The sequence below is a fragment of the Miniopterus natalensis genome, chromosome 9 (assembly GCF_054644295.1).
Source record: "Miniopterus natalensis isolate mMinNat1 chromosome 9, mMinNat1.hap1, whole genome shotgun sequence".
Taxonomy (NCBI): domain Eukaryota; kingdom Metazoa; phylum Chordata; class Mammalia; order Chiroptera; family Miniopteridae; genus Miniopterus; species Miniopterus natalensis.
The window spans coordinates 82,359,151-82,429,476 of NC_142089.1; the positions used below are offsets into that span (position 1 = coordinate 82,359,151).

General features: G+C 52.0%; 2 protein-coding genes across 3 annotated transcripts in view; one reads left to right on the top strand and one right to left on the bottom strand.

Moving 5' to 3' along the window:
- Window positions 1-17,763: 17,763 nt before the first annotated feature.
- On the bottom strand, window positions 17,764-21,152 carry LOC107540743 (tubulin beta-2B chain). The gene is made up of 4 exons (XM_016217571.2): window positions 20,977-21,152; window positions 20,053-20,161; window positions 19,649-19,759; window positions 17,764-19,333 (listed from the first exon to the last, which is right to left on the bottom strand). The coding sequence occupies exons 1-4, from the start codon at window positions 21,031-21,033 to the stop codon at window positions 18,273-18,275; spliced, it is 1,338 nt and encodes a 445-aa protein (XP_016073057.1). The 5' UTR covers window positions 21,034-21,152; the 3' UTR covers window positions 17,764-18,272.
- Window positions 21,153-58,812: 37,660 nt separating this feature from the next.
- Window positions 58,813-70,326, top strand: part of PSMG4 (proteasome assembly chaperone 4) — a 17,366-nt gene continuing 5,852 nt past the window's right edge. Inside the window, exons 1-3 of one of the 2 annotated variants that reach the window (XM_087820710.1) lie at window positions 58,813-58,986; window positions 64,188-64,263; window positions 67,184-67,373. In XM_087820710.1, coding sequence (XP_087676836.1) covers window positions 58,813-58,986; window positions 64,188-64,263; window positions 67,184-67,305 — 372 coding nt within the window. In that variant the 3' untranslated portion in view covers window positions 67,306-67,373. Of the gene's footprint in view, window positions 58,987-64,187; window positions 64,264-67,183; window positions 67,374-70,326 lie in introns of those variants that run through there. The other variant, XM_087820711.1, reaches the window with a different exon arrangement.

Here is a 70,326-nt window from a genome sequence, read left to right on the forward strand (position 1 = left end):
ACTTTGTGCATTAGCTCTTAAGAGGGTCCTGCATTTCCAGTCATCTCTCCCTGGCAGACAGAAACCTGGCTGCTTTTCACAGCCACGTGTTATGTGGGCACCTCTCTCAGTTCTGGTGCTCTGGGCTGGGGAGCCCAGCTTGGGGTTTAGACCCCAGAATTCTCAGGGAGAACCCCCCAAAGATGAGATATCCTTCTGGACCTTCAGCTGCTGGCTGTTGTAGCCCAACCAGCCCTCTTGTGCCTCTGCAGTTCTCTATGTGACCTCCATTTTAGGTCCTTGGTTAGGAGGGTGCTCTCCAGCTCATCTTCAGTTGCAGTTGATTATTCAGGATAGTTTTCCTATATTTTAGTTGTAATTCCAGTTTGGTCCTTGGAGAGTGTCAGTGTAGCTTCCATTCAATCTTCCATTCAATCTTGGAAACTCCTGTTTTTTGTTTTTTTAATGCTCACCTGGGGATATTTTTTCCATTGCTTTTCAGAGAGAGTTTAAGGGACAGGGAGAGAGAGAGAGAGAGAGAGAGAGAGAGAGAGAAATTGATGTGAAAGAGACACATCAATTAGTTGCCTCTCTTAAGTGCCCTGACCAGGGCTGGGGATTGAGCCTGCAACTTAGGTATTTGCCCTCAGCTGGAATCCAACTCAGGACCCTTCAGTCCAGGGGCCAATGCTCTAACCACTGAGCAAACCTGGCTAGGGCTCAGACAATAATTTTTAAAAAGTTGTTATGAATATATTTTAAAGGAAAACATTAACACAATGAGTAAATAAATGGTAGGTATAAAGTAATAGATTTTATGGTATAAGCATTATATCTTATTTTTAAAATAAATGGAAATTTTAGAGCTGAAAATACAATATCTGAAGTGAAATTTCTACTGGATGGGCTTAGTAGATGATAGGACAATGAAAAAAAACAACATTGTGAATTTGAAGAAATGGCAATAGAAACTATTAAATTGAGGCTCAGAAAGAAGAGCCTTAAAATATGAATAAAGCATCAGTTCCTTGTGAGACAATATCAAGCATATATATAATCAGAATTCCAGGAGAGGAGTGGGGGGAATGGGGGAAGGAAATTTTTGAAAATATAATGGTCAAAGGTGTTTCCAGTTTTGTGAAAAAATATCAATTCATAGATCCAAAAAGCTCAGTAAAACCCAGCAGGATAAACACAAAGCAAGCTACAGGAGGGCACAACATAATCAAATTGGTGAAAACCAATGACAAAGAAAATCTTCAAAGACACCAGAGAAAAAGACACGTTTCATACAAGGGAAAGAGATAAATTTTGCTGACTTTCAACCATAGTGCAAACCAGGAGACAGGGGAATGATATCTATAAAGGCTGAAACAAGTCAACGTAGAATTCTATATCCAGTAAGAATGTTCTTCAGAGATAAAAGTGCAATAAAGATATTTCCAGCCCAGCCGGGCGTGGCTCAGTGGTTGAGCATCGACCTAGGATCCAGGAGATCGCTGTTCAATTCCCAGTCAGGGCACATGCCCGGGTTGTGGGCTGGATGCCCAGTTGGGGGCGTGCAGGAGGCAGCCGATCAATGACTCTCTCATCATTGATGTTTCTATCTATCTCTCTCCTTCTCCCTTCCTCTCTCTGGAATCAATAAAGATGTGTTTGTTTTTTTTAAAAAAAAGATATTTCCAGATAAACAAAACTCAATATATTGACAACAGACCTACATGCTATGAAATGTTAAAGGGAATTCTTTAGGCTACAGGGAAATGAAACCAGAGTGATACTTAGGTACAGTCATGTGCTATGTCATGATGGGGTCATTCTGAGAAGTACAATAGTGGACGATTGTGTCCTTGTGCTAACATCGAGTGCACTCACACAAGCATAGGTATTGCAGCTACTACACCCCTAGGCTATAGCCTACTGCTCCTAGACTACAAGCCTGTACAGCATGTTACCATACAAAATAGCATGAGATTAATTCAAGAACCAGAGAAAATGATGCAATCAGGAGACACAATAAATGTGAGATGTGTGAGGCTGTTTCCAGGGCACACAGCAGTTTTATAGCAAACTTTTTTAATAAGTAGAAAGTACACTCTAAAATAATGATAAATATTATAGTATAGTAAATACATAAACAGTAACAGCCGTTTATTGTCCTTATCAAGTATTACATACTGTACGTCACTGTGTGTCCCGTACTTTTATACAACAGGCAGGGCAGGGGTGAGTTTACACAGCATCGCCACACACACATCAGCAATGGGTTGTGCTATGACATCACAATGGCTATGATGTCACTAGGTTCCCTTATAATCTTATGGGACCACCACTGTATATGTGCCTGTTGTTAACAAAATGTTATGTGGTACGTGACTGTATACAAAGCAGGATGAGGAACGCTGGAAATGATAACTCTGAGGGTAAATTTTAAAGGGAATACAAGGAGAGACGTAAAGAACAGGCCCTTGTGTGCACACATTCCCCAAATAAGGTCCAGATCAAATGTGAAGCGCCCAGGAGCCACCTCATCAACGGCAGAGTTGCCAAGTGGAGTGCCGGCGTTACTAACCTAACTTCTGGCGCTGAGGCTGGCAAGCTGGGCCTCGGCCACTACGAAAGGCTCAGGCATGGTGCCGAGTGTGGAGCCTGGCCATCCCAGCTAACTCTGGCCGCACGCTACACTGTCTTCTCCACAGCCTCCCGACAGACACCAGCTCCTCTGGACTCGGGCCCTTATTCCGATCAGGTTCGGGGCCTACGAACACCGTATAACACTGCCCCATGATTCAGACATCAGCCCAAAGGGTTTTTCTTTTTCTGTTTTGGCTTGGAGATGCAAGGAGGAAAGGGGAGGACCAGCCAGTTTTCCCACACGGCCACCGGGACTGGCATTGTATCCAGCTTCTTCCTTCTTTAGGCCACTTTTTCTCCGCATCGCGTGTCTGCTATGTGTGCTGTGAGCTGCAGACTATCGAGTTTCGCCGTTTCCCTTAACTTGGCCACCCAGGGAGTCTTAAGAAAATGTGTTGTGTGAGTGAAGCATAAACTAAAATGTGTTAGCCAAGTGCTGCCACCCAAACAGTCCATATACAACCCAGAAAGTTGTAACTAGTTACAGGCTACCCCAGGGGTATTTCAGATTCGGTTCCAGACCAGCACAGTAAAGCGAATACAGCAATAAGGGGGTCACATGAGTTTTTGGTTTCCCAGTGCATATAAAAGTTATGTTCATACTATATTGCAGTCTTTTAAGTGTGCAATAGCCTAAAAACAATGTACATGTCTTTAAAAATTATGCTAACCATCACCTGAGCCTTCAGTAAGTCCTAATGTTTTTGCTGGTGGAGGGTCTCACCTCGATGTTGATGACACACAGCATCTGTGAAGTGCAGTAAGGCAAATAAAGTGAGGTACCCCTGTCATCACTCTGATCCTGGTGAGGAGCCCTTGGCTGTCTTTCCCATCACCACCAGATTGTCTATTGCAAGCTGTCATCCTAGTGCCATATCAGTACCATGCTCAAAGTCAGAACTCTCTTCTAATTGACCGTTGCTCTCCCCCGGAGGCATGACTGCCAATATGTCTGCAGTGAGGGCCCAGGGCTGGGGGAACAGGGGAAGCTAAGGATCAGAGATGATGGGTAGATGAAATAAATGTCGAGTATACTTGGAAATGCTTGAGGGAGACGTCATTTCAGTGCAATTTTATGCATTCTACACATCAGATATATGTGCATGTATATATGTGTATGTGTGTGTGTGTGTGTGTGTGTGTGTGTATTTCAGGCAGTTGAATTACAAAAGCAATGCAATACCAAAATATCAAAAGTGGAATTAGCAGCCCCCTTTCCCGCTTCCTCACTATTACCACAACCTACATATCCCTTCCTAGCCATGACCTTGGAAAGATGGTTTCACGGAACTTTACAAGTTTGCTCTGCCAAGCTGATGGTCTGAGACCCTCATTATGTTACGTTGTTGCTGATTCTCTTTTACATGACAAGAAAATGTCTTTGGGGCTCCCCTTCCCTGCTGGGACCACAGCTGGAAGTGCTGGCCTGTGCATTGCAGGTGCCGCCAGTGTCCCTTCACAGGAACTTGTATGGAAGCAGGACGAACACATGCACTTTAGAGACAGAAAGCCAGGAATCTCTTAAACCTCACAGTTTTGTTAGATAGGTCTCAAGGTCTGGGCCATTCTTCTTAAATGCTATTCTTGCTGAATATTAAAATGTATCGTAGTGTTTTGCAGACGAGCTGCAAATAGGATGAGCTGACAGGAACCAAGAGATCAGTGTAGCCACCAGAGTGTGTGCAAGCAACGGCTACGCCACCGCCCTGGGAGGCAGGGCTTTGAGTATGAACCCTCCTCCTTGCTACAGCCTTGTTCTATTCTCATTTTTAAAAAAGATTTTTAAATTGGCTTTTACAGAGAGAGAAAGGGAGAAGTAGAGAGAGAGAGAAACCTTGATGTGAGAGCAGAGCTTCGATCTGCTGCCGCCTGCACCCCCCCTACCAGGGACTGAGCCCAAAGCCCGGGCATGTGCAGGGGGGATGCCCGGCCAGCTGAGCCACACCGGCCAGGGCACAGTCTCATTCTTGAATAGAGCACCCCAAGCTGTGAGCCCCTTGAGTTCAGTAACAATTTTATATCTAGGACTTTATCTTAAGGAACTAATTATACCGGAGATAAAGGTGGAAAAGACATTGTTGTGGCATTGCTTACAATGTCCAGTGACGGAGTTAAGTGAATTTTGGAGCATTCATACAGCAGGTGATGCAGCCTGAAGGATACAGACCTACAAGGACACCAAATAATATATAGATCTAAAATGACACCAAGATAGCATTACAGATGGTATTCATAGTCTGACTATATTTTTCTAAAAATATTTATAAGTGTTTATGTGCACAGAAATAAATCTGGGAAGATACACAGTAGGTGTGAACTGGTTACCTGTATTTGGTGGGACTAAGTGAAATGATCTTTGTACTTCTATGTATATTTCTTTCTACAATAAGTTTTTAAAAAGTCTGTTTTGTGGTGTTGGTGTGTGTGTGGTTTTGTGATTTTAAGAGAAGAGCAAGAAAATCAAATGTTTTCCAAAACCCTCTTCTCATAAAAGGAACAAAATGGACTTATCGAAATTCAATAACATAAAAGTGAGATGGTTACAAAAGCTGCCAAATTAGGAAGGATTCGCCATTCCAAACATTAGGTAAAGCAAGATATAGCTGGTTGTAGAAGGTGCAAAGGGTTTGGTTTCCCTTTTCATCTCATTATATCCAAAGCCGAGAGATTTCCAGGATGGGAGCAGATCTAAGATTCCCGGCAGCTCCTCTCCTCATTGTAACATGGCTGTGGCGACGAGCCTGGCAGGGTTTTTATTGATTCTGTTGGGACAGCTGGGCTGTGAAATGTCACATACCATGGACGACCCACATTCACCCTGCAACATTTCTCCTTCCCCAGCTGCCGGGAGGCCAAGCAGGTGCCTTGGAAGCAGGTTACAGCCATGGGCTCTCAGGGGAACCTGCAGAGGAGGCCCTGCCAGGAGGTGTAGTTAGTACTCAGCCCAACTGCAGTTAGTACTCAGCAGGAATGTGGTGCTGGGGAAACACTGCGACATTTCTCTACACTTGAAACACCAAGTTTATCAGAGAGAGAACCAGAATTCAATGTAAAACTGTCAGAATGAAGGGGTGCAGGAAACCCACTGGGTGTTCAGGAGACTCCCTGCAGGGGTGGGTGAGTGATGCGTGACAGGTGGCAGTGGGGGGAGGAGTGTTTGCAGGAAGAAGGGGGAGGAGCAGGAGCCAAGGTCACAGGCTGGTCAGCGATGATTGTGGGGGCAGGTTTCTCGAAGCAGGAGGGCTGGAGGTCAGGTGAGTTGGTGTTAGAATGTGTCTTAGGGCACTTGTGCTTCATGCTGTGGGGAAACAGGAGAATTGTAAGAAGAGAGATAACGGTTGGTTTTCATTTCTTACTTCAGCTGCAGTACAAGGCATGGGCTGGGATTTTTTTCATACACAGTGTGCTCAGTAAATATCTGTTGAATGAATGGTCAGTGAAAAAAGGAAAGAAAAATGTACTTTTCAGTAGGCTTAGTGGGCTTGCAGCAAAGGGCAAGGGTGGGGAACGTGACACATGTTGCAGGCCCACTGCAACTGTGTGTCATTTTGTTTTCAGTGTGCTAGTGTTGTAAGGAAAGATGAACCTTGGATCTCTAGAGCTAAGACTGCTGACAACTAGAAGCAGCAGCACCACCTGGGAGCTTGTGAGGAATGGAGAATTTCCAGTCGCCCTCTCCTGCCTCCCCTCCTGGACTCAGAATCTGCATTTCACAAGATCCCCAGGTGAGGAGCAGGTCTAGATGCAGACTCTGGCTGTGTGATGAGTCATCAGAAGAACCTGGGAGAAGTGAGAGGAGCTAGGAGACCTGAGGAATCCACCTTTCCCCACCTCTCTGCTCGAGGCTAAAAGTGGAGTCACACTAACAGAAACCTATAGTTTTCTCTGCAAACTCCAGCAATTTCATATCATTCAAACTCATACATTGGGAACGCCAAGAGGGAGACTTCTGTGTTCATGCACCCTCCCCACTTCACTCAGTTACCTGTGGTGTCACCCTCTCCCTGCTCTCCTGCCTGGGTCCCAGCCGTGCCTCCTGCGGAGAGATGGTCAGGATGCTTGCCTCGAAGGGCCCTCCCTCTCAGAGGCGACACCCAATATTAACATCAAACACTGCCATTTACCAGGTATGGTTCTAGGTGCTACATTTGTTTTTAATCTTGTGGAACAGACATAATTATCATTCCCATTTTATAGATGCAGAAACTAAGGCCCAGAGAGGGTGAGTAACTTGCCTGAGTCACACAGCTTATAGATGGAATTATGCCTGTGTATCATTGGGACCCTGCAGGAGAGCTGCTTGGTGCTCTGAGTATTGGACAGAACCTTAGCAAAAGAGCTTGTTCCACTTATTGCTGGACGTATGAGCTAAAAGCTGGGGATACCACTGAGAAGGAACAAGAGACTTGGTGAATGGTTTTAAATGAGTTAAGGAAACCAGGACATGAAGACTCTCACTATGACCATGCCACTGTGGGGCAGGTGAGTTTCCAAGGTGCTCTTACTGGGTGCCCAGAACCTCCAGCTTAATCAGGCCTAAACCCTAGCCTGTGTCCCTGGGACAAATAGAGGGGCCTCACTGAAGGATGCAACTGTCATATTCACAGTCAGCTGTGTGTGAGGAAGGCTGGACAAGAGCAGGAGAAGTGGGACAGAGGTGAGGAAGGGACACCGGGCCAGGGCCATAGGGACCTCCCGGACGAGGCAGCTGATGGATTTATTTGTCCCAGGGGCTTGAAGCCCCAAAGGTAAATGCTGACTATCCAAAGGGGAAAGGTCTTCACCAGTGGCCCCGGGATAACTGAGGGACCAAAACAGGACCCCCCACTCTCGGGGCAGCCTGGTGCCAGAGGTCCAACCTTGGGCCGTGCCCCCGGGTGAGAGAAGAAGGAAGCTGGTGCCCAGGGAGACGGAGGGTCCGTCCCAGGTCCTCTGTGGTCTGAGTGGCTGAGTCTGTCTGCGTGGTGCCCACTCAGAGCTGCTGTGAGAAAGAGGAAGCGAGAGGGAGCTGTGAGCGGTGCCCACAGAGCCGGCCGTGAGACACTTGGCAGCCACTGCGGGCCGGCGCTGCGGGAGACAGCGCGGGGCAGGTGCGGGCTGGGCGGGCGGGCGACTGCGCGCGCTGCGCACCGGTAACGAAACGTGGGCAGGGGAGGTCGTCAGACGCCCAGAGGCAAAATGTCATCCTCTGCTGTCTCCCGGCGAACCTGCGGCGGGCGCCCGGGCCGCAGATGCGCGGAGGCGGAGCGGAGCCTGCCCAGGGCCCGGCGCGGACAGGGCGGGGCGGGGCGGGCCGCGCGCGGGAGACGGGCCCACGACCCCAAAGGGAGACCCGGAGGAATTCAGGGCCCGCCTCCTCCCTGCGCCCTGCCGAGCGCGCCCGCAGCGGGAGGGCGGCCTCCGCGCCGGCGGGCGGCGCTGCAGCGGAGGAGCGGGAAGGGTGTCCTGCCACCCAGGTCGAGGAGAGGCTCTGCGGCAAGGGAGGGTGGGCAGCGGGTCCTCGAGGCTGAACGAGGGGAGAAAGGGGGGGACGGGAAGGGGGGAGAAGGGGATGACTAAGTTGGTTCTCGTGCGGGTGTTTTTTCTTGTCTATAAAGCATTTACCCTCCCCCAACTCACTCCTTTTACAGAGGACAGTTGTCGTGTGAGGTTGTGTCCGGTTTGTGTTTAGACTGTGCAGTGTCCTTTTTGTATGGTTAACACACTCCCCGTGTGTCTTCAGATGGCGAGTCCGGGGGTATCTTCAGTGGCCGCTCACTTGCCCTTGCCCGGCGCAGGGTGGGGGCTGTAGATCCGCAGGGACATTCAAGCAGGGTCTTGCCGGGGCCCAGCACAAATTTCTTATTTGCAGGGATGGTAGTTTTTCATCTTCAGTTGTCTCTGGTGCAGTTTGTATGAAATAATTATTGTGCTGTTAACGGAAGACCACTCTGTAATTGAAAGAAATAAAAAGTTGCAGCTATTTTGTTGATACTCTGAATGCCTCTAAGTAAATACAATTTTTAATTTTTTTCAAAAAGGACTCTTGTAGCTTGAAAGCAAAGGACTTTCTATTTTAAGACACTTGTATTTTCTTCAAGAACATTTCTACTCTCCTCCTACCAAACTGTTTTACAAAAGGGATCTCCTCCCCTGGAGGAAGAATTGGGTGTGTGTGTGTCATGTGGATGTCCCTTAGAGGCCAGAGGCAGTGGCCTCCTGTATGACTTTCCTCAGGACCTGGGTGCAAGATAAGGAAGCTGGGGTGACAAGGCACCCAGAGGGGCAGGGGCTGGCTCCTGGAGGGCTCCAATGCCTTCTCTCCCCTTTGCTTCTGCCTCCTTTCCTCAGCAGCTTCAGGCTGTCTCACCTGAACGGGTTTCCCCTGCTGGATGGCCACTGTTGGGGTCATACAGGGAAGGCCTTTAGCTCACACCTGCTGGCCTAGCAGTGAGTGACTCCTGAGCTGCGGGTTCTGTAGCCAGACAAAACGACATGGACTGAGGAAACACCGCAGGTTCCAAATGATAACCTCAGCTTCTATGTGTTTTTAAAAACATCTGACTGAACTTCGCATAACTGAATACAGGGTTCAATGCATGCACACAAAGCAAAAACAAAATAAACCGAAATACCCCCTCCCTCCCAATTCTTATGAATAGAAGCGAGATATACACCTTGGTGATGTACAGTGAAGATCTATCCACAAGGATGGCTCTGGGTAAAAGCTGGTGGTGGCGCCTGCCCTCTTCCTGAGCCAACACACACTTCGCCCCACTGGCCTTTTATGAGGATGTCCCAACAGAGGGCGTGCTCCTCAGCAAGCCGGCCAGGAGCCGGCAGCGAGCCTCCTCAGGCGATGGGGACAAGGGCACAGGCCAAGAATGCACAGGTGCTGAAAGCAGGGCTCCTCTTTCAGCAGAAGGTCCGTGTGTCTCCCGTGAAGAGAAAGAGATAGAGTCTGCACCAAGCAACAGCCACACTGCCTTCCTCCCAGAGGCCAGATTGCGAGGGAAAGAGGAAACCAAGGACAAAGAGGAGGCCAGGCTGAGGGTGGCGAGCACGCAGCATCGTGAAGGAGACGCACTAGTCACCCGGCTGCGTTTTCTTTGATTACACATTTTGGCTGTTTCTAACGCTATTGCTTAAATCAGTTCACCCTCCTAACGCACCGATTCTCGTTGTGTGGCTCGCATGAGACCTTCGAGCTTGGGAGGGCAGGTGTAAACGTTGCTTCTCTATGAAAATTGCCCTGATTTAAAACCATTGAGAATTAGTTGATGTCATCTCCGCCACCGTAGCATCGCCACAGCCTGTTGCTCTTAGCTGTGCACGCGTGTGCCTCCCAGCGGCTTGGGGACTCCTTGGAGGCTGGAGGCCTATTCATGTTTGCATTTTGCGTGCAGTGCTGTGGGCGTCCTCGGTTCTATAGACACAGACGTGAACAAAGCCGCCTCCATCTTCCCGCCCCCTCGTGCTGTGCCCTGTGACCAGCCTCGCTGTCCTCACCCAGCACATCGGAGCCCTTTAGCTGATGATTATCTGTGTCCCATAAAATGTAGCCACAAATACTTTTGCCTGTGATGGCCAGGGTGACAACCCAGATTACTATTAGGCTGGCGACAGTACCCACCGGCAGGAGGGGTGGCCCCTGGCACCACTGCATTCTCGGTCCCTTGGTCTAAAGGTTGACGGACCTTTCGTACCTGAGTTATAGTCTAATACAGTACAGTAATGGGAATCTTTGGCAGAGAGTAAATTGTGCAAAAGTGCTGGGATGCCTGTGTGCTCCGGCCTAGCCCTCCCGTAAGTAAAATACCCAGTAATAAATTCTGTCTGCCCTTTGGAGCTGGCGCTCCATCGTTCAGTGTGAAGACTCCTTCTCATCTCGGGTCGTTACACCTTTGCCCCATCACCCGACATCGGCACCCAATAAATATTTGTTGAAGTAAATGGACAATGAAATAGAAACAGGACAATTGGAGCTATGACTTTGGAAACAAAAAATGACAAGTTTTTAAAGCAAAAGCAATAACAATGTGTAGTGGATTTTCAAAATATGTGAAAATAAAGCCTGGCTGCAGAGCATGGGAGACAGAAGGTTGGGGGGCACCTTGTGGAGGTCTCACCTGAGCACACAGCAGACGGCGGTAAACTAAAGATTTCTATTACAAACTCTAGAGCAGCCACTGAAAACATAAACACAAATAAGCCAGTAGTGGAGATGAAAACAGAATAAAAATACCTGTAATAACCAATGAGCAGTAGCCAAGCCGAAGTGAAAGTGTGAGAAGCAGAGCTGAGGCTGCCTGGCGCCTGGACCGTGCCTTTGCTAGAAAACCCGTGGGAGAACGTGCCGCAAGGCGCATCAGAGCAAAGAAGGTCTTCTGAGCAAGAGGGAACCTTAACTCTAGGAGCTGAAAAGCATTTTAGGAGAGAAGTGAGATAAGACGTTCTGGGGAGGGAGGGTCGCATGTGCAACGGTGAAGGTGGGAGAAGAGCATTCATGCAGAAAGCAGTGAGAGAACACTGGGTCCTCAGGTGCTTGAATTTGGACTTGGCCGTAGGCATGAAGGACGCTCTTGCCACCTCTGAATCAGGCCCTCCCCTCAGGGGCTCTGGACATCCCTGTTTACGTGATATAATCATGTTTTCTGGTGTTATATTGCACATACGATTTTGAGTCAGAAAGCCCTGGGGTTTATATCCAGGTCCTCCACTTAGACCTGAATGATTGGAGGGGGGGTGCAAATTATTTAATTTAACCCTGAGTTCTTCTAGGAGCCATCAGTCCTATAAAGGACACCACTGCCAGTCAGGGGCCTTCCTTAGAGGAGGACACGTGATCCAGGCTCATCAACAAGGTCCCTTTTCCCCTGACCACACAGCTGAGTCAGGCATGGGATGTGACACAGGCCTGGCCTGTCTGGGTTCCTCTTTTCTCTTGGCTTCTAGCAACAGGGTGGTATGAACCTAAATTTGCTAGGATGTGCAGAGATCCTACTAAGGAATGAAGCCAGAATATAAGACTGCAGGGTAAGGAAGGAGGGGGCTCGATAACACATTCAGAGTCTCCGGAGGGGCTACGGTCGAACCTGAAAGAGCGGCCCTGGGACTTTTTAATTCTGTGAGCCAATAATTCCTCAACTGTACCCCTTTTGTAAGCAAATTTTTAATTCATTTTGGACACAATCAAAAGCACCCAAATGATACAGTATTCCTGTGAGGATGAAATGAAATAACGTGTAATAAACAGTACGTGCTCCATCAATACTGGCTGTGGTCACTGTCACCCTATCACTACACACACCCTAATGCCATCGAATCCCCTGTACAAGACAATGTTAAGAACTCTGTTTTATGGAGGGACTTGGAGAGGTGAAGGAACGTGTTAAAGGTCCCCAGGTTGGTAAGTGACAGGATTTAGACATCTCCACTCTTCACCCAGTCTCTGCAGGAACATTGTCAGCACATAGTAAGCAGTTGGTCATGCTGACTCTCTTCTGCTCTCCCGCAAATGAGGCCCTAAAACCCTGCCTGTTTCGCCCGGATGTCTATGAGAAGGCAGATGCTGGGAAGTTGCTTCTCCAGATCCTGGCTCCTCTATGTACAGTTTGCTCTTCAGAGCATTGTCTTGGAGTGACCTGACCTACGTCATGCTTGGATCTTCCCGACCTGCCTCTGAAGGCCTGTCCTCTCAGCCGACCTCTGAGGTTCTCAGCCACCTCTCGAGGTGGGCACCCCACAGATTTGCTGGAACTGGCTGCTTGTCTAGCTCTTTGACTGGCATTAGTCTCAGACGTCTACCAGTTTCTTCCTGGGCAGGTGTGTCCCACAGCTTCTTCTGTGTAACTCAGGTGGTCCCGCAGCTGCTCGGGCCCGGCGTGCACCCTGGTGCCCTCTCCTCCCACCCAGTTCACCAAAGTAGTCTTGGTTCTTTCTCCTTGGTGGCCAGGTTTGCCAGTCACGTGAGCATGTTCATGAAAAGCAATCCCGTGCAGAGCGGGAATGATCGTGAGCAGCACAGCCTGAACCGGGGTTTCACAGCAGGCCACCGAGGGAATCCCCAGGTCACCCATTGACTAAATGTTGGAAAAGCCTAAAAGTAAGAAGACTAAATATTTTGATTCAGAAATTTGGATCAAGAGACCTTCTTTCAAATGACATAAACATCTAACACCCCTGAAATTAACATAATATTGTATGTTGACTATAATTGAAAAGAATTTTAGAAAGAAATAAATGAAAAAGGAAGAACTCTTCATTAAGTCTCCAGCCTCCGTGTTAAAAATGAGGACTCCCAGCTCCGATGCTCGCAGACCCGTCCGCAGGGAGCGCTGGGAGGGGCCTTGCAGGTCCATCAGTGCCACTCCTGAGCCCCTCTCTGTTGGAGAAGAGCCTCCCTTCCTCACAGAACCTCTAAACTCGGGCAGTAATGGTCCCCTCCAAAGACTACCTTGCTCAGCCTTCCCTGCCAAAGAAGGCGGCCAAGCAGAACTGATTGGGGAACATAGATCTTTAAAGTGGCCGGTGCGGCTGCAAGGTGGCTTCCCAGCCCCTTCCCCGTTCTTGCCTAGAACCCAGATATCAGGGCCACAGCCGAAGTGGCCGTCCTGCAGCCCGAGGAGAACTTGAGGCTGAGAGCCATTGGAAATGACCCGTGGAACAGAAAGACCGTGTTGCGATCGGCACAGCCCGAACTGTGTATCTCTAGGCTTTTTCAAGTGAGAGGGAAAGAAAATTCAAAGTCATTGCTGCTGGCGGTGCAGCGTCAGCCCTGACAGATACGGTGACCGGGGAACATGGCTGAGTAACCGGTGAGCCGTGGTTTCCTCCCTCGTAAGCCGGTGGGGTTCTGTGCGATCACTCCCACGCTTCTAAAACTCTACCACTGTAAGGCTCTGTGTGAGTGCACAGGTGCAAAGTCCCCAAGGCTTCCTGAAGCCTGTTCTACCTTGGCCTTCTGGGCAAACCTGAAAGCATGTACGTCCTTAGGCAGAAGTCAAAATAATTATGAACAGAGGCTTACCACATGACCCAGCAATCCTCCTCTGAGCATGTATCCAGGAGAAAGAAAAGCATCCATGCACAGAAAAACCCACAGCTGAGTGTTCACAGTGCATTATTCTTAACAGCTTAAAAGTGGAAAAAACTGAATGCACATTCAGTCCCGAATGAACAAAATGTGGTATATGCATAGCCCACGGACACAGACAATAGCGTGGGGAGGGCCAGGGAGGGGCGGGGCTGGGTATAGGTGGGCAAAGGGGGGAAATGAGGGACATCTGTAATAGTGTCAACACTAAAGGATTTAAATAAGAAATGTGGTATATGCAATGTGGTTATGGAACACTAGTTATCCATAAAAAGGAATGAAGTACTAAGACATGCTATGCATGAACCTTGAAGACATTATGCTGAGTATAAAAGGGCAGACGCAAAAGACCACGTGTTATATGATCCATTCACATGAAATGTTCAGAATAGGCAAGTCTATAGAGGCAGGAAGAGCAGCGGTTGCCAGGGTGGAGGGAGGGGAGAAGGAGCTGCCCATGGGTGTGGTTTCTTTTTGGGTGACGAGCGTGTTCTGGAATTGCATCGTGGTGAGAGTGGCACAGCTGTGAATATACTCACACCACTGACCTGTGTGCTTTCCAGTGGGAGTTGTATGGCATGTGAATTATATCTCATTTTTTAAAAAGAAGCAATTTGAAGCATTTTGAGTGAAATGGACGGCACCAGGACCAGCTTCCCCGGGCCATGCGTTGGCAAGTGTGCCCTAAGAAAAACAGGAGGAGTGGGGGGCTGGGGGAAGCCTCTAAGAAAGGTCAGTCTGTTTTCCAGTGAATGGCTCAGCTCTGAGGCATGACCTCACAGCTGAATATCTTACACCTTGGAAGGAAATCAGCATCGTAATAGTTGTCAAGTAACTTGGTCTAGTATACAAATCATATCTTAACTAAAATGGGGGTGTAAAAGGTTGGACTCCAAAGAATTTTCAATAACTTCCTAGTCATTTTCACAATAACGACCCCCAACACAATATCCCTCTTATGCCCATGACTGGAGCATCGGTGAGTGGTGTTTCAGAGCCTGTCAGGACCTCAACAGAGACCAGGGCTTGGCATTTCATCTGCACTCGGCCCATACAGGGAGTGTGAGCTGTGGACCAAGGACAACTTTGGATTTTTCCTTAAAACCAGGAAACTTCTTTTTCTCAACTTTATAATCTTCATGTGGCCTTGTATAATATAGGACCTGAGATGATAAGCTGCCGAGAAAAGAACAATGGGTCCAAGTCTGACTTGTACAGAGAGACTTCTCTGTCCTTAGAGGAGAACCTCTGACCCTCAGTCTCCTTATTACAAAACAAGGCAATCAAATCAGATGATTTTGTAGAGTTACTTTTAGTTTAAATTTCTATTAATCTCACACCCTGCGAGTGATGAAGTGGGAAATCTCAGTGTTAGATTTTCTCTGGGGCAGATGGTAGAGGTCCAGGCAGATCTGGAGCACACTGGAGCACATCAGGGCACCCATTCCTTCCCAGACTTTTGGGATGACCTCAAGGTGACTCCAACTCCCTCCCTCACTCCAGCTTCTGGTGTCCTGCACCACACATCACGTCCCAGTGGGCCTTGTAATTTGGGTACCAAGCCTGCTCAGAAGTGAATATCCTCCTGATGGCACACCACAGAGAAATAGAATAGTTCCTCTGTGGAGTGTTGGAAAAACACATCACCAACACCACCACCAAATCCCATCACACAGTGGCGACGTAGCAAAGGGAGCTGACAGAAAAAGCATCTCTCAACCAGGTGTCGTCTGTGCACTTTCCTGCCCTTGAACTGTTTTCCTAGGTGTGTAGTTCCTGTGCATATTGATACTATACAAGTGTGCTTTTCAAGCTTTGCCCCAGAGCAACGGCTTGCCTGGTCAGTCTGGCGCCCTCGCCCACCATGCTTGGGCTGTGCGGTGGAGCGCGTGCTGACGGGCTAGCGCGCCGGCCTGCTGGGGGCCTGCTGTCCCGTCTCGCAGGGTGGGAAAGAGAAACGCAATACTGGCAGTGTGCCAGGCTCCTGGCAGCAATCCCTCCCTTCTCCAAAGTGACTGGTCATGTGTCTGACAGGTTGTGCGGATGCCCGGCCAAGGGTAGATCCTGGGGCCCTGGCAGCTGACCCAGGTCTTCGGGGCATTTAAACCAATGCTACCCTTCAACTAGGCTATTGGGAGCTTTGCACTAGCTCAGCAGAAAGGGCACCTGCCAGTTTCCAGTTAAATATGGGAAACCAAGCAGAAGCCATGGGCTCCTGATCTATGTGACCCTCGGCCTGGGTTTTGTGATATATACTAGCAAAGTGAACTGCTCATTTTCACTTAGGGGGCCATTTGCAAGAATTAACTTTTTGTGCTCTTTAGAACGGCATTGCTCCCTTTCTTTGGGACTGTTTTCAAATATGTACCAGTCTCTTTAATATGGAAATTCCTAATCACCCCATACCTTTCCTTTTCTCTTTTTAAACATGTAAGATGGAGTAGAACCAAATAGAATGAAGTAAGCACAGGGTAAGATTTAAAGTAGTATCTTTTTCTAATTTTTAATTTGTCTAAAAATTAGAAAAATCATAAACCTAGTTTTCTTGATTTTTTCTTCCTATTGGGGCCTATAAAGAAGTTTTGTACATTTGTGTATAACTTACACTCCACGTCTTTACCTGAATGAGACACTGACTGTCCCAGATCGAGGCAGTGCACTGGCACCACCTGACAACATAGAACGGATCCCATGGTAGCACACGCCCTTACCTGAAAGTCACCTGCTTCAGCAGTGGCTGAGTTCGAGTCTAGAGGCAGGCTTGCATTCAAAACCCAAATCCCAGCTCTGCGTGGTAAGAATGCAATGACCTGTAAAAATGTTGGCTTGCCTATTTAAAGTAAAATTCTCTGGTAATGCAGAATTCTCTTCCACGTAAATTCAACTGTCATTAACTTAAATACAAATATTTTGTTAGGTAGTATCAGCATAATTGCTGGAAGGAAAAGTTGCTTGAGAATTTTAGTGTATTAACTATTTACAAACTTATGGCTAGTCCTAAGTCCAGGTGACTTCACCAACTTAAAAAGGCATAGCATCGTATACCTTTGACAGAAAATTACACTTAGAGAAATTTACAGGGTAGCTATTCTCATATACAAAATCTTTTGTTGTTGTTATTGTTGTTGTTGTTAACCCTCACCTGAGGATATTTTTCCATTGCTTTTTTAGAGTGGAAATGAGGGAGGGGGAGGGAGAGAGAAACATACAACATGAGAGAGACGCGATTGGTTGCCTCTTGCACAAGCTCCGACTGGGACCCGGGATCAAGCCTGCAAGAGGCATCTGCTCTTGATGGGAATTGAACACACGACCCTTCAGTTCATGGGCCAACACTCTTAACTGCTGAGCCAAACCGGAAAGGGCTCATATACACAATCTTATACTCACAAAACTATTTGCTGTGGCACTATAAGAAAAAAGTATAAATAACGCACATGGCCATTGGTAGAAAATGGTTAAATAAAATCTAGTACAGCTACATAATGGATACCATGTATCCATTTAAAAGGGAGAGGCTCTCTGAATTTTAAAGATACACTGTTTAGTAAAAAGAAAGAGAGGCAGCAGAACAGCGTTGTTAGTATCATTAGTATCATAATCAGTGCAATGAAAGGAAACAGAGAATGTACTTGAGTTTGAAGTATACGGAATATTTCTGTAGCAACGCCAGAGGGCTGCCCTCCAGGGCAGACACTACACCACCGGACACAGAAGGGAGATTTACTTTCCACTCTCCATCCTTTATGATTTTGTGCTGTGTGGATATAGTAAATATTTTTTAAAAACTGTAAAGGAAATAGAGGTATATAGTAGGATTTCTACATTAAAATGCATTTAGTGTACTTCCAGGTAGGCACCCTTTTAACTAATTGGTTACTTAAAGGCATTTTAACATTTGGATTGTTCTCCCATCTTAAACTGGTCTTGACGTGGTTGGTTCAGTTTGACCACTGAAAAAACCGAACTTTTACCTACCCCTTCCCTTTTCTAAAGGAAGGATCTAACGCCATGTGTTCTGAAAGCTGCGTTTAAGTTGATAACAAAGAACTCAATAAAGAGGAGACAGAAAAGAGGACCATTAGGACACAAATGTTTATGTGATTTTAACCATTACAACAGTAGTTCAGAAGTATCTCAAATGTTACATTGAAGTCGGCAGTGTTACAAGAAAAAAAAAGACAGGCAACAGTGAGGAGCCCCAGAGCAGCACGCCCAGGGCAGGCCATGCTTCCTCCCTGCGGGGCGGGCGCTCCCCGGAACCCTCCCTCCCGCTCCCTCTCCTCTCCCGGTGACCCCGCTCCGAGGCCCGCGCCCGAGCTCAGGCGACCCCGCTCCGGAGGGGGCGCCCGCGCGCAGGTGACCCCGTCCAGAAGGCGGCGCCCGCGCGCAGGTGACCCCGCTCCGGAAGGGGGCGCCCGCGCGCAGGTGACCCCGCTCCGGAGGGGGCGCCCGCGCGCAGGTGACCCCGTCCAGAAGGCGGCGCCCGCGCGCAGGTGACCCCGCTCCGGAGGGGGCGCCCGCGCGCAGGTGACCCCGTCCAGAAGGCGGCGCCCGCGCCCAGGCCGCCCCTCCGAGCGCGCGCTCAGGCCTCGTCCTCGCCCTCCTCCTCCTCGAACTCGCCCTGCTCGTCGGCAGTGGCGTCCTGGTACTGCTGGTACTCGGACACCAGGTCGTTCATGTTGCTCTCGGCCTCGGTGAACTCCATCTCGTCCATGCCCTCGCCCGTGTACCAGTGCAGGAAGGCCTTGCGCCGGAACATGGCGGTGAACTGCTCCGAGATGCGCTTGAACAGCTCCTGGATGGCCGTGCTGTTGCCGATGAAGGTGGCCGACATCTTGAGCCCGCGCGGCGGGATGTCGCACACGGCCGTCTTCACGTTGTTGGGGATCCACTCCACGAAGTAGCTGCTGTTCTTGTTCTGCACGTTGAGCATCTGCTCGTCCACCTCCTTCATGGACATGCGGCCGCGGAAGATGGCGGCCACCGTCAGGTAGCGGCCGTGGCGCGGGTCGCACGCGGCCATCATGTTCTTGGAGTCGAACATCTGCTGCGTGAGCTCGGGCACGGTGAGCGCGCGGTACTGCTGGCTGCCGCGGCTGGTGAGCGGCGCGAAGCCGGGCATGAAGAAGTGCAGGCGCGGGAAGGGCACCATGTTCACCGCCAGCTTGCGCAGGTCGGCGTTGAGCTGGCCCGGGAAGCGCAGGCAGGTGGTGACGCCGCTCATGGTGGCCGAGACCAGGTGGTTGAGGTCGCCGTAGGTGGGCGTGGTCAGCTTGAGCGTGCGGAAGCAGATGTCGTAGAGCGCCTCGTTGTCGATGCAGTAGGTCTCGTCCGTGTTCTCCACCAGCTGGTGCACCGAGAGCGTGGCGTTGTAGGGCTCCACCACCGTGTCGGACACCTTGGGCGAGGGCATCACGCTGAAGGTGTTCATGATGCGGTCAGGGTACTCCTCGCGGATCTTGCTGATGAGCAGCGTGCCCATGCCCGAGCCGGTGCCGCCGCCCAGCGAGTGCGTCAGCTGGAAGCCCTGCAGGCAGTCGCAGCTCTCCGACTCCTTGCGCACCACGTCCAGGACCGAGTCCACCAGCTCGGCGCCCTCCGTGTAGTGGCCCTTGGCCCAGTTGTTCCCGGCCCCGCTCTGGCCTGCCGGGGGGAGACACTTCCTGTCACTGACGGCTGGGCTAAGTTCCTTTTAACCATAAACCCCTTAATCAGTGTTCCGATAAGATTAATTTGGGTTATCGCCCAAATGTGCAGACATTAAAGTATTTGGTCATGGATATAATTATAAATAAGGAAGGCTATTAGAGGTGAGGGGAAACTCGCTTTAGCTTATATTAAGATTTAATCAGCACTCAACTGGATGTCCTTCATACTTCCCCAGGCAGTCACACCCCTCAAGCTGAGCTGTCCCTGTAAAGTGAGGCTCCCACGCTATCAGCTGTACCAGTTACTCACCAAACACGAAGTTGTCGGGCCTGAAGATCTGGCCAAAGGGTCCAGACCTGACGGAGTCCATCGTGCCCGGCTCCAGGTCCACCAGGATGGCCCGAGGTACGTACTTGTTCCCTGCGAGGGACAGAACTGGACTTAGACCTGCCCGAAGAGAACTCTGAAGAGAAGGGCGTGGCGCCAGCTTCCTGCTGCGGCACTGCTGTGGACCCCCAAACAGAGGCAGGCGCAAGACCCACCGAGTTCTCACAGGGTTCATTTGGCTGTGAACTGGGGATCTCACAGAAACACCCCAGAGAAAGTGTGAATCCAAGCCCTTCAGTCCACCCTCCCTTAGGGCCAGGCTCCCAGGGTCAGCCCCCCAGGTGAGAGGGGTAAAAAACTAGAGGCGCGGAGGCTGAGGCAATCACCAGTGGCTTCGTTGTAGTACACGTTGATCCTCTCCAGCTGCAAGTCGCTGTCTCCATGGTAACTGCCGGTGGGGTCGATCCCATGCTCATCGCTGATGACCTCCCAGAACTGAGAGACAGTAAAAGGTTGCGCTTAGCCACGCCCACCCCTGCGTGGCCGAGACTCACAGTGAATAGACGCCCCCCGCGGGACTCGGTTCCCGCCACCCAACCTTCCAGGGGCTTTAGCGCTGGGTGGGGCCCGCACAGCCGCGGGACTGTATTTTGCAGGGGCAAAACGTTGAAATCTGGCGTTTCCCCCGCGTACAGCTGCTCCTGGCAGAAGTGAGAGTCTTTGGGGGTGGGAGGGACCAGCCGCCGCACCGCCAGCACCCGCCGCGGCGCAGCTCGGAGCTCAGGGTCACAGCAGCGGGCGCCCTCCCGAGGCGGGCGCGCAGGGAGCCCAGTCGGCGCGGACGGGGTGGGCGGGGAACAGGGGCCGGAGGGACCTGAAGGAGGGTGGTTTTCGATTCAGAGCACGTCCTGAGATCTCAAGACAATCGCTCTCCTCCCCTCCCCCCACAGCTCGACTCGGGCTCAAGCGAGTAAAATCAATTCTCCGCGCGTGCCGGCGCCTCCCGCAAACACGGGTGCACAGCCTCGCAGACACTCTGGCGCCTTTTCCAGGCCCGTGTTCCTGGCTAAGTGGAGAGTAGGGAGAAAGCGGAGTGACCGGGATTCCAAATGAGTTCCAGCAAAAATGAAAGAAAGCTCTCTCCCCCTCCCTCACGACAGTCCACGCCCCACTCGGCTGCGCAAAGCCCCCCGGAAGGCCTGTGTTTGGAGAGCTCCGGGCCTGCTCAGGATGCCGTTGGCGCCCAGGAACCCCGAAGAGCTTTAGGCCCGGGCCCCCGCCCCTCCCGGCCCACTCCCCAGCGCGCCCACCTTGGCGCCGATCTGGTTGCCGCATTGGCCCGCCTGGATGTGCACGATCTCACGCATGGCGCTAGCTAGCTTCTTCTGGCTCCGGTCGGCGTCTGGTCAGTCTGTCCGTTCTCCCTTACACACCCACTACGGGGCCACAGGGAAAGAGCTTCGGAGCCGACGGGCTGAGAGCGCCGGCCCAGCGGGCTCGGCCTTTTATGCCAGAAGGGTGGGGCGGCCCGCGCAGGCCGCGCCCCCAGCCCGAGCCCCCCAGTCGCGTTCGCGCTAGCAGTCTCCAGGCCCCGCTGACGTAATGCTTCAAGCCCCAGGGACTGTCCAGGGGGCTGGACCATGGGCCCGTAGCCAATCAGCACAGGTTTGCAGGCCGGGCGAGGAATAGGGGCTCTGCGGAGCAGGGTGGGGGCCTGCGCATTGTGTAGGGGTGGGGGTGGGGTGGGGTGGAAATACAGGGTACTGAGAACTGGGTGTGGGTGAAGGAGCCGAGGACACTGAATGTGGCAGGCAGGGAATGGGGGAAGAGCTGGCACTGGATAGGGGACGCAAGGGGATCGGAGCAGGTGGAGAGGCCGTCAGGTGCGCCGGAAAAGAGGGCGATTTGCTGCGGGTGCTGGCAGGTGGTAGGGTTGAGGTGGCGAAGGTTGTGCTGCCGGCGCCGACTGGGGCGCCTCCTCCGCCAAGGGCCAGATATCCGTAAGCCCCCGACCCCCGTGAGACCACTGCCCCTTTCCCCAACCCTAGAGGCCAGCGACTGTTCAACGGCCGACCCCTGGCCGCACAGAGCCTTGGGAGAGGACAGGCGGGCGCAGAGGAAGTCGTGTGTAATCAGGGTGCTGGGGTGTGAAGAGCCGCGATCCTGGACACCGGAGGCTCGAGAGCCCCAGGATGCCCTCCGCTCCGCCCAGCATCAGCCCGTTCTCTTTGTCTCTGATAAGGGCCTCTAGCGCCCTCTCCGTGGCTGCAGCACCCAGGGCTGGGGCGACCCTCTGCTTTCTCCAGGCCCGCTCGACCCTCTCCAAGAGTCCACAGATCCTCCGCTAGCACCAAGGACCCTCCACCGCGCGGGTTGGCTTTTGTTCCTTGGAGTGGATGGGGTGGGTGGGCTAGGAGCGCAGTCTGGACTGTCCAGCGGTCAGAACGAGGGTGGGGTCCAGGGGCGGGGCTAAGGCAGAACAAAGGGCTCATAAGTGCGTGGGATGCCTCCCACAATTATTTAAAAGTCACACCCCAGGTGCTCCCCGGATTTGGGTTCGGTTCATTTATTGTCCATTGTGGGCCTGGGTTCCAAGGGTGGTCATCTTCCATCAGGCTCTGGATCCCACAGCGGCCACGCGGTCCCCAATCTTCCGGCTGCTGATGGGGAGGCGGATACGCCTAAAAACTGCGGCACTGCGAGGGAGAGGCCCCCCGAGACCCGGCGAGCGCACAAAGTGTGTGCGCAGACTCGGAGTACCCACCCTCCTTCAAATCTACAGTTTCTAGGTAGTCAAAGAAGGAGCCGATCACTTTGTTACTTTTCGTGTGAGAGAGACAGAGACAGAGAGGGAGACAGAGAGAGACACACAGAGAGAGACACACAGGGAGACAGAGACACAGAGACAGAGGAGAGACAGAGACAGAGAGGGAGACAGAGAGACACACAGAGAGAGACACACAGGGAGACAGAGACACAGAGAGACAGAGAGCAGAGACAGAGACAGAGACACAGAGGAGAGACACACAGAGAGAGACACAGAGAGACAGACAGAGACAGACGGAGAGAGGAGAGAGAGGGAGAGAGAGAGAGAGAGAGATGCTGAACCTGAGGGCGCAAAGGGCGCCTGGAGCGCTGCACGGGCTCACCGCCCACCCGAGCCCCGCGGCTCCGCCCGCGGCGAGGCGCCCCCGCCCCCGCTCCCGCCGGAACTCCCGCGAGAGCAGCGGGAGGCCGGGTCGCGGCGGGGAGGACACCCTCCCGGACCCTGGGGCGCGCCGTCAGTCAGCGCCTCGCTTTCCCGCGGGGGGCTTTCAGCTCCCTTCCGGGGCGCAAAGAGAAAGAGCCGGAGCCCGGCCGGCCCTGCCGGGCGCAGAGCGACGCCCCGGCGCCGAGGCCGCCGACGCTGCCGCCGAGCGTGGGCGAGGCTGCGCTCGGCCCGAAGGCCCCCCGCTCGCCCCGCCCGCCCGGGTTCCAAGGATCTGGGGCTTCACCCCGAGTTTCTGCTCCAGCTCCTGCGGGCGCGGAAACGTCAAGGGCAAACGATCCCCAAAGGTCACACAGCAAGTTAAAGACGGGGCGCGGCCGCAGCGGCCCCCCGCGCCCCGGCCTCGGGGACCGTGACCCACCCGCCGGTGTCCGCGCCCGCCTGGAGCTGCGCGCGGGGGCCGAGCCGCGCCTCCGCTGCCGGCTCGGGCGGGCTGCGGGCGCCGGGGAGGGGCGAGGGCGGGGAGCCCGCCGAGGTCAGCGCCCCTCGCTCTGCTGCGGGGCCGGGCGCAGGCGCACCCGGGTCGCGCGTGTCGGCCGGCGGCTGTGTGGTGAAGGGCGTTCGGGACGCGGCGAGCCTGGCACTTACCCTCCGAAAACCCGACGCCCGGGGGGCTGGGCGCTCTGCTTCAAGGTCCGCTCCTCTTGCCTACGTTTTGCTCGTGCCCCCCCCCCCCCCCCGGCCTTAAAAACATGGGTGACACTATTACAGACGTCCCCCATCCGCCCCGGCCTTTGCGCCCCTCCACCCAGCCCTCGGACCCCCCACACCCACCTCAAGACCCGCCTTCGCCCTAGCCGGCCTGCCCCTCCCCGACTGGGAGTTGGGGTGCCGCGCTTTTGTTCCCCACAGGCACTGACGGTGTGTGGGAAGGTCACCTGCCGGTGACGGCCAGTCTTGAGGCCTTTCCGATGATCTGCTCACCCTTCCCTGGTCCATGGAGTTCCCGAGAAGGGGCTTTCAAAGCAAAAAAGCTTAGTTCTCAGCTGGGCCCTCCTGCGTTTCTTTTTGTCTGTTTCTTACACACAATTTCTCTCCACCGAGGTCGCTGCATCCCAGACGTGAAGGTGTCAGGGCTGGAAGTCCATCATCGCTTACCTGCCGTTAGTTTTAATGATGTGCCAACATTGCTAAATTTTCCCTTCCTGAGACAATTGTAGAAATAACTTAGTGTAAAATAAACTCCAGCATTTGTTTTACGCATAACTGAACTAAGATACCCCCTAAGCTATTAAAATTATATTTGCTCTCACAACTTTCAGAGTGCATTCGACGGCAGATTCTCAAGTGATTTTTGCATTTCTCCATTACACACAAAGTCGTTGTTTTAATTACTTGAAGTTTGACAGAAAGGAGGCAATGCATGGCTGATCTGGTAATAAAATTTTAAAGCATTGTTTTCTTAAAGCAAGATATACCCTTTTTTACACACTTACTGAAATGACAAGACAGCCAGCTTTCGGGGTTCCCACTCCCGCCAGCTTTCGCCACTTAATACCCGGGTCACAGCCGGGCCGCGCGCCCTGCCGCCGGGATGCACGCAGTTTCCTAGGCAACCGACACTTGGCCAATCAGTGAAGAGGAACTGAAAGAAAGAGACTGCGGATCCGTCATTATTTCCGACATACCTTCTCAGTGCTCTCCAGCTACAAAGATTGGAAAGCTACCAATCCTAACATTTAAGTAAAGGAGTCAAATGCTCGGAGGATTGGGGCTGGGAAGCGCTCGGCCCTGCAGTGTCTGCGGGAGCGGGTGGGGCGGTTCCGGGACCACAGAGACCTGCGCTTTCTCAGATTTGTCGTTCCCCTGCTTGCATCCCACTGTCCGCCCCCTTCACCCTGGGTGAGAGCCCGCTGCTCCGGGCAGAGCCTCCCATGCCCGCTGCTCCCGGCGGAGCCTCCCCATGCCCGCTGCTCCCGGCAGAGCCACCCCATGCCCGCTGCTCCCGGCGGAGCCTCCCCATGCCCGCTGCTCCGGGCAGAGCCTCCCCATGCCCGCTGCTCCGGGCAGAGCCTCCCCATGCCCGCTGCTCCCGGCGGAGCCTCCCCATGCCCGCTGCTCCCGGCAGAGCCACCCCATGCCCGCTGCTCCCGGCGGAGCCTCCCCATGCCCGCTGCTCCCGGCAGAGCCTCCCCATGCCCGCTGCTCCGGGCGGAGCCTCCCCATGCCCGCTGCTCCCGGCGGAGCCTCCCCATGCCCGCTGCTCCGGGCAGAGCCACCCCATGCCCGCTGCTCCCGGCAGAGCCTCCCCATGCCCGCTGCTCCGGGCAGAGCCTCCCCATGCCCTTTAGTGGAAGGACTGCCTGGGTGGGAACCTCGGAGCCCTGCCCTGCCATCGCTGGGCGCGGTGCGGACCAGCCGGCCCAGGTGACGAGAGACTAGAACGCAGAGAAGGTTCTGAGAAAGCAGCTCAGTGTGGGCACATTTACTTTTGTTCCTGAGTGAGGCAGTCTGTTTTCCTGCGGCCGGCGTTCCGCTTGGGTTTAAATGGCCTGAGTCCAGGCCGGGATTGCAGAGCTTTCACAGAAGAGATTGCCTTCTTTGTGCCGAGGGAGCCCGCCCGGCTTTCTCCAGCACCGCTTCCCTCTGTAGGCGGCCTCCCCTCCCCCACGCTGCCGGTGATTTGTGAGCTTCTTAGGTGGGGGGAGGGCAGGCCAGAGAATGCTTGCTCTGAAAATCCTCGGGAAATGGTGTTTTATGATACAGGGCCAGACTGTGTAGAAAACAAACAGAAGAGTAGACAGTACCCATTAATGAAACATTATAAATACTACAATTGACAGGGCTCCCTTGCAAAGTGAGGTCCCTGAAATCAACAAGCGTATAAATAAATCCCTTCTGACATGAATGAGTACACACAGGAGGATATGCTGGAGGAGCCATTTTCAGCCTCAGGGGCAGACTGCTGCAGAACCGTGTGCTGGCAGGAATGGGGTCCACAGGATGGAGTGCTGGCAGGAATGGGGTCCACAGGATGGAGTGCTGGCAGGAATGGGGTCCACAGGATGGAGTGCTGGCAGGAATGGGGTCCACAGGATGGAGTGCTGGCAGGAATGGGGTCCACAGGATGGAGTGCTGGCAGGAATGGGGTCCACAGGATGGAGTGCTGGCAGGAATGGGGTCCACAGGATGGAGTGCTGGCAGGAATGGGGTCCACAGGATGGTGTGCTGGCAGGAATGGGGTCCACAGGATGGTGTGCTGGCAGGAATGGGGTCCACAGGATGGTGTGCTGGCAGGAATGGGGTCCACAGGATGGTGTGCTGGCAGGAATGGGGTCCACAGGATGGTGTGCTGGCAGGAATGGGGTCCACAGGATGGTGTGCTGGCAGGAATGGGGTCCACAGGATGGTGTGCTGGCAGGAATGGGGTCCACAGGATGGTGTGCTGGCAGGAATGCCACTCCACAGAGAGGCTGTTTCACCAGGGGCTGCTGCTCACAAAGGCTCCACAGCTTGCCATTTCTCTTCCAAATCTGCCCTAGACCTTTGTTTGCCATTTAAATAAAATCAAAACATGCATATTTAGATAGATATACACAGATTCATATAGTAACACCTTTGCCTCTTCCTTTTAGATGCCTAGTGGGCATTGATTAATTATGTTTTCAAAGCAGAAACAGGCCAGCTCTGAGTAGGAACTCTTGACATGCCCAGCCTGCTTTTGAATGGCCACCACATATTCATAACATTTTTCAAGAAAATAATGCATTAAGAAAGCTTCTGAGAGAACTCACTACCTCTTTCCAAATAACCCCTAGAAAGGAAATTTATCAAAAGATTTAATTTCTCATTTATACTCCAAAAAATTGAAAGAGTTTCAAAGAGATACTTGTACACTGTGTTCATACAGCTTTATTCACAGCAGCCAAAATGTGAAACAATCCTAAGTGTACATCAACCCATGAGTGAATGAACAAAACGTGGTATATACTGGCAAAGAAAAAAATTCAACGGAGTACATTTGAAGATCTAATTGGCTTTATTAAGCAATTCATGAATCGGGCAGCATCGCATCCAGCAACTAGAACGGTGCACTGATGGGTGGTACAGAGTGGAAGGTTTCTACCCGAAGAAAGGTGAGGCAAGGGAGCTATTAACAAAAGAAAAGAAAGGGTTATATTTAGACTAGGACACCATCTTTTTGGGGAAAAAGGAATGGCAAGGGTTTTAATCATGCAGTCTGCCTTTTCTCTCTGTGGGGAATGGAGAGGACCCACAAAACAAACTGCTTCATTGGTGTTGACCAGAAAATTCCAGACCAGTTGATTAAGATTATGTTTCTGGGGGAGGTTGAAGCAGCAATTATAACCACAGAACCAGCTCAAAATGGTCTATCCTGTTTAACCAGATACTGAGTTGCTTTGGGGAGACTAGACCAAAACTGCGAGTCTTGCAGCCAAAGCATAAGCAAAGGAGAAAACTTTGACCCCCAGCTGCACCCACAACCAAAGTTTCTCCCCGCCTCCCCCTAAACCAAAGGGCCTGGATATAACTGGATCTTGAAAGCTGGAACCCTTTCAGAAGCAAAGGGTCATTTGTCCGGGAAGAGCTGGTGTTGACACCCCTTACCATCAATGGCCAGCTCCAAGGCCCTCCAATTAAAACCTGCCCCACCAGCACTTCCGCATACCTGTTCCCCTCATGCCCTTTAAAAGCCCACCCTGAACCCTGGATTGGGGAGTTTGGGTTTTGAGCATTAGCTTCCTCCGTCTCCAGTTCTCCGGGTGGTGCCATTTATAATAAAATAGCCAACTTTCTCCACTGAGATTCTCAGTGTTTCATGTTTGGTTCTGCTGGCTCCAGGTGAACAAACTTTCTCTTCTGTGACACAGTTAGATCAGGTATTAAATCTAGGTTTAGTATCATGTGCTTTAGTGCAAGTGACACCATTTTGGGCCTGTGGTTTTCTCTTTAACACTACACACAATGGAATATTATTCAGTCTTAAAAGAATTTAATTTCTGACACCTGCTATAACATGAATGAATGAACCTTGAAGATATTATGCTAAGTGAAATAAGCCAGTTATGAAAAGACAAATACTGTATGATTTCATGAGGTAACTGTAGTAGTCAGATTCATAGAGACAAAATGAATGGTGGTTGCCAGGGGCTGGGGGAGGAGTAATGGGAAGTCAGTGTATAGTTCCAGTTCTGCAGAAACGAGATCTGGAGATGGGTGGATGGTTGCACAGTGTGAATGTACTTAATGCCACTAAACTGTACACTTAAGAAAAAACGTTGTGTGCATTTTACCAGAATTAAAAATAAAAATTTTTTAAAAGTTTAGTTTCTCAGTATCTCCTAAATATCGAGTGGTATTTTTTTTTTTTTTTTTTTTGGTCTTGGAGCTAAAACAGTGCTCCAATTTTCTCAACAATATATGACCAGGATGAAAGGGCTCATCTGTCCTGCGCACAGTGGGGGCATCAGGGCCACTTCATTGCAAGGCTCCCAGCAAGGAGAACAGGAAGCTATTGCTTAAAACCCCATAACACCCCAAAATCCCCAGTGGCTTACAATTAGGGAATTTTAAAGGCAAAAAAAAAAAAAAAATCATGAATAAGGGGTTCAGGGTCATGGGCTGGGCTGATTGGTCAGTTCTTGTGCAAGCTTCCGCAAGCTTCCTCATCTGATTTATTTAGCTCTTGGCAGCACCCTGTCTGGAGCTTTTGTGGCTGTGGCCAGGTCGTCTTGAGGCGGGTTAGTAAGAAGCTAGGAAAATTCTTTGGCAAGTGGAACGGGAAATCGAGACGGCTAAACAGATGACCAAGCAACTTACAGCCAGATAATAAAATGCAAGATCTTATCTTCCCTAACCAAGGACATTTAGGAGCAAATGGTTTACACATTCCAGACCATGCCGGGGTAGATCTGCCTTGGTCCCGCTGCTCCCTCTTCAGCGATATTTGTTGAAGGTGAAACTGACCAGAGAAGGACCCTGACTGCTCCATAGGCATTTTTGATGAATCAGCATATTAAAGGACACACCTGGAAAGCTGATGAATATTCTATTGAGATCCTCCCCTGAGACCTCTTCTAAAATTCCCATCTTTAGAAAACATAAAACCATGCTTTCTCTTGAGCATGCCCCAGCCTTCCTCCCTCACCCCTTCTTCTCACAGGGCGTATCTTGGCTTTCTTTCTCCTAAGCTATAAAGGTTCCCAGGAGACAGCAACCAGGGGAGCAGCGGGCAGCGGCAGTGTGTCTCGGGCTAACCCCGCAGACCTGTCTCCAAGGGCCCTCTTTTTGCATCTATAACTTGTTTCCTGAATCCACACAGCACAGCTGGCTCCTTCTTCCACCTCTGCTGTGACTTTCTTTCTAAAGGGCCAAGGAAGCCCCACCTGGACTCACTCCTGTTGGTATGATCTTGTCTATTCTATTTTAAGCCCTTCCTTTTTCACACTGTTCCCAGCTTTAATAAACGTACTCTCAAAATCACCTGAACTTGTGTCATGAAATGTTTCCTGACTGCAGAGTGCCCTCTGCTGAACAAGCAGGGAAGCTTACCAAGAATTTCATACATAAATGACACTGCATTTTCTCTATGCCATTGTTTCTATTGCAGGGGAGGAAAAATTGTTATTTTTTTTTTTTTTTTAAATGATGGTTTGTGGGGTTTTAAAAAATATATCTTTATTGATTTCAGAAAGAGGAAGGGAGAGGGGGAGAGAGAGAGTTGAATCATCAATGATGAGAGTCATCACTGATTGCTGCCTCCTGCACACCCCGACTGGGGATCAAGCCTGCAACCTGGGCATGTGCCCTGACCAGGAATCAAATCTTGATCTCCCGGATCCTAGGTTGATGTTTAACCGCTGAGCCACGCCTGGCCAGGCTCCTCTGTTTTTTGAGGTTCTTGGTGGAGACAACCCAGTAATAAAAAGGTTAACTGGAAAAAAGCAACAGAAGTTTAATAATATGTACACCTCTCATATGCATTGAAGAGTCCCAAGAAAACTGAGTAACTCCTAGAAATGGCCCAAGCCATCACCTTAAGGACAAAAGAAGAGGTTGGGAGGTTATCAGGAAAAGCAGAGTAAACAAGGGAATGGGTATTATGTAGATTTAGGTCAGTGCTTCTCCAGGGTGAGAGTCCCTACAGGCTCATCCTCCTCCAGCTTCTCCTGCGTCTGCCTTTTCTTAAGAAAAACCAGTTGAAGAGAGAGTTAGAGATGGTGGGGGACTGAGTGGGAGCTACACTGACACTCCTGGGACCAACTGGAATTACAAATAATAGAGAAAAACCATCCTGAATAATCAACTGCAACTGAAGACAAGCTGGAGAGCAGCCTCACAACCAAGGAGGAAAAGGGGAGACCACACAGAGACAGGTAGGAAGTGTGGAGGTGTGAGAGGGCTGGCTGGGCTCCCACAGGCAGCAGCTGAAGGTCCTGAGGGAGATCTCAGCTTTGGGGGGTTCCCATTGAGGACTCTGGGGGCCTAAACCCCAGGCTGGGCTTCCCAGTCAAGAGCACCAGAACTGAGAAAGGTGCTCACATAACATCTGGCTTTGAAAAGAAGCCAGGTTTCTGTCTGCCAGGGAGAGACAGCTGGAAATGCAGGCACCCTCTTAAAGAGCCAATGCACAAAGTTTTGTGTGCAGCTGCTCACCTTGGGCTCCAGCAGAGGGAGGGAAGAGTGAACTAGAGTGGTGTGAGGAGAATCTAGGGTTGTGGGCTCTAGAGATAGAGCTCAGAGGGCCCCCTTTGGATTCCTGTGTCCCCATAAGGCCAAGGCAGACACTTACCTTCCAAGGAGCTTTTGCCTGAGGGGGAAGCAATTGCCCCACCCTGCTGGAAAATCTCTCACCCTACCCTATGGGTTCCAACAGCCTGAGGCTCATTAAGAATATCAGATTAACCAGCCTGCAGGCAGAGGTAGACTTCAGAGTGCTTTGTGTCTTTGCCTAATGTGCTTCTGGACTTGGACCTTGGAAAAGCAGACTTTGGTGTGCATCTTGGTCCAGTGCAAATGCACCCAGCCCCAACAGAGGGAACCTTAAGCTGTAGGTTGTTGATAGCTCCAAACAGGGTACTCAAGGCCAGTCACAAACAGCATTTGACATTGGCCTGCACCACAGACTGTCCAAAAAGACTGAGAGTCCTAGCAGGCCTACCTAATACATAGAAACAAACCCAAATAAGCAGCCAAAGTGGGGAGACAAAAAACCAAACCCCTAATGAACGAACAAGAGAAGTCTCCAGAAAAAGAGCTAAGTGAAATGGAAATAAGCAATCTATCAGATATAGAGTTCAGAATACTGATTGTAAGAATGCTCAACAGCATAAAAAAAGATATGGAAACTATGAAGGAAATTAAGAATGATATAGGAGAAATAAAGAATACATTAGAAGGAATAAACAGCAGATTAGAGGAAGCTGAGAATTTGATCAATGAATTAGAAAACAAGGTAGAAAAAAAATCACGCAATCAGAGATCCAAAAAGAAAAAATAATTAAAAAACAGGGGGACAGTCTAAGGGAACTGTGGGACAACATAAAATGTAACAATATTTGCATCATAGGAGTGCCAGAGGAGGTCAAAAGTAAGCAAGAGTTAGAGAACCTGTTTGAAGAAATAATGGCAGAAAACTTCCCTAACCTGGTCAAGGAAAAAGTCACACAAGTTCAGGAGGCACAGAGAGTCCCAAGCAAGAAGAATCCAAAGAGACCCATGACCAGACACATCATAAATAAAATGCCAAAAGTTCAAGAAAAAGAGAGACTCTTAAAGGCAGGAAGAGAAAAGCAATCTGTTACCTACAAAAGAGCTCCCATAAGGCTGTCAGCTGACTTCTCATCAGAAATTCTACAGGCCAGAAGGGAACGGCATGAAGTATTCAAGGTAATGCCAAACAAGGACCTGAAACCAAGACTACTCTATTCAGCAAGGCTGTCATTCAAAATAGATGGTGAAATAAAGAGGTTCCCAGACAAAACAAGAATAAAGGAATTTATCACCACCAAACCAGGATTGCAGGAAATGTTAAAGGGACTGCTGTAATAAGAAGTAGAAATAGAAGCATTGCAAGAAATCTTTAAGGGACTGCTGTAATAATAATAAGAAATATAGAGACAAACATAGGCATAAAGAAATAAAATGGCAATAAATAAGGACCTATCAATAATAATCTTAAGGACTTTAAGGGAGAGATCAACAGCAATACAGTCATAGTCAGGGACTTAACACCCCACTGACTTCACTGGATAGATCTTCCAGACAAAAAGTCAACACAGAAACAGTGACCCTAAATGACATACTAAATCAGATGGATTTAATTGATATTTACAGAACATCTCACCCCAAAGCTGTAGAATATACGTTCCTCTTAAGTGCACATGGGTCACGCTCAAAGGTAGACCACATGTTAGGACACAAAATAAGTCTCTACAAGTTCAAGAAGATTGAAATCATATCAAGCATCTCAGGTCACAAGGGCATGAAATTAGAAATCAACTATAGTAAAAACACTCAAAAACATTCAAACACATGGAGGCTAAATAGCATGTTATTAGACAATGAATGGGTTACCAATAAGATCAAGAAAGAAATAAAAAACTCCCTGGAAACAAATAAAAATGAACACACAACAACCCAAAATCTATGAGACACAGCCAAAGCAGTCCTAAGAGGGAAGTTTATAGCACTGCAAGCCTCCCTCAAAAAGCAAGAAAAAATTTTAGTAAACTATCTAACCCTACAAATAAAGAATTAGAAAGCTCTTGGACCAGGGCTTGTGTTTGCTGGGAGCTTTTTTACTGCTGCTTCAACTTCATCAGCTGTTATTGGCCTATTCAGGTTTCCTGATTCTTCCTGATTCAGTTTTACATGATCTCACTCATATGTGGAATCTAATAAAGAAAACAGACTGAAGAACAAAATAGATCCAGAAGCATGGAACAGACTGATGAATCTCAGTGGGAAGGCAGGGGTGGGAAGCAGGTGGGGAGAGATTAATGAATCAAAAAATTTATATCCATATATGCATAACCCATTGGAGGTGAAGGCCTTGGGCAGGGGCAGATATGGGGTGGAGGGGATCAATGGGAAAGAAAGGGTGACATGTGTAATACTTTCAACAACAATTAAAAAAAGCAAAGCAAAGCAAAGCAAAGCAAAGCAAAGCAAAGCAAAGAAAAGAAAAGAAAAGAAAAGAAAAGAAAAGAAAAGAGAAATGTTTCCTGCACAAAGCCAAGAACCCACACATTCCAGACCATGTGGCAACAGACCCACTTCAGTCTTGCCCTGGTCCCTTTCTGGCGACAGTCTTTCTTTTTTTTCAAATTTATCTTTATTGTTTAGAGTATTACAGGTGTCCCATTTCCCCCCCCCAATTGATCCCCTCCACTTCGCTCCCACCCCCTTCCCCGGCCTTCACCCCGTTATTAACTCTGTCCATGGGTTATGCATATAACTTCTTTGGTTAATCTCTTCCCACCCTCCACCCCCCTCCCCTCTTTCCTCTGAGATATGATCGTCTGTTACATGCATCAATGTCTCTGGATCTATTTAGTTCATCAGATTCTTTTGTTCATTAGCTTCTTCTTAAAGAAGACCCTTCAACTTTTCCTGTAGTGCTGGTCTGGTGGTGATGAACTCCTTTAGCATTTTCTTATCTGTGAAGCTCTTTATTTGACCTTCAATTTTAAGTGATAACTTTTCTGGGTAGACCAATCTTGGTTGTAGTTCCATGTTTTTCATCACTTTGAATATTTCTTGCCACTCCCTTCTGGCCTGCAAGGTTTCTGTTGGGAAATCAGCTGACAGTCATATGGGTGCCCCCTAGTAGGCAACTAACTGCTTTTCTCTTGCTGCTTTTAAGATTCTCTCTTTGTCTTTAACCTTTGGCATTTTAATGATGATGTGTCTTGCTGTGGGCCTCTTTGGGTTCCTCTTGTTTGGGACCCTCTGTGCTTCCTGGACTTGAAAGTCGATTTCTTTCCCCAGGTAGGGGAAGTTTTCTGTAATTATTTTTTCAAATAGGTTTTCAATTCCTTGGTCTCTTTCTTCCCTTTCTGGCACCCCAATAATACGAATGTTGGGCCTCTTGAAGTTGTCCCTGAGGCTCCTTATACTATTTTCATATTTCTGGATTCTTTTTTCTTTTTGCTCTTTGGTTGGGTGTTTTTTGTTTCCTCATGTTCCAAATTGCTGATTTGATTCTCAACGTCCTCTACTCTACTGTTGATTCCATGTAAATTATTCTTCATTTCAGTTCGTGTAGCTTTCATTTCAAATGGGTACTTTATTATGTCATTGATTTTCAATTATTTCCCTAATAGTCTGCTTAAACATCCTTATAAACAAAATTCTGAACTCTGTATCTGTTAGTTTTCTTGGATCTATTTCATTTAGTTCCTCTTCTAGAGATTTCTTCTGTTCTTTCCTGTGTGACATGTTTCTTTGCCTCTGCATTTTGGCTGCTTCCAGGTGTTTGTTTCTATGTATTAGGTAGAGCTGCTATGTCTCCTGGAATTTGTAGAGTGGCTTTGTGTAGTAGGTGTCCTGTAGGGTCCAGTGGCTCAGCCTCCCCAGTCACCTGAGCTGGGCCTTCTAAGTGCTCCCCTGTGTGGGCTGTGTGCACTGTCCTGTTGTAGTTGAGCCTTGTTTGCTGTTGGTGTCCCTGGGAGGAACTGACCCTCAGGCCAATCAGCTGTGAGGACCAGCTGTAACTACAGCCAAAGAGCTGCTATGCTGGAGGCACCCCTATGGAGCAGGCTTTACTTCAATGGAGCTTTGGCATTCACCAAGTGTGCCCCTTGAGTGTGTCACTCATGGATGTGGTAGGGTTGTGATCCAACGTGGTCGAGTCTGACCACCAGGTGCACTGTCTCTGAGGCCTCCTGGGAGGTGCAAAGTCAGCCTCTGCCAGTGCCTTGCCCAGGGCCACCCAGCATGAGCTACACAGCAAACCGTAGTTGGCTGCTACTTGTGCTGGGCTTGGTGTTGTCCAGGACAGGCCAAGCTATGAGCCAATGCAGGTGCCGCTAGTGCCAGGCCTGGGGCTGCTTATCAAGCCGTGTGGGGCAGCTGCTGCTTGTTTGAGAGATTTTAGGAAAGTCCTAAGCAGGAGGCTCGAGAGACCACTTGAGTAGAAAAGCCCCTGGAAATGGCCTGGATGAGCCTGCAGGTGGGGAGGGGCGGGGCCTCTGGGAATCACGGGGCGGGGCCAAAGGTGAGTCAGGTGCTGGCGACTCAAACATGGCGCCCGGCTGACGGCTGTGTGTGGGGAGGATTCGCCAAAGGAGCCATGGCCTCCACCAGCTCTTCTGCCTCGGAGGAAGCCACCCCTCCAGCTCTCGCTCCAATTCCAGGCAGGTTAGTTCCCCCCCGAGTGTCCCGGGTCCTTTCAGGCTGCTGCCCGGTGCTGGGCTCAGAGGGAGCGTCCAAGTAAGTCTATGCACGGGCCCTTTGAGAGGAGCTACTGGGGCTCCCGCAGCCTCTGTGACCCTCAGGGACAGTCCCCGCTGGTTTCACAGCCCGGAGTTGTGGGAACGTCTCTTCCCGATCTAGAGCCCTGGGCTGGGGGTCTGCTGTGGGGCTGGGACCCGTTACTCCTCCAGGAAATCCCCACCGCCGAGATCCCCTCCCGGGTTTAACCCGCAGCACCAGGTAGGGCCGTGGCACGTCTCCGATTCAGCCCCGATCCTCCCACGTCTGTGGCCCTCCTACTGGTCTCGGTGCTTCTTCAGCTCCCTGGCTGTGGGGCTTCAGCCAGATCTCAGGAGGCTCAGAGTGATGGTGGTTCTGTATTTTAGTTGTAATTTTGACGTGGTTGTGGGAGGCGGCGGGTGCAGCTGTTACCTACACTGCCAGCTTGTTTCTCCTCTTGTGGTTCTTCACCTTATCTGATGCAAATTGCTTGGGGACAGTCTTTCTTGCTTGCATAGTTCTGCAGAATATCTTGGGATTGTGAGTCAATTATGTTACCTTAAGGGCAAAAAAATCACAACAATCCCCAAACAGAACTATATGCCTTGCGCTTAACAGGCTATCGTCATCTATTACCTCAAGCAAATATACCTTTATACTACTCCCTGAAACCTGCTTAACCAGCAGCCTCCCAGCTCCAGGACATGACTACATTCCAGTGCAGCTATGACTCTTAAAAGGGCTAATTTAATAATTTTAACTAAAAACTAAATTCTAGTATAGCTAGTCTTTTATGATTTGCTATCAGTTTCAAATACATAGCTATTTTAAAAACCAGTATCTGTATCATCATTTATTGCTTCTCCTTCTGGCCAGCTGACCACTGAAAACGATGTCAGAGACATCGCAACTGCTAGTTGGATCCTGGTACTTCCTTGCTTCCATTGACTCCCTATAGCTTATTGTATGTAGTATGTATGGTCCAAAATCTTAGCATAGGATTCAGGCCCTTTAAATCTGGGTGTGATCTGCCTTTGCACTGTTACCTGCCACCATTCTGCTTAGACACAGTTTATTTCAGGACCTGCCCACTGATCTCCTTTTTAGGATATCCTCTCTGAGCGTCTGAGTCACTGCTCACACTGTTCCACTAACCTGGAAGGACCAACCTCTCCCATTCTTCACCTGGTAACATTTCATTCATTCTTCATGATGCAGCTAACTAGCCGTGATGTGCGCCCCTGGCTGCCAGGAACAATGAACTATCTATGCTCTGCTCTCCCAGAGGTTTCTCCATACAGCTGGTATGGGTTTTGCATTGATAACAAAGAGCAATGGTCACCAAGCTTTTTCAATGCCTACCTCTTCCAGTTAAAAAAAGTTGAGCACACATTCGTGATATATATCTACTTATTCATTCATAACCTATATTTTTATTTTTATAAGCCAGTACCTCAAGGTTCAGTATAATTAATATGAGAGGTGTCATTAATGATATCAAATGTTAGTCCATACTTCAAATACACTTTTCTGTAAGTTTTAATTTAATTTTAGCCAACATCTTGCCAGACTTGAATTTGTCACAGGTTTCTTCCCTGGCGACAGGCTTCACTGAGGGCTTGCATAGGAGCAGAGTGTCAGCTCTAGCACTTCCTTCTTTTTAATGGGTTTCATCACTGATATCATCTTTGCTTTGCCATTTCTTTGCTGTAGTGTCTTCGTCACTTGCCCAGTTGTGAGGATCAGTGGAGCAAATTCTAAATAATATGGTGGGTGTGCACACTGTCAGCTCCTCCTTCATGGACCCCGCTTCCAAGGAATGACTCGTGACGTGTGACCACAGGACACAGCATCCTGTGAGGGCGCCAGTGTCATTTCAAACATTAACTATTTAAAGAGTAATTTCTTTACTTTTATAGGAAATACGCGTAAATAAGAGTTCTCACAATTTCTTTCCATACTGCCCTTGGAGACCTCTAGATTGGATTAGAGCTCGTTCCACAGAGACCTCTGTTTCCTTCTCTTTGTGGCCCCTGTATCACAGGGACCACCATATCCTCTTAGCTTTTCTGTTTCCCACCTTGCCTGAAACCAAGTACAAGCAAACAATGAGTATTCTTTGAGTAAATAAAATACTCAGCTACAGGGAAATCAGAAAACCCCCAGCTACTTCTCATCCAAACAAGAGCAGTTGCTCTTCCAGTAAGCACCGCGGAACCACCCTTCTTTCTCTGTGTCATACCTGCTGGCCTGGCCAGGCCATGCTCCCCCTCCACAGACGCTGCTGTCCCGGAAGGACGTTGGACCCTGCGGCCCCAGAGGGGACCCTCCCCTGCATTCCCTGCGAGCAGCTGCCAGCCCTTTTCTTGCATTTGCACCCCCTCTTGTCCGTACTGGCAGTGTGCTGAGACTCAGGTAAGAGCCTCGTAGGCCAGAAGGAAAGGGCAGAAGGAAGCAGCTCCTTGGGAGGGCGTTGAATTACTAGCCTGTTTCCTCGCTGGCCCGTCTCTGTGAGCAAGCAGGTTTGAGACAACCGAACAGAGTGCGCTTTCTCCCCCGGGGGGGAGGAGACAGAAAGGCAAATCCCTCCTCCGTGAAACCAGAGGAGAGATGAAACAGTTGGCCCCACTTTCTGAACCTCACTAGTAAAGAAAGATTTCTTTGGGCAATCTAGAGAAAAGATCGGGTCATGAATAAAACTGGGGAAAGTCGCAGTTGTCCCAGGCTTTTCCAAAACAATATTCGATGCTAGAAGGTGATAAATCAATTCCTACAAAATTTTTAAGGAAAACGTGCCCCAATAGTTGTATATCCAGTCATATTGCCTTTTAATTTTAAAGGTAATAAGTATTTTTAAACATAGAAGAATGAAGAAAATGTAGTTTCTGTGAGCCATTTTTGGGGCGGGATAAGAACCCAGGGAATACAGAAATAGATTTTAGACGGGTTGGCTGTTCGACAGCAAGCGACCGAATGGGGAACGCTGCCTCTGAATGTGGCCTAGACACCAACTCAGAAGTCCTCCAGCTGGGGGTCCCTGCTCCTTCAGCAAAGGACTTTGCAAATACCACCCTGGGGTGCTGGTGGTGACCCTGGCCAAGGACCTGAAGCTGCCAGGTCTTCACTGAGTCCCCTGCAAATTGAAATTATTACTGCCTTACAAGGAATTCATTGCTTGCCAGTTTATTGTGGGAGCTACGTCTGCTGCTGGGGTAGAGGACGTCACATGGTGGGCTAACGGGCAGCACGGGCGTTAAAAGTATCACATAAAAATACTTAACAAATTGTAAGATTTTAGGCAGAAAATCAAAGCAACAAAGACATTGTTTGAAGATCTTACAATTTAAAATAAGATTCTTTCCGAGGAGGCAAGTGGGCTTAGAGACGGTCCGAGTGCTTGGAGAAGGGAACCGACTGCGGCGGAAACCGAGCGTCTCACGTTGACACGAAGGTCGCGTGTGAAGGAGCCGGACCCACGACGGGAAGGCCAACACCCTGTGGAAACACCACATAGTTCTCTAAGGAATTTTGTAAAAACTTTCAGGGGCAAAAATATGCTGTATTGAAGCTAAACGACTAAGGAAAGATGACGTCTAAAGGCCACCAGGCTTAAGAAGAATATGACTAATTTAAGAACAAGCAGCAGCTACTGTGGAAAGCAACTGGGAGGAGACGTCCCCGCGGCTCAGAGCTCAGGGCACCGCGTCGGAGAGGCCTCTGCGGGCGGGGCTGCTTGCAGAGAGGAGGAAACGTGTTCAGTCAGTGCAGCTGGCCGTTGGTGCAGAGGCTTTTAAAAAGGAAACTAGAGAAGGAAGAAGGTGAAGTCAGGCTGGAGACCCGAAGGAAAACCCTGCAGCAGAAAGTAGGGACCCGTAAGGCTTCTCACGGGAGAATCCTTGGCTCTGTCGGAGGAGCCGACTCAGGCCTGGTCCAGGTGGAAGAGACACGGCAGGGGCTCCCGGCTACAGGGGGGTGCAGACTTAGAGCAGAGGCGTGAGGGAACACTGACTGAATTATGGCCACCAGAGAGATCGTGCAGACCCCAGACTGTTCTTCACGGGGAGAAAACTCATGGCACCCGGCCCACTGTTCTCACAGGGGCAGAAAGTGACTTGTGCCAGCCTGGGACAGAAAGTGACGCAGCTAAACCTGTGACTTCCAGAGTGAGACCCTCTCCACCAGGCTCCTCCCAGTAAAACAGAGGCACACACGCTCAGCACCCACGTGGACAATGTATCCACAGCTCTGACTTCCTTTTCTCTTATGGAAGAAGGACGCCCCAAATAGCTTGTGGATGTGCCCAAGGCGGATCTGGGGAACCATACGAGGTTTCTGGAACAAAATTTGCCTAGGACCTGGGCTCCAGGGGCTTTTGTCAAATCCAAGTAAGGACAGTCTACCCCCTTTTTAAAAATATGTTTTTATTGGTTTTACAGAGAGAAGAAGGGAGAGGGAGCGAGAGGAACATCGATTGGTTGCCTCCTGTTACTGGGGGCCAAACCCACAACCTAGGCATGTGCCCCGACAGGGAATTGAACCAGTGACCTTTCAACCAACTGAGCCGTGTGGGCCAGGGCAGGGTCTTCCATTTCACATTGACGACTATCAAAGGTAACGCTGGTGTTGGAGAGCCCGGACTCTCGATGGGAGGGTGCCCAGGAGTCCCCCGGCACGTCCTCACTGTGGGCGGCTCTGGCCTCTACGCCGCCTCCCACTTCACACTGCGGCTGGGCTGCTCCTCCGGACGCAGAGAATGTCCATGCGTGGAGCAGACTCCCTCACAGTGAGGGATGGTCTCCTGGCCCTGGAGAGAGGCCACCCTCTAGAAGCTGAGACCCTCAAGTCCTCTGTTTCTGGCCTGAGGTGACGACTTCACCCTCAGTTCATCCCAAGGCCAGGGGCCATTTGTCTCCACCTTCTGCAAGTTTCAAGAATGTCTTCAGGTTGCTTGGTTGGCTCTCCTCTCACAGCTGTCACAGGACGACTCACAGGCCTCCCCGGATCTTCAGTGGTGATGAGGAACAGGCTGTAGGAAACATCCCCGATGCTTCAAATCCATTTCTGTTGTACTGGTTTTTACTGAATTTCTATTTGCTTCGGCTTACCTGAAATTGTGCATTTTGAGTCATAAATGAAGGAGACTCTGAAGATGAAGCAACCTACAGTATGACTTGACTATTGTATTTCAGTTGCTATAATTCAGGTAACTAGCAAATTATTTGAAACACTGTGAAAACATTTGAAAACAAGATGCCTTTAATGAATATTTTTAAAATTCAGAAATGTTGTCAAGGTACTCTACATGGAGAGAAAGAGCCCTTATTGCAATTCAAAGTGTAGAGAGGTGGTCTTCACCTCCACACGTAATAGTTTCCTCACTCGGGAACTGAGCGACCAGGAATGTCACCACACGTGACTTGTTCCTTTGTACTAGTTGCCTTTACCTGGACGTCTCAGACCCAGTTCTCTTTGTGGTCAGCAGAGCCCGGGGAGACGGGTGAGGCCACACGGGGAGGTGAGGGTAAGGAAACAACTTGCTTCACAGTGCTGCCCCCAACCCCCTAGCTCGAGACGTAGAACCAAGTGCTTACAGGACCTGGCGCTTTCCCAGGGAGCAGAGGAAGGAGGCGTGGTGGCCTTCCGCGAGAAGCGATGGCTTCGGCCTCCTCCAGGTAACCTAGGACCCGAGCGGGGCCCTCGGGCCTTTGCAAGTATTGTCATACAGCCGGGAATACCCAGCTTCATCCTTTGAAACGGTGACGTCACCCACCAAACGTTTACTGTGCAGCAGGCGCTGTTCTAGGCAGCAGACCGCCAGCCGTGAGGGCCTCAGGCCTAAACCCCTAGCACGGCCTCAACATGGCCAAGTTAGAAAAGGAGGGCTCCTGGCTCCCTGCCTTCTCGTTGCGTGCTCCTTCTTTCCTTCCCCGGCGTTGTTTTCGTCCCATTGTTACTCTTTTCCGTACCTTCCTCTCTCCTCTGCTCCACAGTGTGTGGTGGAATGAGGAGCGAAAGGTTACAGGGACCCAGGTGACACCGTCACAGGGCGCCCAGGGCAGCTCGTCACACAGGTGCCAGCAAGGTGACCTGCACGGCATGGGCACTGCCACGGCAGTGCTGTTCCCTCCTCCACTCTGGCCTCCCTCCTGCCTTCTGTTTCTTTTTCTCTGTTACCTGACATAGGAAAATAAGTGCCTGATTCTGGGATTTCATGGGGGAAAATGCACACACAAAGAAGCAAACCTGCAGCCTAAACATCGGTGTCTTTAGTCATTGTAGGATCATCCGTAAGGTGGCCTCTGGGTCAAAAGACAAATCATGTTGGAAAACCCAAACTAAACAGTGCTCCCCACCAGCAGCCAAGAAAGCGCTCCTCCGTCCCATGCCTGCAGCGGCAAAGAGGGAAGTTCCCGTGCAAGGCGGGCTCTGCCTCTGGGCCACTCCTCAGGAAGACCGCACAGAACCACAAGGGTGGGCCTGGTTTCCAGGCGTGCCAGTCGGTCGCCAGGCCAGCCGCGGGCACTATTGGACAGTGACAGTTTGACGTCAGAGCACAAGAGGCAGGAAGAAGAGTGTCCCCATGCCTGCGCCCTCAGCCTTTCACCCATGAGCCGTGAGACCGGGGACAAGCCATCCAACCTGTGCCCGGGGCAGCCTTTACCTGGGGATGGGATGAGAAGAGTAACGTGCCCGCCTGAGAAGGGGCCGTGCTGCCATGGCTCTGAACTCCTTGAAGGCTGGCCCTGGGACCCCACGGGGTATGAGAGCCGTGGAGGTAACACATCAAAGTTGGGCTGATATGGCTGTGGATTGTGACTTTCTTAAGAGCCCACGTCCTTCCATGCTCTTGGCCTACACTAGCGGCACATGACTTTAAAAAAAAGCATTGAACTTTGCTTTTCCCCTTTCTCCCCATGCCTGTCAGCCTTCATTACTGAATGCCTGCTGCTCTGAGAGGGGAGGTATGTTGTTTCAACAAGCGTGCGGTGTCATTGCGTGTGTGCGCGTGGGTGCGCAGAGCTCGCGTCAACAAGCAAAGCGCACCTGCCTCGCTTTAGTTCTGCCTGAGCCCCGGCCCGCTCTCTGCAGTGGGGTGCCTCTCTGATCGTACCTGTGTGACACGCTTGCACTGTCCCTCCCATTAATTAACTGCTTCCTTAAGCTCTGCTGCAGTGGAAGTAAATGAGACTCCATACCATCGTCCCTGCCGTGTTTCTACACGTACTTTATGCAAACCTTCGTTAAGCGACTTAATGGCCTTCTGCTTTCCCAGGTCTTCCTGCCTACTATGCCTTTATTTCCCCTAAAATCCCAATGTCCAGCATTTTTCATGATACTTTCAGACTCCTGCTCTGGTGAAACCACAGGTTCTCCTCCATCCACAAGAGGTATCCTCTTGCTCTAAGAGAGACGGATGGTTGAGGATTGAAGACCTGACTCCAGGTGAGATCAGGCAACGCCCTTCCGCATCACTCACCCAGCTCTGCCTCTTGCTGCTTTGCTCCTGTGGGACTTGGGAGCAGTTTATTCTTGGATTGCTCCTTGTTTGGTGCCAGAGAGTTTTCTATGGCCCCTGGTAAGATGACCGGTGGGGAGAGCTGTGTGGTTCTGTGATATGGAAGCCCAGCTGGCAAAGGTGAGCTCTCAGAAGACACTTTCTCAGGCTAAACACTTGCAGGAAGGGCACGTGTGTGAGTTGTAGATCTATCAACAGTCTCCTTAAAGCTATTCATGACTCTGTGCCCCCTGGAAAGTCTGTGTCCCCCAGTTTGCACCTCACTTTGAAGCCTGCTTTGCTATAGTACAGCCATCCAAAGAGAGAGACCAAGTGTCTCTGGGTCTCAAATGCAAATTGCTGGGAAAGGGGTTCTACTTGGCCCCCATCTTTGATCTCTGGGCTGGAAGTGCAGAGCCCACTGGGCGAGCACTGTGAGGGAACCATGAGGGTGGGAGGGAGAGGCCTTTTTCATGAAAGTGCATGATTGTGGGGCAATCCTAGGGTGCAAGGGGTGGGATGCTGATGGGTAGAGAGCTCTCTAACCAGTGTGGGTTTTCATTTTTAGCTGATGAGGAAACAGTCACCCTACCATGCAAGCTGGATTATGGATCATTAGCTTGGATTCTTAACAGCTATTAGAATTTGAAGATTCCACCATGATTTTAGGAAAGCGTGGACAATAGGCTGTTTTCTCTCCTGAGTCCCATGGCAGCCATGGGGTTTTAAAGATAAAAGAAGCGCCCATGAAGGTAGCACCTCTGTTCTCCATTATGGCAAGAATTTCCATGGCATACATTGTGTGGGAGGGATTGGCCGAGGGGGGACCTGGGCAGAGGGATGGGCTGAGGGCAGGACCTGAGCAGAGGAATGGGTTGGGAGCAGGGCCTGGGCAGAGGGATGGGCTGGGAGCAGGACCTGGGCAGAGGAATAGGTTGGGAGCAGGGCCTGGGCAGAGGGATGGGCTGGGAGCAGGACCTGGGCAGAGGAATGGGTTGGGAGCAGGGCCTGGGCAGAGGGATGGGCTGGGAGCAGGACCTGGGCAGAGGAATGGGTTGGGAGCAGGACCTGGGCAGAGGGATGGGTTGGGAGCAGGGCCTGGGCAGAGGGATGGGCTGGGAGCAGGACCTGGGCAGAGGGATGGGTTGGGAGCAGGGCCTGGGCAGAGGGATGGGCTGGGAGCAGGACCTGGGCAGAGGGATGGGCTGGGAGCAGGACCTGGGCAGAGGGACGGGCTGGGAGCAGGGCCTGGGCAGAGGGATGGGCTGGGAGCAGGGCCTGGGCAGAGGGATGGGCTGGGAGCAGGGCCTGGGCAGAGGGATGGGCTGGGAGCAGGACCTGGGCAGCAGCTGGCTCAGGCTCCTTCCTGAGCCTCCGACGGGCTCTGGTCCAGGAGTGGTGCAGCTCCTGGAAGGGTGGGGAGCTTGTGTCCATCAGCCAGTCTGCAGAGCACTGGGTGCACATTCTATGCAGAGGTGTTTCCTGCTGTGGATATTGTTGTTGTTGGACTAGGAGCTGGGCCCTGTAGGAGACCAGAGGGAAGGGGCGAGCTGGGCAGAATATAAAAAAGCAATAGGTTTAGGAGTACGCGACGCAGGTTGGTATGTGGTCACACCCTCTTTAACCCTGAGGGAAGCCTTAACCAGACCTCTAAGGGGAACCAGGTTGCACAACCGAAGCAGAAGAGCAGAGAGGGATGAGCATCAGGTTCGGAACCAAGTAACTGACTGAATAGTGAAACTAAGGCATGTTAGTGCCTCCCATATATAGTTAACGTGAGTGTGTAAGCTCACAGAGCAGACCCTAGCACGTGGGAGGTGTGCGTGGGTAGGGAACTGTTACCGCCATCGTTAAAGTACAGGACGGGGTTGGAAAAAAGAAGTCTAGGAGTCAGAACCGAGAACAGGAGTCTGCATTTCATGGTGTTGGCTGGAAGAAGTGTAGGGAGCTGTGTGGCGTGAGTGGGAAAAGCACACGTGCTTCTCGCCCCGGCGCCCGGTGGAGCCTGTGGCAAGCAGCCTCCTCGTGGGTGGTGAGATTATCACGTGGCCCTCAGGGGCTGCAGAGGCTAGAGAAGGCCCAAGGGTGGTGCTCAGTGTGTCGCGGGCACTGCCGAGCCAGCGCGCTGCCCGCATGGAGGCGCTGGGCGTGTGCAGCAGCTTCGAGGGGCACTAAGAAAGGACGCTGACAGAAGCGAGAAGCGCTGTAAAGTAAGTGTGTTTTAGGGCCAGTGACAGTTGCCTTGTCCTGGGCTCTCAGAGGGGACCTGCTATAGTTTGGGCAGCAGAGCACGCGGAGCCCCTTAGGAAGAGGGGCCTGGTCAGATGCTTTCACAGGACGACTGCCCTTCCAAGCCAAGGTCGCCTTGCTTTTTTAATTTAAAAATGTTTAATTGGGTAAAACACATATATCACAGACTTTGCCGCCTTTCCATTCTAAGTGTACAGCTCAGCGGTGCTAAGTGTATCCCTGCTGGGCGGCACGGCCGTCCGTCCACAGGACTCACCCTGCACAGCTGACGCTTTCCGCCAGGCACCGCCTCCCCAGCCCCGCCCCGCGGCCACCGCTCCTCTTCGTCTCCACGAGCGAGGCTCTCGGTGCAGCGCGAGTGGGCTCTTACAGCGCTGACCTGTTGCTGCTGGCCGGTCTCACTGGGGACAATGCCCTCAGGGTTCACCGCGCTGTGGCGGGGGTCAGAATGTCCTTTTTCTTTATTTTTTTTATTTCTTTATTTTAAAAAATTTTTTTTTAATCTTTATTGATTTCAGAGAGAAGAATGGAGGGGGAGAGAGACAGATAGAAACATCAATGATGAGAGAGTCATTGATCGAACCCGCAACCCGGCATGTGCCCTGACCGGGAATCGAACACCAATCGCCTGGATCCTAGGTTGACGCTCAACCGCTGAGCCACGCCCGGCCGGGCATGTCCTTTTTCTTTAAAGACAAGGTCACCTTTTAAGTGGGTGCCCAGATATCCAGGTGAGGGTTTTCACGGGGCCAGGTCCCCTGGGGCCGTCTTGCTGACCCTTGTCCTCCATGTTGCTGCCCTCTCAGCTCACTACTCTCCCTGCTCCAGTAACAGCCTCTTAGCGCGCCCTGTCCTGTGGGGCCCACGTGCTTCCCAGTACCGCCCCACCTTCTGGTCACCCCCACCTGGCCTTCCTCCCCGTCTGGGTGCCTGTTCCCTCCATGTCCTGCCCATGCCGTGTCCATCTGGCTCCCCTCCCCCTCCATTCTGCTCTGCTCTCACCTCTTCCAGGAAGCCCTCCTAGCGGCCCACCTGCCCCAGTGAGCCTCCTAAGTGACCCTGCGAGAGGCCCAGCACATGCTGGCAGCACTGCCGATGTTTTTTCCATTCTCTCACTGGAAGAGCTTTGTCTCCCCCTCCCCTCCCCGTCTTTCTTCTTCCCCATCTTTAAGTTTCCTATCACCTGTGCCTGGCACACAGTCGTTACTCAGTAACTGCTGATAAACACAAGCGTGAATAAGTGAAAATCTCCCAGGGAGCCCGCCTTCCGCACAGCAGGTGCCGCCAGGACCACGTGGGCTTGGTGGCTTCACTGCATGGGCGGAGATGAACTATGAAGAAGGCCTTTTTGGTGGAGATGTTAAAGCCTGGGGTGACTGCTTAAGGAGCAGGAATTATTTAGATATGGTCCCGTGCAAAGATAATACACAAAATGACTGCCTTTAAAGGCCCCTGCTCTCTGAGTCAACTCACACATATATGCACAGCCATAGGCAAATAGGTTCTTAAAGTACTGAAGGACACAGAAAAGTGCTCAGACCCCAGGTGCCAGCTCGAGAAATGTCCTGGTGACCTCGCCAGCCTCCAGGAGCCCCTCTGCCTCCCACCCCCGCCCCAAAGAGACCTGCTGTCCTGACCTCCAGCACTGGGGCCAGTCGGGCCGCACCGGGACCTGGTAACAATGGCATCGGCTGTTTATACTCCCCTGTGTCTTGCTCCTTTTTGACAGATTCACTCATCTCACAGCACACGCACGCACACGCACGCACACACGCCTTCCCTGTGCCCTCCTCTGCCTGCACTGCGATGGGTCCGCTGCATGGGCGAGGGTGCGCCTGTGTGGACTGGGCGGCGGCTCGCCATCTCCAAGGGCGTCATTGTCTCCCCAGCACTTGGTGCGGGGCCTGGAGCACACATGCCTTCAGCAGTGTTTGCCGAGTGAGCCGGGGACTGGGCACGTTGTCACGGGGCCTTGTCATTTGTTCCCGGCTCGTTCCCTGACTCTCCCGAAACAGCTGCTGTCGCGGCTGCGTCTCTATCGGGCAGTCACCCCTGTTTTCAGTGCCAGGAAGGACGGCGAGTGCATACACGAACATCCAGGGCCATGTTCTCGCAAAGGCGGTCTCCTTCGTGCCACGAATGGAACCATCCACACCCCAGAGCGGGGCTCAGAGCCCACCGGGACCGGACTCAGAGGGCCCAGTGACCGCGCCGGCAGAAAGGCAGCATGACTCAGATGGCGCCCGGGCGCCGATTCTGGGGACAAGGGCTCGACATTCTGGGGGGAAAACCGTGCCCTGTGGAACAGCCAGCCCATCTGCCCCTCCCAGGACTCGGCTGCTGCCTCCCGTGGTCCCTTTCAGCAGGAGGAAGGGAGGAAAGTGGGACACACACACAGGGAGAGGGAGAGAGGGGACAGGGAGACACACACAGAGACACGGGGAGAGGGAGAGAGGGGACAGGGAGACACACACACAGACACGGGGAGAGGGAGAGGGGACAGGGAGACACACACACACAGGGAGAGGGAGAGAGGGGACAGGGAGACACACACACACACAGGGAGAGGGAGAGAGGGGACAGGGAGACACACACACACAGGGAGAGGGAGAGAGGGGACAGGGAGACACACACAGGGAGAGGGAGAGAGGGGACAGGGAGACACACACACAGGGAGAGGGAGAGAGGGGACAGGGAGACACACACACACAGGGAGAGGGAGAGAGGGGACAGGGAGACACACACACACACAGGGAGAGGGAGAGAGGGGACAGGGAGACACACACACACAGGGAGAGGGAGAGAGGGGACAGGGAGACACACACACACAGGGAGAGGGAGAGAGGGGACAGGGAGACACACACACAGACACGGGGAGAGGGAGAGAGGGGACAGGGAGACACACACACACACAGGGAGAGGGAGAGAGGGGACAGGGAGACACACACAGGGAGAGGGAGAGGGGACAGGGAGACACACACACACACGGGGAGGGGGAGAGAGGGGACAGGGAGACACACACACACGGGGAGAGGGAGAGAGGGGACAGGGAGACACACACACAGACACGGGGAGGGGGAGAGAGGGGACAGGGAGACACACACACAGACACGGGGAGGGGGAGAGACAGCGAGAGAGGTGCTTTTGTCCTGCCACGGGGCTGCTGGCCTGGGCTGAGGGTTTTACGGGGGCATCAGAAGGGCCGCCCAGCCAACAGGATGCTCTTCCATTCGCAGCGCTCTAACGGGGGATTAAGCCCTGCCTCCCCTGTGGTGTCGGTGGCCTCTCTGCCTCCTCGCTGAGCCTGCTGCGCATCCCAACCCTATGTGCCTTCCATCCTTACAGTAACCCCATCACCCATTTCCTCACTCACCAGCTGGAGAGATTTCCCATCCATTTGTGGGTTTGCTTGTCTAATAAGAGTTGAGTCACAGAATAAAATCACATGGAGACTGCCACAATTAAAATAATAAAATTGGGGTTGTGTAAGGAATTCTGAGGTATCAGATAAGAAACCCAGAGCAAGAGGACAGAACACAAGTCCTGCTGGCTGGCTTCAGCGGCACCCCCTCCAAGGCCTCTGTCCACCTTCATTGGGGCCACTGGGGGGGAACAGCCCTTGGGGGCTGACAAGGGAGGTGGCGCGGTGCCTGCTCCGTCTTGTGCCCGGGGGCATACCTTCTCCTTGTCTGGAAACCTGTATGTTCCCTTCCATCCAGGCTTCTTGGCCTGGCATTGCGCCCACCTCGCTCCCTGGCTTCCTGAGACCCAGCTTGGGGATAGGAGGCTCCAGGGCCCAGATCCACCCAGCAGCGACCAAGGGCTTCCTGGCCACTTCCTTGTCTGAAAATGGGAGTGATGACATGATAGCATGGGCTTTGCTCACACCTGCCCCCGCGCCGGTACACCCTCTCTCCTTTCAGCCTCGCTGACGGTGAACTCCCCCCTTCAAGGCCTGGCTCCCTGTCCAGCCGAGCTCAGCCGACCGCACACTCTGGGCCTCCGCAGCCCTCCAACCTCAGGGCCTCACTGGCCCTCTCTGCGCCTGCCCTCCCTGCGGAGCCTGGAAATCAAGGTTAAAGATTTGCTCAGAGCTCAGTGTATTGTAAAAGCTGCTGGAAGAAGCAGGGTCAGGAAGGTGAGGACAAACGTGCGCCCTCTGTGGCTGCCAGCTGCTCTCTTGTTGGAGCCCCTTTCCCGTTTCTCTCTCCTGGATCCTGGCTCTTTGTCCATGCCCTTCCCAAAATGTGTGGGTGTGCCTGCCGGCTGCTCCCGGGCCCAGCCTGTCACCAGCCTGTCACTCGCGGTTCGTGCGGAGCCAGACCTGCCCTGGGGGGGGGGGGATTTGGGCCCCTGCAGAGCGCAGGGTGAGGTGAAGGGGGCGTGGATGAGCTAACGAGCTGTCCTCTGGGTGAGGCAGAGCCCTACTGAAGCTTAGGTGGTTAAAAAGCTGCACTGACACTTTTTAAACAGTTACAGAAACATCTCCTGGTGGCCCCGTCCACCGTGAATCATGGTGAGGCAGGGCTCAGCTTGCTCTCTCCACTCTAAGCTCTTTCCTCTGGGAAGGACTTAAAAGGCAGGACTTTTATTTTCCCTTCATGCTGGAACCTGGTGACATCAGGATTTGGGCAAGGGGTTTCTTTTGTGTGCTGAGAAATGCGGCGGGACAGCTGCTGCCACAAAAATATTTTGTCTGCACTTGTGAGGAGTGAGCGGGAGAAGCTGGAGGTGGTGTGGGCAGGGGCCCGGAGGCAGCCGTGGTTGGGAATTCTTGCCTTTGAGGGGATTCAAGGACTGATAGAGGAAATTTAAAAAAATATATGCATAATTCTGATAGCACCAAAAAGGTCTAACACTTTCTGCCTTCCCTGGGGCCAGGCAATCTTGGTATGAGAGCCTACACCCCCGCTTTGAGAAATGAGGTAAGAGGAAAGGCTGCTTCAGAGAATCCCCGCTGTCCTGCGGAGAGGCGGCGTGAGGAGCCGATTCAGAAGGCCAGCACTCCAGTCCAGGGGACGAGCAGGTGGAGGTGAGGGACCGGCTCAGAGTTTGGGCGGAACCTGGGGCATGAGGGGAGGGGTCGAGCGGGACACCCAAGGGCTTTGAGCTGACCGTCTGGAGGAAGGCAGGCGACTCTCCTGAGATGGGGGAGACTGCGGGGAAGACAGGCCTCGTGGGGGAACGTTTGTTAAGTTAGAGCAGCAATTTTCAACCAGTGAACCGCAAGTGTTTAAAACACGTGGTACCTGACTGTTTAGTCAGGGGCACGGACCTCTCTCCCCTTAGACTGTCTAACAAAACAGTGACGGCAGCCAGCACAGCAATAGCCGTCTGGTGTGAATGAATCAACATTACACCTATTTTTTTGTCAGATTGGCAAAAATATAGATGTGCGTGCTGCAGAATTTTAGTAATTAGTTTATGTGCCATGAGATGAAAAACGCTGGGAATCACTGAGTTAGAGGGTTCCAGCACATTCGGGTGGAGGTGCTGGGTGGGCAGCCGACTCTGTAGGGTTGGAGCTCGGGGAAGAGGTTGGCTCCAGAGACACCAATTTGGGAGCCATCCCTGGTGCATGGAGCCATCCTTGGAACACGAGCCAAGGGCTGCTGGCAACCCCCGCGCAGGGAGGGCGGGGGGCACTGTGGACACTGGGCACCTCCAGAGGGGAGGCTGGGAGGGTGGGGGCAGTTTAGTGAGGGGAAGGGCAGCTCGACTGCAGGGGATTCGAGAGAGAGGGGGAAGGAGATGGCCGGCAGCCGCAGGGAGAATCCCAGGAGTTTGCTGTGAGGGAAGCAGAGGCATGGGGCTGTGGTCAGGGTCAATGTGGAGACAAAGAGAGGTGTTTCTTACGATGAGAGGACATGGATGATGCAGGAGAGAGAGAAAAGCAGTGTGCTGTCCTCACAGAGTGAGGAGAGAGGGGTGAGGGAGAGTGGGGGCTGCCTTCAGGTGGGAGAGGACAGGTCGTCTGGAGCAATGAGCAGAAGCGGCCCTAGCTTGGGGGTTTGGTGGATGTGGATGATCATAGACACTTCAGATCAGAAAAAGACTCGAAGTGGTGCATCCGCTTGGGCTGGTGAACACAGGTTCGGGCTTTGCCCCACGCTCCAGGCTCCTCGGGAAAGCCTGGGCAAATGCTGGCTGGCAGATCTAGTAACTCTAAGTAAATCATGATTTTTTGCCACTGAAGCAGAGACAGTGGTGCTCCTCAAACCCAAGTGCCCATCAATGGATGAGTAGATGGAGAAATTGTGATATATATATGAATATTATTCAGCCACAAGGAATAATGAAATCTTGCCATTTGCACAGCATCATGGATGAATCTAGAGGGAATTATGCTAAGTGACATAAGTCAGAGAGAGAAAGACAAATGCCATACAATGTCTCTTATATGCAAAATATAAAAAAACACCAACCAAAGTCATAGCTACAGAGAACACATTGACGGTTGCCAAGTTTGGGGGGGGGGGAGAAATGAGTAAAGGAGATCAAAATGTTTAAAAAAGTTCCCTGTGCTCCCCACATTTTGCACCCAATTCCTTCCCCTTCCCCTCCCCTCCCCTCCCCCCCTTCCTCCCCCGGGGGAGGGTAGGCAGTGACGGCTGATTTCTGACTAAGGGGCAGATGTGATGTGTGACTTCTTGGTTGGCACCGAAAGGCCAGGCACCCCGTAGCTCCCTCTTCTGCTGCTGCGCACAAGGCGTCATTCTGGGTCCTGAAGAACTATATGGAGCAGAGCACCCACCTCACCTCCTGCCCCTTCACTCACTACCCCAAGCCAGAAGCACATGGTGAGCTAAAGACACATTGCTGCATCCAGCCATTTCCATTTCAGGGTTAAAACGTTACCACAGCGTAACCTAGCCTATCACTAACCCAAGCACACTTTACCAGCCGTGGGGTATAACAGCTCGGGCTGGTTTTGGATTAAAGGCCCAGCGAGCTCCTGAGAGATTCCTGAGATGGTGTAGACTCCCAGACGTTCTCATGGCTTGTCACTTGCACCATGAGCATGTCGGGGCAGCTCCGTCTTCAGAGGGTGTGCATTATAAACCCAGGACTTACCTTTACCTGGAAGGGAGGTGACAGGTGTCCTCCCACAGAGCAAGTTTCTTATCCATCACCTAAAAAATTCTTTAATTCTTGGTTTTTAATGAAACAAACACAGACTCACAACCCAAACTGGTGGCAGAGAGAGGAGAGGGATGAATTGAAACACCCAAGACCCCTGCCCTCTTTTCAATCACTCAGCTGGTAGGCTGGCTGCTTTTGCATTTTGTGGGCTGTGGGCTAGACAGGACCCGCTGTCTAGAGAAAAGCCTGCTTCCGACAGAGGTTGCGGGTTACGGGTAGGATCTCAGGAACTCACCTGCCTCCTGAAAGCCGAAGCCACGCTGCCTCCAGCCCGCCCCGCCCGCCTGCCACCCATTGGCTCCCTGGAGAACAGCACCCTTCTGCTTAGCCCTGGCCCAGGAAGGCTCTGTTCCCCTTCTGCATTCTTGTCTGATCTTCACAGCATATTAGCTCTGGAAGGCCCTTAGCAATAACCTAAGCCAATCTTCTCAATTTGCAGCTAAGGTAACACTAGAACATCTACCAGGAGTGGAGCCAGGCCTAGAGCTGAAGGCCAGGAGGCCCTTAGTTTTTCCTCTAGGGTGTGCTCACTGAGCCCTCCATCACTCCACCTCTTCAGTATTTGCTTTTTGGCTTTATGTGCAGCCCTGCTGTGCAAACAGAAAGGGGCCAGGAGACATCGCAGCATAGCCGCCTGCCTGGATGGGGAAGGAGTCCCTCAGGGGTGGTGTGGGGCTGACTTTAGGACCAGGAGATTCTGCAGGAGGTAAGTCAGGGGCAGGGCACCATAGGAAGCGGTGCATAGGGCACACAGAGGCGGTAGGCCCCGCTGCCTCTTGGAGTTCACTATGGCTACAGCCCAGAGCCCAGGTGAGGGAAGGGCTGGCCATGCAGCAGCCCTGTGGCTGGGTGAGGGGCCTGGGTGCCTGCAGAGCTGTTTAAGTTAAGCATCATTGAAGGAATTTTTTTATTACAGGCAGTAACATGAGCAGATTTATTTGCTCAATACCTCTCTGGAGGTAGTGAGAAAAACAAGTGGAAGCCAAAGGAAAAAGACATGAGGAAGCCGGTCAGATGCCTCAGCAGCAGCCCAGGCAAGAGAAAGGTGAGGTCTGCGCCAGACGGCAGTGCAGGTGGACCCGGGAGGGCGAGTGGGAGACACCAGCAGGCAGCACTGTTTGCGGCAATAGAGATGACCCCTGACTGATGGTTTGGAAAACTGAGTGGTGATACATTCTCCATTGTGGGGAAAGGAAAGGGCTTAGGTGCAGGAAGGAGGGGTGCAAGGCGATGAGATGGGCACGGACACACTGAGTGTCCGGGGGGTAGGGAGACAGGAGGTGCAGTCAGTTGGGTGTGATGTGGCTCTGAGAAGAGCAAGGATGGCTGCAGACTCACACTTTAGAGACTAAGTGCTGAGCAAGCTCTTGGCCTTGGGTGGAACTGCCCAGGGAGTGCACACAGGGAGATGAGAGCAGACCACAGAAGGAGCCTGTCCCTTCTGGGCCCACCAGAGGAAGACTTCAGAGTTTGGTCTGAATATCTATTAGAGAGAACCTGGAAGTGACTGAGGGGAGAGGAAGCAGGACCGGCAAAGGCAGAAGGAAAGCCGCGATGTGGCCCCAGTCACTACAGTGGACCCTGTGAGGGTCCCAAGTGAAATGGCCCCCGCAGTCAACGGGTGAAGCCGAAGTGCCTCATCTTCATTTCCCTGCCTCCCTCAGAGAGCCACCTCTTGGTAGCTGAAGTCATCCTAAAGGGGCTGACACCTGAAGGTCCCATTCTCACAGTGCTGGGAAAACATTTTTTACTGTAAGGAGGATCTGCTCTTGGGCCAGAGTTGCAGTTTGGTCCATTTACTGTCACACCTGGGCGAGGGAGCACCAAATGGCGCCCAAGAACATTGCCAGGTATCAGATATTTACCTCCCTGTCCCCACCAGGTGACACCAGCACTGTCTCCTCCTGATCATCAGGATGGTGACTCTCCTTTTCAACTTGTGGGGCTCTGACACAGGAGCCTTAAGTGCCCAGCGGCAGCCATCCACAGCTTCATGGACTCCTGCTGTGCCCCCTGGCGGAAGTGTTCTCCTGTGGGAGACGGAACCTCTACTCCTGTAGCCCATAGTGCAGGTTCGGGGAGCACAATCCCCTAACTGGACTGTTGGGAGTGATGGGAAGTGGGGTGGCTCCTGCTTCCACCTCTTGGATCCCCGACTCATGAGGTTTTCCTACCTGGGTTCAGGTTTTATACAAGGTCTGGAGGATGGCTTTCCATTCTCCTAACGGTCATCTCTGAGCACCTCCTTCCGTGAGTGGCCGCATGTGCATGGCACAGGGTGTGTGATGTGCCCAGTAGCTGCCACGGATCTGGGCTCTCTCTCCCACCTCCTTTGCTCTCCAAATGCCAGGCAAACGGACCACACCCTCTGTAGGCACTAGACAGTGGCACCGTCCGTGGCCCTGGGGACGGGAAGGGCAAACCCGTACCTGGAACGTGGTTCTCTTCCTGTCAGAACAAACTGCCGGCCCTCTGGGTGGAAGGAACTCAACAACATCAACTGCCTACCATGTGGCCATTGCTCGCCTGGGGAGGTGCGTGACAGAGCCTGAGCCCGGATCTCCGCTGGCAGGTAGGATGTTTGGTGGCAGCAGCAGGAAGATCAACTTGGGGAGTGGAATTCACACTGCTGGCCCTTGTGTAACCTCCCTCGCTGCTGCCATGGTTATTTTGTCCATGGCACATCGTACCGTCCCTGGGGTGGTGGCAGGTGGGGCTCACCAACCTCAGCTGAGTCATTCTGTCTACTTCGTTGCTTAATTCCTCTTCTGGGCAGTACCAGGATGCCGTGACTTCATACCCTGGGGCCTCTACCTCCGATCTTTCTCCTTGCAGGTCTCGACCAGCCCAGCCGGGTCATCCTCTGCTGCTCATGGGTCTGTGTGTACCATAACCTCGGTCTACTGCTCTGTCTGCACTAAATGGACAACCAGGTGTCCTGCCACCCACCTGCAGCTTGCACCTCACACTGGCCTCTCCAAACCCAGCTCAGTTCAGGCTTTCACCTATTCTTCAGCTGTTTCTGTGGGATCCCCAATATGGCCACAGGCGTGAACTGAAGACAGGGCATTGGTGAAACCGGGGTGATGGTGCTGTAATGCATCAACGTGACATTCTGTAGAATGCGTAGACAGTTGAGATCTCTCAAGACTACATGCTGATGGAGAGTGACAAGTTAACCTAGTCCTGGGCAAAACTATAAATGAATATTGCTGTTCATCCCAGGCAAATGCAAACTGTTTCTGCTCCTTTTCGCATTTGCAGTGGAAAAGAATGCATCTCCCAATCCTTGGCTGTGTCCTGAGGCCTTACCTAACTGCTCTAGCAGAGACACCACATGCTCTGGCAGCCGCCATTGGAACCCCGTCTCTGTTGTGTTCATGGGAATCCATTGCCATCTTCCAGGGCTCAACTGGTGAAGCAGAGATGTGATGAGGACCACGATCACTGCATCCTTTGGGTCCTTAAAGGTGGCACTAATTTTCCATCCCCCTCTGGATGTCATAATGCTTGGCTGGGGAGAGGCAACTTTTTATTCTTCCACTTGGCTTTCTCCACTAGGATTGCTCCTACCCCATGGGCCAAGGACCTGATGGGGTGATTGTGCCAACTTCCAAGTATGTCTATCCCAATTACATATTCAGGGACCAGGCAAATGCCCCCAGATGGGTCTAGATGGGTCTGCAGACCCAGTGGACACCTGGCCAGGACTTCATTGTTTTTGGGTTCCTGCACGCTCCCACTCTAGTAGGAGGGCCATGACGACACAGCAGGTCTCCAGATCTCAACTCCAACTCTGACTCTTGAAACGTCTAGGTCTTCCTCCCTCCCTAGTGTACTGTTACCTGAGTAGATGCCATTGGGTCCTTTGGGGAAAGGCAGGGTGGTTGTGCTGTGGGTACTTGCCATGGTGTTGCAGGGGACCTGAGTTCCAGGTCTGGAAACTGACCAAGGGGCCATAAGATTTTATTGGGATGACTGTACTCGGCCTCCTGATCATGCATCTTGATTTCTCCTGATGGTGCAAAGTGAACACTGCCCTTCAATAGTCAGCTTCAGCCAACCCCCGGGTGCTCTGGAGTGAAAATGGCCCGACACAGTTGCACAGCATTGGGCCACCATGGCCTGGCCTTTATTCTGCTGCCTCTGGGTGGGGGCTGCCCTGGGAAGTGTGCGCAGACCCTAAAGGAGGCCACGGAAGAAGGCTTTTTGCTAACAGTATTCCCAGCAGCTGAGACACGTCCTCTCCTGAAGGGGGATCCAGGTGGCGCATCTCAGAGTCCACCTCAGTTGGTGGAGCGAGGCTCCTGAGGACATGCAGGACAGCATCAGAGCACAGGTGGATAAATGTTGGTTCTCTCACTGTGATGAGGAGCGAAAGACAGGAGTGAGGCAAGGGGGTGTTAACTCGTGAGTTTCCCCAGACAGTTCTTTAAGATTCTTCAGATATAAACTCTCCATTTTTAAAATTGTGTTTGTCTTCTAGAGGGACAAAGTATTAGAGGATATTAGAGTTGAGATGTGGGTGAGATCATCTGCTCCATTAGTTTAAGCTTTTTTTTTTTTTAAAAAAATATGTCTTTATTGATTTCAGAGAGAGGAAAGGAGAGGGAGAGACAGAGATAGAAACATCAGTGATGAGAGAGTCATTGATCGAGGCCGCAACCCGGGCATGTGCCCTGACTGGGAATCAAACCCCGATCGCCTGGATCCTAGGTCGACGCTCAACCACTGAGCCACGCCCGGCCGGGCAAGTTATTGATCTTATGGATCATGTTTTTGGTGTTTTATGTATGAAATCTTTTTCTAAATAAAGGCCACAAAGGTTTTCTCCTAGAAGTTTTATAGTCTTAGGTTTTCTGTTTAGGTCTATAAAACACTTGAACTAATTTTTGTGTATGATGTGAAATATGAATTGAGGTTCATTAGAAATAGTTCTTGAAAAGTTACACATATAACCATTCTACTCCTAGGTACTTATCCTCAAGAAATGAAAGCGTATGTCCATTCAGAGACTCACTTGTACACATACGTTTATAGTGGCTTTAGTATCCTATCCCCAAAAGGAAAACAGCCTAAATGAACACCAGCATGTGAATGGGTGAACAAGTAGTGGTACAGCCAGCCCCACAACAGAGCCCTGCTGAGCCCTGAAAAGAATGAGCTGTTCATGCACTCAACAACCTAGACGAATCTCAAAATAATTATGAGTGAAAAGCAGACTAAAATTGTATGTACTGTATGATTCCATTTATACAAAACTCTAACAATGTAAACTAACCTGTAATGACAAAATACAGATCAGTGGTTGGGAGAGGCAGGAAAGATTACCACGGGACTAAAGGAAACCTCTGAGGGTACTGGACATGTTCACTATTTTGATTGTAGCCATGTTTTATGGGTATTTATGTATGTGTCAAAACTTCAATTTGTATACTTTAAATATCTGCAGTTACAGTACGTCAATTATACCTTAATAAAGCTGCTTAAGAAACTGATCTAAAACTTAACTATATTATTGAATCACTGATGATCAGCAGATAGAACAAACCTATAGAAATACTTAACCCTTTAAATTTTTAACTTAGTCACCTTGGACCTATTAGGGATTTTAAAAGCAGAATGTTTTAGAGAACTGATAGTTCTGCCTTAAACCCAACAGTCAGTTGTAACAGAATCTGACAAAACGGGCCCCGCTTGCTTTTACCATGAAGGTCGCCCCGCGCCCCGTCTCAGCGCCCTGAGGGCTTCCTGGGTTCGGCTCCGCGGCGCCTCCAGGCGGCTGCGAGCGCGGGGCCCCTGCGCGGGGCGAGGGCGCCGCCCCCCCGCGTGCGCGCACAGCCCCCGCGGCGCCGAGCGTGCCCGCCAGCGTCCCCCCGCGGGCGAGGAAACCGAGCCTCGGGGAGGCGAGCGGCCCCGCCCCCGGCCGCGCTCGCCCGCAGCCGCCGCGCGGGAGGGTCTGAGCCCGAAACTGCGCCCACCCCTCCTCCCAACCACCGGCGACGCGGGTCCCCGCAGGCGGTCTCCGCCCCGCGAGGCGCCCCGGTCCCGGGCTGGGGGCCGCGGCGGGGAATCCGGCCCGGGCGGCTCGACGGGCGGGCGCCCTCGTGCCCGGGGAACCGGCGGTCCAACCAGGACCCGGGAAGCCGCGCGGGCCGGGCGCGTGAGCGCTGCCAGCACGCACCGGCCGGGCGGGAGGCGGAAACTGCGCGGGCGAGCTCCGCCGCCCCGGGGGCTCCCTTGCGCCGCGGCGCCCGCGCGCCCTGCCCCGTCAGTGACGGGGGCGGGCGCCCCCCAGCCCCGTCAGTGACGGGGGCGGGCGCCCCCCAGCCCCGCGTCCAGTCACGTACCGGAGCGCGGGGAAAGGCCGCGGGGAACGAGCGGACGCGGCAGTCGGCGAGGCCCCGGGAGCCGCCCCGCCCCGCCCCGCCCCGCCGCGAGCCCCAGGCCCCGCCCCCGAGCCCCGCCCAGGCCCCGCCCCCGAGCCCCGCCCAGGCCCCGCCCCCGAGCCCCGCCCCTTCCCGGCGGAACGCGAAGGCGCGCTCGGCCGCTCGGCGCGCGCTCGCTCTGGCCTGGCGGCACCGGGGCGCGGGCTGGCGGCCGGCGGGCGGCATGGAGGGGCCGCGGGCGGCCGCGGGCGGGGGCGTCTCCCTGCACAACTTCAGCGCGAGGCTGTGGGAGCAGCTGGTGCACTTCCACGTCATGCGGCTGACGGACTCGCTCTTCCTGTGGGTGGGGGCCACGCCGCACCTGCGCAACCTCGCCGTGGCCATGTGCAGCCGCTTCGTGAGTGCGGGCGGGCTGGGCGGCGCGGCCGTGGGGGGCGCGGGGCCGGGCCCGGGGGGGGTGGGCCCCGGGCCGCGGGGGGGGGGGTGGGCCCCGGGCGGCGGGGCCGTGGGGGGCGCGGGGCTCGGGCCGCGGGGGGGGTGGGCCCCGGGCGGCGGGGCCGTGGGGGGCGCGGGGCCGGGCCGCGGGGGGGGGTGGGCCCCGGGCGGCGGGGCCGTGGGGGGCGCGGGGCTCGGGCCGCGGGGGGGGTGGGCCCCGGGCGGCGGGGCCGTGGGGGGCGCGGGGCTCGGGCCGCGGGGGCGGCGAGGGGGTGGGCGCCGGCGCGCGCGGGGCCCTGAGGGGAGACTCCGGGCCCGGCGGCCTCTGGCGTCCTGGGCCGGGGCCACGGGAGCTCCCCAGAACTCTGCCTGGGACGTGGGGGCGGGGTGGTCCGGACCCGCACCCCCGGAGGGGAGCCGTGTGCGCCCCGCCGGCAGCGGGACCCCAGGCCGGCCCCGCCGCTCTGCCGGCCCCGGGACGGGCGCGTCGGCGCTTCGTCGTGGGACCTCTGCCCCCCCCGCCCGCGCCCGGGGCGGCACCCACCCTGGTGGTGTGCCCCCCGTAGGACCACACCGGCACGCGCGGCGTTCCCGGCGCGGACCTCTTTCCCGAGCTTCAGCCGCCTGTTTTCACCTGGAAGTCTGGCGCGTGGGCACAATGGGCATGTTCAAGACCAGACTCTTCGCCTCGTCCCTCAAAACCGCCCCTCGCAGCCGGCGCTCCCCGGAACCCAGGGGCCCCCTCCACCCCTCTGCTCACTCCGCGCCCAGCGCCCTGAGTCTGAGCACTGCTGTCAGTCGTAACCCCACGAGTCCACCTTAAGTGAAATAAGTCAGAGAGAGAAAGACAAATGCAGTAAGATTTCACTTAGGTCGGCTCTAAAAACAAAAACAAAAAACGAGCAAACAGAACACAACAGACTCATCCATACAGAGAACAAACGGATGATTACCAGAGGGGAGCGGGTGGGGTGTGGGTGAAAAAAGGTGAAGGGGAGTAGGAGGCACAGACTTCCAGTTATAAAATAAATGCGTCACAGGCATGTAATGAGGCTTGTTGTGATCATATAGTAAGGTGTACAAGCATAGAATCCTATTGTGTACACCCAAAACGAATATAATATTGAATGTCAATGTTAACTATACTTAAAAAAAAATACACAGAATCCAGGCAACCCTCCTCTCCTTAAGGCCTGCCACCCTGGCCAGGCATGCAGCATCTCTCCTCTGCTGATTCCCCATTTGCTTTCTGTCTTAGTTTATTAGAGCTGCTGTAGCAAAGTGCCACAAACTGGGTCGCTTAAAACAACTGAGATGTGCTCTCACAGCTGGAGGCCAGAGGTCTGAAGTCAAGGTGCTGTCAGAGCTGGTTCCTTCTGGAGGCTCTAAGGGAGGAATCATGCCATGCCTCTCGCCCATCTTTTTTTTTTTTTTTTTTTATTAAATATATCTTTATTGATTTCAGAGAGAGGAAAGGAGAGGGAGAGAGAGATAGAAACATCAGTGATGAGAGAGTCATTGATCAGCTAGCCTGCAACCCAGGCATGTGCCCTGACCAGGAATCGAACCCTGATCGCCTGGATCCTAGGTCGATGCTCAACCTCTGAGCCACGCCTGGCCGGGCTCGCCCATCTTCTTGCTGCTGGCAGTCCTGGTGTTTTCAGCTTGCAGCTTCATCTCTGCTTCCAGTGCCACATGGCCTTCTTCTCCAAGTGTACCTGTCTGTGTGTGTCTTTTCTTACAAGTGCCTCAGTCATAATAAATAATGGATCCACCCCACTGCAGTGTGACCTAAACTTGACTTACATTTTAATTATTTCTGTAAAGACCCTATTTCCAAATGAAGTCGCATTCACAGATACGAGGGGTTAGATCATGGGCATATTTTTTTGGAGGACACAGTTCAACCCACAACAGTGCCTCATGGCCAGTTCTCCACGGGGCAGCACACTTCTGTTAGATATTGTCATTCCTCTGCCCCAGACCTTTCAAGAGAGACCCAGAGTATGGTCCAGAGACCTTACAGAGGCCTTCCCACTGCTCAGACCTCCCCCGGCCCACTCACTGGCCCTTGGTTGCTCTCTCCCACCACCATGCCCCCAGCTGTTGCTCCCTCTGTGGTTTATTGTTGGTGTTGAGGTTTGTTTTATGTGGTTTTGTATTCCCAGTGCCTGACAAGCTGTTGTTAAATCTTTGTTGAATGAATGAATTAGGAACACTCAGGGACTACCCATTGGCTAGAGAGGACTGACAGTAACCCGCAGCCAGCCAGGCAGTAAGGATGGTAATCTCAGGGGGGCCCCAGGGATGTTGGGAAATGAGAAGAGCGAGCCATCAGGTAGGACCTTGGCAAGGCTTTGGGAAGGAGGCAGCCTCTGGATGGGCCTCACACAGCATCCCTCTTCTCTCTGGCTGCCCTTCTCCTAGGCCTTTAACCTTCTCACTGTCCTTCCTTTTCCTGTGAGTACCAGCAGGTGGGCCTTTGGGCGGGTGGTAATTGCAGGTCTTCCTTCATTGGAGGAGAGGAAGAGGGCCTAGAGGGGCAGGGGTGTTATGGGCAGGCTGTGTGTTTGGAGGGCATGGTGCCCTGGAGCCTCCTCACCTTTCCTAATCCTAAGGCTGTCTCCATAGACCGTGTGTAAGGCATGGGGCCCTCGACTGCTCATTGGTAAGACCAGGCAGGCATTGATTCCTTGAACCAATTTCAGGCGGCTCCTGTGTGTGGCATTGGTCGTCTGAGCAGTTGGTAGTCATAGCTCTTGGTAGGGTGTATTTCTCAACTGGAAAGTCACCTTGCATCAAGATTGGGGCAGGAGAAGGAAAAGGAATCAGTCACACTGACTGGCCACAGTGTGCCTAGACATGGCCCTCTAGGGGTGAAGGACTGGGCCAGCTGCAGAGAAAGGTGCTGGCCATAGCTTAGGGCAGGAAAATAAGGGCTCCTGTGGACAGGGCTTGCACACTGGGGCCTGCGGGCTGGCTCGTGCCTACTTTTGTGCTGGGGTTTTATTGGAGCGCAGCTGTCCCCATCCATTTAGGAGGGTCTCACACAGCTGCTTCTGCCGTTTGAGGCAGTCAAGCAGTTGCTACTGGACCTTGTAGTCCATAAAAACTAAACTGTATACTGTATGGCCCTTCTTAGAAAACGTTTACTGGCCCATGAGCAGAGAGAGGGTGGCTCTGAAGGGTCTGTGAGGTCTCCTCCCTCCTCCCTCCCCCCCAAACCCCCACATGTAGGACTAGACCATGTAGAACAAAACCATACAACTGTTGCTCTTCAGTTGGCCCGCCGTGAGCAAGCAGGCCTGTCTGTGGTGCCAAGAGAAGCTGCAGCACTGGGGTGAGCAGGGCCCTGCTGGCAGGAGGGAAGCAACCTGGCACCAGGAAGATGGGGTGGGGGACCCTGTGTGCTCAGACAACTTAGGACAGGCCTGGAGACCTGGGTGAGTGCAAGATGGTCCTTTGCCACAGAAAAGTCGTCCAGGCATGTTTCTACCTGGGAGACCAGCTTGACATAGTATGATTTCAGAAATAATGAAGTATTAAAGAGGGTAACTGTATGGGTTTTTAGTTTTGTTTTTGGTCAGAAAAGATTACCCTGTTAAGATAGATTTTCTGTTTTCAGGAGGTTTAGCTGCAAAATACTATTAACAGTTAAAATGTTGAACTTAAAATCTGTAAATAGCAAATTCATTAAGATCATGTTTTTTATCTTTTTCAAGAAAAAAGCATGAAGTAAATGTTTTCATCTTTCATAGACCTAAACCAATCTTGTCTCGTATTGAAGTGACTTTGACCCCTTGGGAGATAAGGAGCACCCTCTGATCTGTTCTTTGCTCACAGTGAAAGTAATTTTGGCTATATTATAAGCGGGTTTTTTCCTTTTCAACTCTTTATTTTTTAAATATGTTTTTTATTGATTTCAGAGAAAGGACGGGAGAGGAAGAGAGAGAGAAACATCAGTGCTGCTCAGTGGTTGAGCATTGACCTAGGATCCAGGACATCGGGGTTTGATTCCCGGTCAGGGCACATGCCCAGGTTGTGGGCTGCAGCCAATCAATGACTCTCTCATCACTGATGTTTCTATCTCTCTCTCTCCCTCTCCCTTCCTCTCTCTGAAATCATTAAAGATATATTTTAAAAAAGAAAGAAAAAAACATCCATGCTGAGAATCATCTATCAGCTGCCTCCTGCACGCCTCCTACTGGGAATCAAACTGTGATCTGCCCTGGGGGGAACCACTGAGCCACTCCAGCCGGGCTACGCCTTTTTAATGGATTACTTTCAAATGTACCTCTACATTTCAGAAGGGCCACATTTATTTATCTTTAGTTTTATTGCTGCTTTTCTGAAATGAGAATTGACCAAGCATATTCAAAAGTTCATATTTTCATTATTTGGCTGCTAAGGGCTGGTGCCCTTTGGCAAAGTCTCAGGGCTTTTGGGGACTTGAAGAGCTCGGACGCCTGTAGGGGAGTAGAGCTATGGTTCTCTTACAGTCCAAGTGAGGAGGGTAGGTGCTCCCTCCGCTGCTGCTGACTACCAGGGGTGAGAGGGACCTGGAGGCTCTTGGCACCCAGGCTCTGAAAGCTTCCTTCTTGCTGTGGCCTTAATCTTTTTTTCTTTTTCTTTTTTTAATGCCTTTATTGATTTCAGATAGAAGAAAGGAGAGAGAGAGAATGAGAAAGAGAGAGAAGCATCAATGATGACAGAATCCTTGATCGACTGCCTCCTGCACACCCTCTACTGGGGACTGAGCCCGCAACTCAGGCATGTGCCCTGACTGGGAATCCAGCTGCGATCTCCTGGATCATAGGTTGATGCTCAACTGCTGAGCCACACTGGCTGGGCCTTCATGATCTTGTTTACATCCCTCCTGTTTTTGATGTTGCCCTTGAGCACTCTGGAGTTTCCAGCACAAAAACACGCCCTTTACGTGAAATAACTCCTAGAATTGTTGACAGCATTGTGATGCCAGCTTCAGGTGACTTCCTCTCTCCAGCTTTGTGACGTCATATGCAACAGTGTCCACCTGCCTGGCTGCTAACACAGACCCCAGACCTCCTCTAAGCTCCCAGGACCTGCTGCTGCCACCCTGGGGTCAGCAGTGGTAGAAGTTGGGCTGGTGGAGAAGCCACATCGCACTCTCTGTTTTTCTTTCAGGACTCCATCCCTGTGTCCACCTCCCTCCTAGGAGACACATCCGACACGACCTCCACTGGCCTTGCCCAGCGCTTAGGTATGTATCCTCGGTGGCGGCTGCAAGCACAACCTGATGGGGCCTCGCTGTGTGATGGACCCATGCGGCAGGTTGCTTTAGAAATAAAGAATCTTTATACTGAGAGATAAACCAACTCATCACCATAGAGTAAGCCCAGACCTTTGTGTATGTGTCTCCTTGAGGAGGGCGCATCTCTGCCATGTGGTCCCACCTGTCTCAGGGCCAGCAGGTGCCTAGGGGACTCCTCTGTCGTGTCTCTGCTGCTGTCCATGCTAATGAGGGACAGGTGACTTAGCTCCGTCTGTGAGCACATTACTCCTTTGGGGGCAAGTGTGATGTTTGCCCACCGCTCCCGTGGGCAGCGGCTGCAGGAGCCTCCTGGGCTCTGGGATCAGTGGCGCCGGTGGAGCAGGGAGCCAGCTTGTACAGGAGGGACTGTCCTTCACTCCCTGCAAGGGTGAAGTCGTTCAGAGTTCAGGAGGGAGACTGGCCTGGGCTCAGTGTGACGTAGGGAGTGTGTGAAGCAAGGACATGAGGTTGAAGACTCCCTTCCTGTAAGGACCCAGGTGGTTCAGGAAGGCTAGCACATGTGCTGCCTTGGCCAGTGTGCACGGTCACCCGGTCATCACAGGTGCCCAGGGCCTTGAACAGTAGGGCTGCCTCTGTCGCCTCGGTCTTCATGGTCACAATGTTCCTCATCAGCTCAGTTATGGAGCTGTTAGAGAGTCATGCCTGCCGCTGGGTATGTGTGGCGGATGGGGCCCAGCCCCCGTGTTTTATTGGTGTTGACAGCTCTATCCACTTGATCCCTGATAAGTGGACACTTATGTCAGTCCCTCTGGAACTGAGGGACTCCTATAAACAGAACACCCACTCAGGTGGAGCACAGGTGTCCTGGGTAGGTTGAGGAGAGGCCATTCCAGACTCGCCACGCTGTGCGCTGTGCGCTGTGCGCTGTGCGCTGTGCGCTGTGTGGTGTGCGCTGTGCACGGACGGTGGGGGCCAGGAGGGCAGCTGCAGCAGCATTAGGAACATCCACTGTACTTTTCCTTTAGCCTGAAATTAGAAAAACGTGACTAGGGAGTTGTTTGGTAACTTCGTATTAGGAAGTAATTTTAAATTTATAGAAAAGTTGCAAAAAGAGATACAAACCATTCCTGCTAAGCCCGTACCCGGGTTCCCGGTTATCATTCCCTCCCTGTGTTCATGTCATTGTTTTTTCTGAGCCATGTGGAAGTGACCTAAAGATGCGATTGCTTCCACAGGCCCACTGTGGATTGCCAGCGTTGGAAGGTGATACCCCTGTATCACACAGACCACTGTGTGCCTGCTGGTCTGGTGGAGATGTGGATTGTTCATAGTCTGGAGCCAGAAAACTGGCTGGCTTGCCACAGTGTGGATGACAGACTCTGGCAGTGCAGGGTGGAGGGCGCATGTTTGGTGCCCCGTGAATAAGTTCTTTGTGCCAAAAAGGAAGGTGGGTTCAGGGGTGTCCTTGAGATGGAGACCTAGTAGTAGTTTGTAATGTTGTAGTTTTATCTAGAAGGAGAAGAGAGCAGTGTCTTGAACACTGTCTTTTATGGAAGATGAAGAGAAGTTGAAAAAGAGATGATCCATGGCTGGGGTGGGGACCATCCGGCCTGCAGCCATATTGCCCGAGAAATCATGTGGTCTGGCCCTGCCAGCGCCTCACCAAAGAGAAGCAGTTCCAGCCATCACATTAGGGACGAGTTAGTTAAATGTTTGACCAAATGTAGCAGGCTAATTTTTAAGTTGATAATTTTGTATGGCCCTCGAATGATGTTATAAATATCCAGATGGCCCTTGGCAGAAAAAAGGTTCCCCACCCCTGGTCTAGAGGGTTCAGAGTAACCCTGTGGTGGGAGGGGACTCCCTTACCTGTATGGTGCTGAAGGGTAGAGCTGGGTCTGCCAGGTAGACAATGTAGGTGGACACAGTTCTGTTCCCTGTTAGACCCTGTCTTATTAAGTACAGCGATTAGAATCAGAACAGTGCCCTGGGGGATGGAATTTCCTACCCCTGAATGAGGGCTGACTGAGCTGTATCCCAGCCTCACCTCTCCTCACTACCTTTTTGTCTTGATGCTGGGTTGGTGTGGTTGTCTGAAGTTCTCGGGGTGGAAGGGTGGGTGCGTGCCACTGTGGGGAGGAGTTTGCACCTGCCCCATGTGTGGTGTGAGGCCTGGGGAGGAGGCCCCAGCTCTGGCGCAGTTACAGTATTTGGCTGCTTCAGTCTTGTTGCCTGACGTGTCTTCAGGATGTTCATCTCATCTTTCATATTGATCTCTGCAGTCAGAGCCACACACCTTAATTATCATTGGTTCTGTAGACGGGCTAAAACTATATTCAACATCCAATTGAAAATTAGACATTTGTATGTATGTGTATTTGACTACACATATACATATGCGTGTGTGTATCTACGTGTATGCGCAGAAATGAAGAGATGTAGGGTGATCTCTGAGAGGAGGGTGAACTGAAGGAGAACTTGAATATTTTATTTTAAATACTTTCATATTATCAGTGTTTTTGAAAAGTGAAACAAGCAAACCAACCGTGTATGTAGGGCAGTGGTTTGTAAACATTAGTGTTGGGACCCCTAGAGTCCCGTGGACCCGGATGCTGACCGCCACCCCAGCCTTTCTGATTAGGTCAGCCTGGGAGTGGGGCCTGAGCACGTGTATCTCTGATGAGTTCCCAGCGGCGCTGCTGATGTGGAGGCAACACTGTAAGAACCGCTGTTCTAGAGACTTAGAAAGGGTCCCAGTGACTCGAGTCTGCATCTGCAGTAGCTGCCTGTGAAGCCATAAAAATGAGAACTTTCTTCTCTCCCTGAAAGCCCTGTCAGTTCGGCCGGAGGCACACAGGCTCCCTGGGTATTTCAGTCATGGCTGTGTTGCTGTGTTTTCTCTTTTTAGCCAGGAAGACCAACAAGCAGGTGTTTGTCAGCTATAACCTTCAAAACACAGACAGTAACTTCGCATTACTTGTAGAAAACAGGATCAAAGAAGAGATGGAGGCTTTTCCCGAGAAGTTCTAGCTGAGCGGTGGAGGGGAGGGCTTCTAACCTGTGTGTGGTGTGTTCCTAAATAAATGAGTTGAAGTCCAGCTTGTCACTAGGTTAATGTGTTTACGTATTGTTTTTAAAGGGTTAGAAGGGTTTAACGGGTCTTACCAATGCTCCTTCTCCTCACCAGACTCTGGGCCAAAGGCTGGGGAAGAGGGAGTGCAGAGTGAGCAGCAGTTTCCGGGGGACTGCTCAGTAATAGAAAAGGGGTTCAGGTGGGGTTTTGCTGGGATGGAAGGGGGCTAATTGGATCGAAGGGTTAAATTAGTTGTTACTCGTTATGTCCATCCCCAGTTAAAATTAAGGTAATAAGCCCTTCCTCAGCGCTTGTCTCTGCTGGTTCTCCCTCAGGCCTGGAGGGAGCCCCGTCCTCCCTGCTCACTAGACTGTGGTCTTGGTGAAGTCTCTCACTTCTCTGGGCCCTGTTTCCTCACCACAAAATGGGAATAATCTCCCCTCTGCTGGGCTAGTTTTAGGATTAAATACACAGAAACACTCTGCAGACTGTAAGTGCCAGGGAATGGAGATGTCAGGAATGGTTTTGCCTCCTTTGCATGGACCCAGGTGCTTGCTCTCCTGTAGTCATTCCTCCTCTCCCCTCTGAGTACCTGCTGGTCATCTTTACTTAGTCTTTTCCTACCCACCACTCGAAGTGGATTCCAGTCTTTTTAGGACCAAATGCTACATGTTTTGGGGTTTTTCCCACTCCTTATTCCTAAAGCCAGTATTTCCTGGGTCAGTGGCTCCTAACCGTGGCTGCATTCAGATCTCTGGGGAGGCTGTCACAGGTTGCCTATGCCTGACCCTTCTGCAGAGACTCAGATGGCCTGGGGCGCAGGCATTGGCGGGGTTGAAAGCTCCTCAGGTGCTTCTCAGCACAGGCGGGGTTGAGGACCACTGGCCAAGAACTTCCCAACCTTCGGGTCCATGCGGACCCTTTTCTTACTGGAGGCTGATAGTCTAGGGCTCTGTAACACTTTCTTGCAGTGGCAAAGGCGTTGAGCCCATGGTAAGCAGCCAGGGGTGGTGACACTGGCTGGGACATAAAGGCATTTCGAGCAGGGGATCTGGGGTCTGAGATGCTTACCTCTGTGACTTCCTGTGCTAACCTCCCAGGCCTCCGCCAGCATCACGGAGCTGGGCGCCTGCAGGCACCTCCAGGAAGAGGAAGTAACAGAACCAGGGCTATGGAGAGTGGAGTTTGGTATAAAACTTTATTAAACAAACATTGTTTTCTTGGTAAAAAATACTACACGAAAGAAGAGCGTTTTGGGTTATCAGTCTTTCCTCACAGAATCACAGTGTAAGATAATCATTTCTCCACCTCTCTGGGAACTTGCAGTGCACGGATTAGCCGGACATCAATACACAAGAGAAAAGAACTTAATTGGCCCCGTTGCTCAGATGGTTTAGACTGGCCCTGAATAAACAACCTGTGTATAATCCCATCTCTGCCTCTGCCTGCCTTTAAGACCAGGACTCTGCCAGCAGATGGGGGCCACCCACCCTTCCCAGGCCGAGGGCAGACTGGCTCACAGAGGCGCTGAAACAGACACATCGAGATTTGAATAGTCTTTATTACTTGTGAATGGTCGTGAGATGCCCTTCACTGGATACCATCAGATGAGGTAGGGAAGACATTCCAGAGGAAACTTGTTAATGGGCAACATTTTTATTTCTGTACATTTACATACAAATTTCCCCAAAGGTACAACAGATGCGACGTCATGCAGACATTTAGCTTTGAACGACAGTTCAGAACTGGATTGAGGCTTGTGCTATGAGTGAGCACCTCCAGAGTGAGCCCGGTGACATGTGCAGTAACGTGGTTCTGACTAGGAACCTCAGATGTTGGGGTGGCAGAAAGGACAGAGGGAAGTGTCCCCACTGGACAGAACACACTGTGTTGCTTTTCTAACACAATACAGCAAAGCCAGGCAGCCTTTTAAAGGAAGTGAAGCCTGGGCCTTCCCCAGCACGTGCGCGAGTGCGCCACCTAGAGGCTGGGCAGTGTGATGGTCACTTCATTTAATGGCACTTCAGTCATTTCTCGTTTGGCTCTAGGAAGTGGTATTGAGTGCAGTACTTCCTTTACGAGGTTTATTTTTGCTTCCTGTTTTGTTGCCAAAACAACTTACCAGCCCCTGTCCTCTAGTTGCAAGTAATTATACTCTTAGAAAACAAAACATTTGCCTTGGGTGCTAGTACTTCAGGTATGTGCTATGAGTTATGATTGACTTCTGGAAAAGAACAAATGAATAGCTGCCCAGCCCTGCCTCAGGTGTTCACATCTGTGCATAACTTTTATTGAAAGGGGGTCCCAGTTCCCTGACAGGATAGCAGGATGCAGGAGAGGCTGGTGGAGGAGAGGCTGCAGCACATCCCTGCAGGCGTCTCCCCAGGCAGAGGAGGAGGTGGACTTGAAACAGCAGGTGCCTGAGAACTGTTTCCCTACTGACCAGGAAGGAAACAGGACTGAGGAGTCCAAGCACAAACAACAGGTGCTAGGGAGCTGGTGGCTGCAGCCCCTTCCCATGCAGAGCAAGGCGGGACCCGAGGTGTCTGAGGCTCAGGCGGGCCCTGGCCGCCTTGCCCACGTGCTGTGGGATTTCATGGGGCTCAGCCCACAGGGAAGCTTTTCTGCTTTGGCTACATTTCATAAAGGTGTTTCTCAAGAGTGTCAGATATCCTTAAGCCAAGCCAGCAACAGAAGAGCTCAGCCTAATCCAGGGGCTGCCGGGAGGGGGGAGCTGTGGGAACTCTGCCCGGACATCACCTGCTGATTATTGGCTAGGTCTTGGTCCCGAGAGCCAGTCCTCACAGCTAATTGGGTGCCTCGAAGAGGGCTTCTAGGCACCCACGAGTTAGTCCTGATTGCTGAAAGGACAGTGCTGACTGTCTCCTTTGGGCCAGTGTTTTTACTGTCATTTAAGATGGAGATCAGAAACCTCGGAACGGGAGCCTGTAAGTGCTGTGCCTTTCCGCGCCTCCCTA

Excerpts from the sequence above, each read along its gene's own strand:
- LOC107540743 (XM_016217571.2), bottom strand. The coding sequence starts at position 21,033 with ATGCGTGAGATCGTGCACATCCAGGCGGGCCAATGCGGCAACCAGATC. Across the intron at positions 19,760-20,052 it reads GTACTACAACGAAGCCACTG|GGAACAAGTACGTACCTCGG; the intron begins GTGATTGCCTCA and ends TGTCCCTCGCAG. Across the intron at positions 19,334-19,648 it reads GCCCGACAACTTCGTGTTTG|GCCAGAGCGGGGCCGGGAAC; the intron begins GTGAGTAACTGG and ends TCCCCCCGGCAG.